The sequence below is a fragment of the Babylonia areolata genome, chromosome 30, assembly GCF_041734735.1.
Source record: "Babylonia areolata isolate BAREFJ2019XMU chromosome 30, ASM4173473v1, whole genome shotgun sequence".
NCBI classification, from domain to species: Eukaryota; Metazoa; Mollusca; class Gastropoda; order Neogastropoda; family Buccinidae; genus Babylonia; species Babylonia areolata.
In genome coordinates, this window is record NC_134905.1 from 24,780,294 (window position 1) to 24,852,382 (window position 72,089).

General features: G+C 42.6%; 3 protein-coding genes across 3 annotated transcripts in view; 2 read left to right on the plus strand and 1 right to left on the minus strand.

Moving 5' to 3' along the window:
* Positions 1 to 33,031: 33,031 nt before the first annotated feature.
* LOC143275312 (putative H/ACA ribonucleoprotein complex subunit 4) lies at positions 33,032 to 55,054 on the plus strand. The gene is given in 15 exon segments (XM_076579312.1): positions 33,032 to 33,115; positions 34,695 to 34,738; positions 36,395 to 36,484; positions 38,659 to 38,750; positions 39,755 to 39,785; positions 39,787 to 40,005; positions 41,592 to 41,718; positions 42,687 to 42,817; positions 44,050 to 44,193; positions 47,966 to 48,086; positions 48,775 to 48,893; positions 49,878 to 49,981; positions 51,118 to 51,199; positions 53,222 to 53,377; positions 54,765 to 55,054. Coding segments are annotated over 15 exon segments (1,611 nt in total). The 5' UTR covers positions 33,032 to 33,039; the 3' UTR covers positions 54,840 to 55,054.
* Positions 55,055 to 58,978: 3,924 nt separating this feature from the next.
* LOC143275495 (cilia- and flagella-associated protein 107-like) lies at positions 58,979 to 61,564 on the minus strand. Its single transcript, XM_076579646.1, has 3 exons — positions 61,421 to 61,564; positions 59,892 to 60,177; positions 58,979 to 59,253 (listed from the first exon to the last, which is right to left on the minus strand). The coding sequence occupies exons 1-3, from the start codon at positions 61,562 to 61,564 to the stop codon at positions 58,979 to 58,981; spliced, it is 705 nt and encodes a 234-aa protein (XP_076435761.1).
* An 8,969-nt stretch (positions 61,565 to 70,533) lies between these two features.
* LOC143275496 (sulfotransferase 1C4-like) overlaps positions 70,534 to 72,089 on the plus strand; it is a 12,387-nt gene continuing 10,831 nt past the window's right edge. Inside the window, exon 1 of the mRNA XM_076579647.1 lies at positions 70,534 to 70,647. The gene's annotated coding sequence lies outside the window, so the exon portion shown is untranslated. The remainder of the gene's footprint in view (positions 70,648 to 72,089) is intronic.

Here is a 72,089-nt window from a genome sequence, read left to right on the forward strand (position 1 = left end):
TTTTTTCTTCTAACTATTAAAATGTTTTTATTATTCAGAATTTTCCATTCCACCATTACAAAACATACACACATCCAAATATCTACTTACTCACGTCCATACATCTACACACACACACACACACACACACACACATTTCACACAAAAAGGAGACCGGAGGAAAAAAATAACACTGGATATATCAAGAATATCATTAAAAGGAAATGATAATAGAGTACAGGAAATGAATTACGATTTTAATACATTCATGATGGTGATGATGATGGTAATGATGATGACGATGATGACGGGAGCAACAGCCGAGTGGTGCAATCTGAGGATACCGGGTTCGAATCTCGGTAACGGTGCCTGGTGGGTAAAGGGTGGAGATTTTTCCGATCTTACAGGTCAACATAATGTGCAAACCTGCTAGTGTCTGAACCCCCTTAGTGCTTATACGCGCGCAGGGGATCAGATACGCACGTTAAATATCATGCAATCCATGTCAGCATTCGATGCGTTATGGAAACAAGAACATTCCCAGCATGCATATCCCCGAAAACGGAGTATGGCTGCCTACATGTGGGGCTAAACAAACAAAACGGTCATACACGTAAAATTCTACATGTCTATCAGAGTGTGTTTGTGTGCGTGCCTGAAATCTGATTGAAAGATTTAGGAAACGAATGATGAGCGCCTCATGGCAGCTTTCAGTCGGCTCTACCCAGGTAAGCAGCCTGTTGTGCAAATGACCCCGTATTTGTATTCAGAGCTTGGTCTCCGACCGAGGATAGGTGCTATATATCATTCATCATCATTCAAAAAAACAAAAAACAACAAACAACAACAACAACAACAAAAAAGAAGAAGAAGAGAAAAAGAGTAGACTCCTGACCTCTGTATAAACCCAACACACTTGTCAGGCCTTACCTTTATTTTATTATATTGTAGTGTAGTATGTTGTGTTGTATTACTGACTTTTGTCACAACAGATTTCTCTGTGTGAAATTCGGGCTGCTCTCACCAGGGAGAGCACGTCGCCACACTGAAAGCGCCACCCATTTTTTTTTTGTATTTTTTCCTGCACGCAGTTTTTGTTTTGTTTTGTTTTGTTTTTGTTTTTTTAATTTGTTTTCCTGGACATTTTCTATTGCAAAAGCTGCTTGTCTTCTATGCTACATAGGATATACTCCATTCTGCGTTTTCTAATAAAGCCTGCAAATCGCTAACAATATTCTGATATATATATAGATAGATAGATAGATAGATAGATATTTGTGTATTTATATATATGTATGTATATTTTTTTTAACCAACGTTCTTTTATTAATTGTTTATGTTAAACAGATGTGTCAACGAAACGACATGCCGACGACTGTGGTTTGAACAAACATCGGATATCCAGGCCTGTGTGAACTTCGACCCCAACATTAACCTCTCGCGAGATCTGGACTGCCACCTGTGTTGCTATGGTGATAAGTGTAACATAAATGATGTCCCTCCTTCGAATTCCTGGTACCATCCCTAAACTGCTGTGAACTGAGACATCGTTGCACTGCTTGTTGTGTTGTTATTACGAATCAGTCGAATCAGTCTGATCTCAAAGTTCAGGTTCTTTGACTATTTTCTGTATGTTTGTCGGTCTCTGTCTGTCTGTCTGTCTGTCTGTCTGTCTCTCTCTCTCTCTCTCTCTCTCTCTCTCTCTCAGAGCGCATTTCAAAATTGTGACATTGACATAGTTTTATCTTTATTTAACTCTCTCCATACGAACGGCGAAAGAGACGACGTTAACAGCGTTTCATCCCAGTTACCATCATCAAAATATTGCAAGCGGAAGGGTCTTATACTGAAGAGGTGAATGTTGTGAAAGAATACCACAATTCTGACGACGGAAGCTAAAGGTTGGGTCATTCAGACACCCACTGGATATCCGAGGGGTCTGTGTAGAGGAGAACAGAGGACTGGCCGTAACTGAGTGAGTTAACCTTATTTTATTTTATTTCAGTTCTTCTTCTTCTTCTGCCTCGTTCGCCTCCCGTTAGATGAGCACCTCGGTGTCCTCGATAAAGGCTACCGTCCGTCGCAGCTCCTCCAAGGTGCCGTACAGTTTGGCTTCCGCTGCTGTCGGTGTTGGCCAGTACTTCCTCCTGGATGCTGCATGCGTCGTACAGTCTTGAAGGATGTGGTCGGTTGTCATTGGTCCCTCACCACAAGGGCACTCTCCACTGCTAAATTTTGTGTGCATGTGGTGGAGCAGCGGATGTGTCCAGTCCTCAGGCGGAAGGTCTTGACCTGTTCCCGTCTTTCCAGCGAATGTATCTGTCTTCTGGGTTATATTTGGGGTGCTGGAAGGCGCCACTTTATTCCTTGCTGTGCCTTGATGATTGTCTTGATTTCATCGTATTGTATTTCACTGTACTGTTTTCTTTTCAGTTTCAGTTTCTCAAGGAGGCGTCCCTGCGTTCGGACAAACCCATATACGCTACACCACATCTGCTAGACAGATGCCTGATCAGCAGCATAGCCCAACGCACTCGGTCTGGCCTTGAGTGCATGGATATACATTTGTACATATATGTGTATACCTATCAGAGTGGATTTCTCCTTGAGAATTTGTGCCAGAGGACAGCACTCTTATTGACATGGGTTCTTTTTCAGTGCGCGAAGTGCGTGCTGCACACGGGACCTCGGTTTAACTCACTCAGTACGACCAGTCCTCTCTTCTCCTCTACACAGACCCCTCGGATGTCCAGTGGGTGTCTCAATGACCCAACCTTTAGCTTCCGTCGTCAGAATTGTGGTATTCTTTGTCAACATTCACCTCTTCAGTATAAGAGCCTTCCGCTTGCAATGTTTTGATGATGGTAATTGGGGTGAAACGCTGTTAACGTCGTCTCTTTCGCCGTTCGTATGGAAAGGGTTAACGTCTCAACCGAATGACAAGATGCTGCTTGATTTTCTAGTCAAACGTGGGAAGAAGGGTGAGAGCGGGATTCGAACCCAGACCATCACGGATTTTGTATTGGGAGGGGAGCGTCTCAACCATTCTGCCAGCTTCCTTCTGTTTCAGTATCATTAGCTCAAGGAGGCGTCACTGCGTTCGGACAAATCCATATACGCTACACCACATCTGCCAAGCAGATGCCTGACCAGCAGCGTAACCCAACGCGCTTAGTCAGGCCTTGAGGCCTTCTGTATTGTACTGTATGGTACTGTATTGTATTGTACTGTATTGTATTGTACTGTACTGTATTTACTGTATTGTATTGTACTGTACTGTATGGTACTGTATTGCATTGTATTGTATTGTATGGTACTGTGCTGTACTGTACTGTATGGTACTGTATTGTATTGTACTGTACTGTATTGTTTTGTATTGCATTGTATTGTATTGTATGATATTGTATTGTATTGTACTGTATTGTATTGTACTGTATTGTATTGTATGGTACTGTATGGTACTGTATTGTATTGTACTGTACTGTATGGTACTGTATTGTATTGTACTGTACTGTATTGTTTTGTATTGCATTGTATTGTATTGTATGATATTGTACTGTATTGTATTGTATGGTACTGTATTGTATTGTACTGTATTGTATTGTATTGTATTGTACTGTACTGTATGGTATTGTATTGTACTGTATTGTATTGTATTGTATTGTATTGTATTGTATTGTATTGTATTGCATTGTATTGTATGGTACTGTATTGTATTGTATTGTATGGTACTGTATTGTATTGTATTGTATTGTATTGCATTGTATGGTACTGTATTGTATTGTATTGTATTGTATTGTATTGTATTGTACTGTATTGTATTGTATTGTATTGCATTGTATGGTATTGTATTGTATTGTATGGTACTGTATTGTATTGCATTGTATTGTATTGTATGGTACTGTATTGTATTGCATTGTATTGTATGGTATTGTATTGCATTGTATTGTATGGTACTGTATTGTATTGTATTGCATTGTATTGTATGGTATTGTATTGCATTGTATGGTACTGTATTGTATTGTATTGCATTGTATGGTATGGTGTATTGTATTGTATTGCATTGTATGGTACTGTATTGTATTGTATTGCATTGTATTGTACTGTATGGTACTGCATTGTATTGCATTGTATTGTATTGTATGGTACTGTATTGTATTGCATTGTATGGTATGGTGTATTGTATTGCATTGTATTGTATGGTATGGTGTATTGTATTGCATTGTATTGTATGGTACTGTATTGTATTGTATTGCATTGTATGGTACTGTATTGTATGGTACTGTATTGTATTGTATTGCATTGTATGGTACTGTATTGTATTGTATTGCATTGTATGGTACTGTATTGTATGGTACTGTATTGTATTGTATTGCATTGTATTGTATTGTATTGTATGGTACTGTATTGTATTGTATTGCATTGTATGGTACTGTATGGTACTGTATGGTATTGTATTGTATTGCATTGTATTGTATGGTACTGTATTGTATTGCATTGTATTGTATGGTACTGTACTGTATTGCATTGCATTGTATTGTATGGTACTGTATTGTATTGTATTGCATTGTATTGTCACAATCAATGTGAAATTCGGGCTGCTTTCTGCGGGAAGAGTGAGTCGCTACAATACAGCGCCACTTCTTCTCTCTTTTTTTTCTTCTTTCTTTATTTATAAAAAAAATTTCATAACTATCTGCATTTTTTTTTCTTTTTGCTTCTATGCTTCTATCGTTTTAACTCACTCAGTACGGCCAGTCCTCTCTTCTCCTCTACACGGACCCCTCAGCTGTCCAGTGGGTGTCTCAATGACCCAACCTTTAGCTTCCGTCGTCAGAATTGTGGTATTCTTTGTCAACATTCACCTCTTCAGTACAAGAGCCTTCCGCTTGCAATATTTTGATGGTGGTAATTGGGGTGAAACGCTGTTAACGTCGTCTATTTCGCCGTTCGTATGGAGAGAGTTAATCCCTCTTCAGATCGGAGGCCGGTTGTGAAAACACATATCGGGTATACCCGTTTATTGGTTAACCTCGTTTAATTTGAATAAACAATATGTCTGGGTCTTGTGTCTTCCAGCCCAACCCCCACACCCCCCTCTCTCTCTCTGTCTCTGTCTCCCTCTTTCTCTCTCTCTCTCTTACTCCCGACCTCCCTCTCTCTCTCTCTCTCTCTCTCTCTCTCTCTCCCCACACTCACACGCACTCACGGTACACGCGTCCAGACACAAACGCTCGCTCTCTCTCCGCCTCACACACACAGAGACACACACTCACTCTCTCTCTCTCTCTCTCTCTCTCTCTCTCTCTCTCTCTCACACACACACACACACACACACACATTTTACGTTTTCTTTTTCGACTGATATCACGACTTAACAGCGAAACAAAAACGTTAAACCGAAGAAGGGACACACCCACATGTCAAAAAAGATCACATCACACATGACATATACCAGGCCAGAGCAGCAAATACCAGTAAGCATAGTAAGCAACTCAACGAGGACCATCTTAGTGTTTATCTACAATTAATCAGTTACACCCCAGATCGCCAGTTCTGTTCATCCTGAAAGAACACGCTATTCATCGCTTCAAATATCTTTGTCGGTGCAGTTTATCAATCCATATGGAAATTAACATGCACAAGCACAGGCTCGTTATAAACACAAATATATGATATGATCATGCACACCGTAAAAATAGATTAAAAACTTGCCAAATCAAAATGCGTAATAACTGTCGACAGACTAAAACAAGCTACACACACACACACACACACACACACACACACATATATTATATATATATATATATATATACCAACAACAGCAGGCTCTTCATGTCTTTAAAACTTGTATTCTTAAAAAGCAGCAAATTTTAATTTTCGCTGTAAAAACAGCTTTCGTCAATATGCAGAAATAAAAACATAGAAATCACACACACACACACACACACATGGATAAAATGAAGTAGGAAAACAATACAATACAATACAGTACCATCGTCGACTGTAGCCTTCAGGTCAAAAGAAAGACAACTGTAAAGATCGAGAAATAGCAAGACATCAATCCATTGTACTTTTGTTCCATTTCGTACAATGTGATACAACACACACACACACACACACTGTTTCCCACTGACCTTGGCCGACCCATGTAAGGGAACACGCAGAGGTCAAAAACGATGGTTGAACGCACGTAACTTTTCCCAGTAATCTTCACCTTCGTGAGTAAGGTTACATGCAGGTTTAAACACACACACACACACACACAAACACACACACATTCAACCACCCCACACACACACGCACACACACACACACTCACCCCCCCCCCCCCCCCCACACACACACACACACACGCACGCACACACACACACACACACACACACACACTCCCCCCCTACCCTCTCCCTCCCCCACACACACTCACACACACAAGGAATACACATTACAGGTACTTCTTCGTTCGTGGGCTGCAACTCCCACGTTCACTCGAATGTACACGAATGGGCTTTTACGTGTGTGACCGCTTTTACCCCACCATGTAGGCAGCTGTACTCCGTTTTCGGGAATTTTACAGGTACAGTACAGGACTTTCAATCTGAGGGTCGTGGGTTCGACTGTGCGCCTGGAGGATTTCTTTTTCTTTTCTTTTTTCTTTCTTTCTTTTTTTTTTCACCTGGTCAACATGATTATGTGCCGACCTCCTGGTTTATTAATCCTCTTTGTATAAGCTACATACCAAAGATACACGACACCAGGTACGCACTTTAAACATTCAGTAATCAAAACCAGCGTTCGATAGGTCACGGAAACTTGAAAATACCCAGCATGCGCACCCCATGTAAATGGAGTACGGCTGCCTTAACGGTCATACGCAAAAACAACAAAAACAAACAAAAAAAGAAAAGAACAAAAAAGACCTCTCGTACATACCAGATTTTAATTTTGATCGATTAAGGATGATGATGATGATGACATGGATACTTTTATAGCGCCTATCCTCGGTAAGAAACCAAGCTCTAAGTGTTTTACAAATACGGAGTCATTCGCACCACAGGCTGCCTTCCTGGGTAGAGCCGACTGACGGCTGCCATTGGGCGTTCATCATTCGTTTCCTGTGTCATTGAATCAGGTTTCAGTCACGCACACACTCACACAGACATGTAATCTTCTACGTGTAAGACCGGTTTTTTTTTTCTTCTTTAATTACTCCGCCATGTAGGCAGCCATACTCCGTTCTCGGGGGTGTGCATGCTGGGTATGTTCTTGTTTCCATAAACCACGAAACGCTGACATGGATTACATCATCTTTAACGGGTGTATTTGATTTTCTGCGTACGAAAACACACACTGGGGGTTCAGGCACAAGCTGGTCTGCTCATACGAGTAATGTAGACCTGGGAGATCGGTAAAAAAAAAAAATCTCCAATCTTAAACCACAGGTACGACGAGGGATCTTCTTCTTCTTCTTCTTCTGCGTTCACTCGTATGCACACGAGTGGGCTTTTACGTATATGACCGTTTTTACCCTGCCACAATGGCAGCCATACTCCGTTTTCGGGGGTGTGCATGCTGGTTATGTTCTTGTTTCCATAACCCACCGAACGCTGACATGGATTACAGGATCTTTAACGTGCGTATTTGATCTTCTGCTTGCATATACACACGAAGGGGGTTCAGGCACTAGCAGGTCTGCACATATGTTGACCTGGGAGATCGTAAAAATCTCCACCCTTTACCCACCAGGCGCCGTCACCGTGATTCGAACCCGTGACCCTCAGATTGACAGTCCAACGCTTTAACCACTCGGCTATTGCGCCCGTCGACGAGGGATCGACCTCAGGGAACTCAGGGTGAAGATCCAGCACTCTACCCATTTGGCCACCGCGCTACTGAAACAACACAGCCATACATCGTGATTCACCACAGACAGACAGAAAAAAGGGAAGGGGTGGGGGGGGGGGGGAGTGCACGTGGGTGTACAATACAGAACAGTCTACCCACCACTGATCAGTATCTAGAACTGACCACGACGGGCGCAACAGCCGAGTGGTTAAAAAGCGTTGGACTTTCAATCTGAGGGTCCCGGGTTCGAAAATCTCGGTAATGGCGCCTGGTGGGTAAAAAGGGTGGAGATTTTTCCCATCTCCCAGGTCAACAACCTAATGTGCAGACCTGCTTAGCGCCTGAAACCCCGTTCGTGTGTACAAACAAGCAGAAAATCAAATACGCTCGTTAAAGGTCCTGTAATCCTTGTCAGCGTTCAGTGGGTTATGGAAACAAGAACGTACCCACCATGCACACCCCGTTTAACTCACTCAGTACGGTCAGTTCTCTCTTCTCCTCTACACAGACCCCTCGGATGTCCAGTGGGTGTCTCAATGACCCAACCTTTAGCTTCCGTCGTCAGAATTGTGGTATTCTTTGTCAACATTCACCTCTTCAGTATGAGAGCCTTCCGCTTGCAATATTTTGATGATGGTAATTGGGGTGAAACGCTGTTAACGTCGTCTCTTTCGCCGTTCGTATAGAGAGAGTTAAACAGAGTATAGCTGCCTTCATGACGGTCATACACGTAAAAGCCCACTCGTGTACATACGAGAGAACGTGGGAGTTGCAGCCCACGAACGAAGAAGAAGAACTGACCACGGGACAGGCTAGCACGACGCCCACGCAGTCAAAAGTATATATGCTTATCATCAAACAGTTATACAACTTTAGGTAGGCCAGAGTTTATCTGAGCAAGTACTTGGAGTGCATGGCCATTGTCAGAAGAAGCCTAGAGGCCAGCTGGAGGGGGGGGGGAGCTATCAAAAAAAAAAAAATCTCTTTTTTTAATATAAAACTGACCTTGAGACTTACATTGGACAGCCAGGTCGATCAACTCTAATGACCTGTTCCCTCTCTGCTGCCCACAGCCACTTTCTCCTTGTGCCGAGCAGAGGGCTGATCAGAGGAGTGTCGGTGAAGGTGGGCAGCCAGGTCAATCGACTCTCTCCACCTGTTCCCTCTCTGCCCACAGCTGCTTACTTACTTAACTGGAGGGGTGTCCAGGCGTCGAGGGTTTGATCAGTGGAGTCAGGTGTGTGTGGGGTTGATGAGAACGAGGATGATGGGGTGGATTCTTGCCACCTGGCTGCTCATCTGTGCGCTCGGCTTGGAACACGGTAAAAAAACAACCAAAACAACCATTGGTGGTCTGTGTGTATGTCTGTCCGTCTGTCTCTTCTCTGTCTGTCTGTTGTCTGTCTGTCTGTCTGTCTGCCTATCCCTCTTTCTGTTTGATTTTTTTTTCTATTCGTTTATTCATTTATACACATATATGATAATTTTATATACAGTACCCTATCCTCCTCTCTATTTGATTTTTTATTCATTCATACACATATGTATAATAATCTTATATACAATACCCTATCCCTTTCTCTCTCTCGCTATTTACTTTTTTTTTTATTCATTTATTCATTTATACGCATATATAATAAATTTACATACAATTGTAAAAACCTGTCCGTCTGTCTCTTCCCTCTTTGTTGTCTGTCTGCCTGCCTCCCCCCTCCATCTTTTTTGGTGGGGGTGGTGGTGGGGTGGGGGTGTGGGAGTCGGGGGGGGGGGAGGGGGTATTCATTTATTCATCTATACATATACATAATATGTATGTATATATATATTTTTGGTTTTAAAAAATCTATTTAAAATGTGTGTGTGTGTGTGTGTGTGTGTGTGTGTGTGTGAGGGAGGGAGGAAAGAAGGAAGTAAGAAAAGAAATAAACGAACAAAAACCTGCAAAAAGTATATGTGAACTTTGAACACACACACACACACACGCACACACGCACACAAATATATATCTCAGGGAATATGTGTGTGTGTGTGTGTGTGTGTGTGTGCGTGCGTGCTTTTTTCAAACACACACACGATCACATAACAGAAAAACTACAACAGTCCAAACCACAACCCAGTCCACTGCAATGACTGCTCCCCGCTATCTGTCGAGTGTCTGGGTGATTTCCGGTCACTGTAATTATCGTCTGCTTCTTCTTATCTTTCCCACCCACTGTCTCCCTTCGTCACGCAGTCTTTGTGCACGACTAAGTGAGTTGATTAAATTCACATGAATATTTCAGCTGTTTTAGGAATGGGGAAATTCTTAGGCTTCAGTCTTCGTCTCCTTTATTTCATTAATATATATATATAGCATATATATATATATATATATATATATATATATATATATATATATTTACTATTTACGTATTTTTAGTAGCCTATCCTAAATTCAGGGACTTGTGTTAATTAACTGCAGTTTTCGTGCCTGGTTTAAAGCGATGTTACCAGTGGTAGATGCTGTGATCCATTTTCTTCGCATTTCAACTGATTACTGATTATAGTATTTATATTTTGATGTAAATTCAGTCGCTACACTATGGTGCAGTCATCTTGTCAGCTCCACTAAGTCGTCTTCGATGATGCGTCCAGCTAACCCAACCATGAGACATGTAACATGACCGTTTTTTGTTGTTGTTGTTTTTGTTTTGTTTTTGTTGTTGTTTTGGTTTTTACCTGCCCCATCATCTGCACCGTTTCAGTGGCATTACTCCCACGCCGCACATTTAGATTCCCCCATACACATCCACACCCGGGTTCGTCCGTCACAGTTACAGCGTCGGCAGTCCGCAGGGAACCATCGATGTTAGATCGCCAGGAAGCCACACACCAGAGGACACCCCTGCACCTAGGGTGTCTATGCTGGGTATGTTCGTGTTTCCACAACCCACCAAACGTTGATACGAATTACAGCATCTTTAACGTGCGTGTTACGTTTTGATCGTATACTGTTGATGTGGGAGATGGGGAAAAAATCTCCATCGTTAACTCTCTCCATACGAACGGCGAAAGAGACGACGTTAACAGCGTTTCACCCCAATTACCATCATCAAAATATTGCAAGCGGAAGGCTCTTATACTGAAGAGGTGAATGTTGACAAAGAATACCACAATTCTGACGACGGAAGCTAAAGGTTGGGTCATTCAGACACCCACTGGACATCCAAGGGTCTGTGTAGAGGAGAAGAGAGGACTGGCCGTACTGAGTGAGTTAACCCGCCAGATGCGAGGATCGAACTCGATAAACTCGGGCGAGAATCAAGCGCTATAACCATTCGACCATTGCACCCGTTGGTGATTAGATTTAGATCAGAAGGGTGAGTTACATGCTCCATGCTCCATGCCACTTCTCACAAACTTGCATTGCAAAACAGGAAATGTTTCGTTTAAATAATTCCTTTCATTTAGGATACTGAAATAAGAAATCACTGTTGCTGCTGCTGGTTCATCAACATCAGCTATCTGTAGTTGAAATAAGAAGTCGTCAATGTAAGCACACAAAAGGGCACTTTATAATGCATGTCACCCTCACCGTTAGTTCATTTTTGATTATCTGCTTGTGTGCCTATTCCTGCATAATTTGTTCATTCATTTCATTCATACATGCACTTACTTATTCTTTGGGGTTTTTTTTCTTTCCTTCCTTCCTTCGCTCATTCATTGTCTCGTTCTCTCTTTTCTTTCTTTTTCTTCTTCTTTTTGACTCACTTGTGTAAACAAAGTGAGTCTATGTTTTAACCCGGTGTTCGGTTGTCTGTGTGTGTGTGTCTGTGTGTGTGTGTGTGTCTGTGTGTCCGTGGTAAACTTTAACATTGACATTTTCTCTGCAAATACTTTGTCAGTTGACACCAAATTTGGCATAAAAATAGGAAAAATTCAGTTCTTTCCAGTCATCTTGTTTAAAACAATATTGCACCTCTGGGATGGGCACAAAAAAAAATAAAAAATGAAGCCTAATAATATGCAAACTGCATTTACTGTTATATTTATATTTTTTGTATTCTCTAAACTTGGCACTTTGATCTGATATTCTGACACAACAACAAGAGCAGTCATTATTATCATTTTTTGTCCAAACAGGAACTTCTTTTCCTAAGCATGGAAGTTTTATTTATTTTGCAAACGTTTTGGTGCAGATAGTAAAAAAGGGAAATTACTCTGCTAGGGGACTTAATTTGCCACAAGTGAGTCTTGAAGGCCTTGCCTCTCTTGTTTTTTTTTTTCTTTTCATGTCGTCCTTTCCTTCCATCATTCATTGTCTTTTTCTCGTGCTGTCTTTAGCTTATTCTTTCTTTCTTCTCAGTTTTTGCCTGCTTTCCCTCCTTGATCTTACCATTGTCTCTTTCTGTCTTTTTTCTTTCTTTCTTTCTTTCTCTTTGTTGTCATTTCCTTCCTTCTTTCTTTCATTGTCTCTTTCTGTCTTTTTTCTTTCTTTCTTTCTTACTCCTTGCTGTCATTTCTTTCCTTCTTTCTTTCATTGTCTCTTTCTGTCTTTTTTTCTTTCTTTCTTTCTCCTTGTTGTCATTTCTTTCCTTCTTTCTTTCATTGTCTCTTTCTGTCTTTTTTCTTTCTTTCTTTCTCCTTGCTGTCATTTCTTTCCTTCTTTCTTTCATTATCTCTTTCTCGTGCTCTCTTTAGTTTCATTCTTTCTTTCTTTCTTCTTTTTTTTCTCATTCCCTCCCTCGTTGATCTTATCATTGTCTTCTTGTCTTTTTTTTCTGTTGCCCTTTCCTTCCTTCCTTCCCCCCCTTCTTTCATTGTCTTTCTCGTGCTCTCTTTAGTTTCATTCGTATTGATATGATGTGCTTCGATGTTAACAGGCTTGAATAATTATTAGATGATTTATTTGTACTTTGTCATGAGTGTGTATTGATATGATGTATGTCGATGTCACATGCTTAAATAGTTATCATGTGGATTATATGCACTTTGTTTCCTGTGTACTGTCCAAACCATGGAGACGAACGAAAGGGGAGGGGGGGGGGGGGGGGGAAGGAACAGTACCCCTCTGCCACATGGACTTCTAAGCTGATGACAAAGTACCTAAGTGTCGCTTATCTCTTATTAGTTTATTGTTTCAATTCTTTCTTTCTTTTTTTTCATTTCTGTTCCATTTGATCTGTTTTGCGCCATTTTGTTCTGATTAGTACCAGCTGTGTCACTATAGCTTTACAGCTGATAACAAAAAAACATTTCAGTGTTCAGTGGGGTTTTTTTTTGTTTTGTTTTGTTTTGTTTGTTTTATTCGTTCTTCCTTCCTTCGTTTTTTCCTTATTTCATCCCTTCATTCCTTTTCTTTCCTTTTGCAAGTGTCCGGTCTGACCTACACAGTAAACGACTGTCCATCGCACGTTCCTCGCGATCAGCACGTGCGTGTCTATGGCAACAACTGTTACTACTTCATGATGTCAGCGCAGCATAACTACGTCACCGCTAAACAGTCCTGCAAGTATGTGGATGCGTACGTACGCACGCGCGCGTGTGTGTGTGTGTCTGTGTGATGTTCTTCTTTCTTGTGCGCTCAGAAGAAATTATTTGTCAAATAATTATACTTTTCTCAGTGTTCAGTCTGTGTAATATATTTTTTGTCATGCAAAAAAGTTGAGGAAATGTATAAAGATATACAATGTTTCATGAAGAATCCAAAGGTCATATACAGGATAGTGTTGTGTTTTGTTTGTCATCATTCTAGTAAGATTTCCTCAATTTAGATGTTGATTAAAATTGAATAAAATATATGTGAAGGGTTTTTTTTTTCTTTCTTTATCATTTAAAAAAAAATCTCCATGGGCATTTCTTGAGAGGGGTGACATGATATGCAATCTTGTGTTTGTGTGCGTGTGCGGGTTTGAACGCGCTCGTTTGGGTATGCCTCTGTGTGTGTGTGTGTGTGTGTGTGTGTGTGTGTGTGTGTTCCAGACATCTGGGTGGTTTCCTGACAACAGTCATGGACAGCAACACGCAAAGTTTCCTTTATCACGTGATCCGTAACGAGTACCAATCAGGATTCACTTTCTGGATCGGACTGAGGAACAGCGGACAGGGCGGCGAGTTTGTATGGGAAAACGGTAAAAAGACATCTCCTTTTTCGCGGGCATGACAGAAACGGATGTAAACAAATTGACGGGGAGATGGCTGTGTGCGTGTTGCAGGGATGTGTTTTCGTCATGGGTGGATGGCTGTGTGCGTGTTGCAGGGATGTGTTTTCGTCATGGGTGGATGGCTGTGTGCGTGTTGCAGAGATGTGTTTTCGTCATGGGTGGATGGCTGTGTGCGTGTTGCAGGGATGTGATTTCGTCACGGGTGGATGGGTGTGTGGGTGTTATTCAACGTTCAATAGAGGCACTCAGCGCAAGTGCATTTCTGGCATGTGTTTCTGTGAGTGTGGGTGGTGGGGGGGGGGGGGGGGGGGCGGGGTATGGAGGTTGGAGAGGGGCGTAGGGAGAGTGGGGTTATGTGGGAACCCGAAGAAATGTAAAGCGCTTTGAGCAGTATTTCTAGAAAATAAAACACATTATGTAGGTCTCCGTTAGTATTACTATTATCATTATTATCATCATTATTATTGTTGTTATTATCGTTATTATTATTATTATTATTATCATTATACCCCCGAAAACGGAGTATGGCTGCCTACGTGACGAGGTAAAAATGGTCATACACGTAAAAGCCCACTCGTGTACATGCAAATGAATGTGGGAGTTGCAGCCTACAAACAAAGAAGAAGAATTATTATCATTCTTCTTACTATTACTATTATTATCATCGTAATCATTATTATTATTATTATTTTGTCGTTTCCTGTCCTTCAGGGCTGAACGCCAGTTACGTCAACTGGGCTCCCAACATGGCTACCCAGGTGATTCAGGACAACGGCTGCGTTGCCATGGACGCGGATCATGGCGGCAAATGGAGGATCTTTCCCTGTCACTATGAGATGTTCTATGACGCCGTTCTTCCCTTCGTCTGTCAGATCCGTTAGTGTCTGTATGTCTCTTTGTTTTGTCTGCCAGTATGTGTAGAGTCTGTCGACTGGGTTCAGCTGGTCTGTCGGTTTGTCAGTCTGTCTGTTAGTCTGTCTGTTGGTCGGTTGGTTGGTCTGTCTGTTTGTCGGTCGGTCAGTCTGTCTGTCTGTGGCTCAGTCCGTGTTGTTTCCTACACTGCGCTGTTTGCTTAGTTTTGTGGACCAACGCTTTGTCTGTTCTTGCTTCTGTCTCCATGTTGCTCTGGTTCGGACTCTCTGTCTGTCTGTCTGTCTGTCTGTATTTGAAATGATAATGAACACGGGTGCTTTACGACATGTATGGTGATGTAGAAACACAAGCACACAGCACGCACAAACACACGCACGCAGGGAGTACGTATGTATGTATATGCATGCGTGTTTATGTGTGTCTGTATGTATGCATGCATGTATGTATGTATGTGAATTTACTGGCTTATCTATTACCAATTTTATATATATATATATATATATATATATATATATATATATATAATCATCTCAACGAATTCATTTAAAATCATTTGTGTACATGCCTGTTTAAAACAATTCGCCCAGAACCAAATTATGCACATGTGAATTGCAACTTGATGTTGGTTTAAACAGTATTTTATTTGGAACATGTCACAATACAACACAGATATCGATGAACAGGACCACAAGATTATCTTATACTTGATGTTCATTCATTCATTCATTCATTTTTTCATTCATTTGTTTATCTGTTCGTTTGCTTATTCATTTACTTTTCTTGTTTAACAAGTTGGTCTCTTTTTGGTTTCTGACTTCAGCGATCACGTCAGAATGTCAAACGTGTGGTGACGTGGACAATGACATAGCCTGCAGTCATCTTGACGTCATTTTCGGCGATTTCATGCAATGTGACTCACTTTCGCCGTATTGCATGAACGACCTGTATGAAATCAACGGCGAGCAACGCGTGTTCAAAAGGTAGGTATGTGGGATACATTTTTAACTCACTCAGTACGGCCAGTCCTCTCTTCTCCTCTACACAGACCCCTCGGATGTCCAGTGGGTGTCTCAATGACCCAACCTTTAGCTTCCGTCGTCAGAATTGTGGTATTCTTTGTCAACATTCACGTCTTCAGTATAAGAGCCTTCCGCTTGCAATATTTTGATGATGGTAATTGGGGTGAAACGCTGTTAACGTCGTCTCTTTCGCCGCTCGTATGGAGAGAGTTAAAAAAGATAGGAACAATTGGAAAGGGTGTAAATATCGGTATTTTGTGGAGGGACCACGGCGGAGTTGGCAAGGAGTTGGACTGAAGATTTACTAAAAGAATCATTGGCTCTGCTGATATGGACTATGGAAATAGGTTGCAAGCACTTAAGTTACCTAGTTTAGAATATAGAAGACTGCGTGGTGATTTAATAGAGATGTATAAAATGACTCATGGATTATATGACAGCAGAACTATTAACTCTTTGTTTGCATTGAATGAGAACAGTGCTACAAGAGGTCATTCCTACAAACTATTAAAAGTTCCAGTAAAAACTTCCAGATTTGCACATTTCTTTACTAACAGAGTAACAAATGTTTGGAATAATTTGTCACAAGACGTTGTTTCCGCAGGAACAGAGAATATATTTTAAAATTATCTTGATATTCATTTACAACATTTTAAATACAAAACTCATTTACATATTTATTGATTTTTCAAGCATGGTGCACTCAGTATTGAAACATGCACCAGACATATGTGGGGACTCTCTTTTTCTTCCCCACTTCAAGCGGGCAAAAAGCCTTGTCAGGCCTGCACGCCTTGATATTGATGTGATAATGTTCTCCAGGCCTTGTTTCCGCATAGTGTCGTGTCCTTGAGAAAGGAGTTGACCTCCGATTTCTTTCACACACACACACACACACACACACACACAGCCCCCTCCCCAGATGTGAATATGTACCTGACTTTGGTTGGGGGGGGGGGAGGTTACAACTGCCGGAAGGAGAGGACTGGGCCCCGTCTCCCAGTGCCATGCCCTAGACTCTGTGAATGAGATTTCACCGCACCAACGGCTGTGAAAAAGCTAGGGGGGGACCTTTACGTAGTATAATGACTCATCTTCTGCGTTCACTCGTATGCACACGAGTGGGCTTTTACGTGTATGACCGTTTTTACCCCGCCATGTAGGCAGCCATACTCCGTTTTCGGGGGTGTGCATGCTGGGTATGTTCTTGTTTCCATAACCCTCCGAACGCTGACATGGATTACAGGATCTTTAACGTGCGTATTTGATCTTCTGCTTGCATATACACACGAAGGGGGTTCAGGCACTAGCAGGTCTGCACATATGTTGACCTGGGAGATCGTATAAATCTTCACCCTTTACCCACCAGGCGCCGTCACCGTGATTCGAACCCTGGACCCTCAGATTGAAAGTCCAACGCTTTAACCACTCGGCTATTGCGCCCGTCGTATAATGACTCAAAAAGTTAAAGAGGTGAACTTACTGTGTGGGGGGTTCTCATATGTTTGTCACACATGGAGGTTTTCAGTCAGTAGTAGAAAGAATTTTATACTTCTTTCCTTGCTGCTTATTCCCCCCCCCCCAACCCCCTCCCAGACAGGGGCATAGGTGGGATTGCCATGGGGTCTCCTGGTTTCGTTTGTGTTTAGAAGAAGCTTCAGAAAGCAATCAGAATTTTTTTTGGTTTTCAAAAGCAGACAGTGACGCGCGTGCGCGCACACACACACTCACACACACACAAATATACAAAAGCAGTCAGTGACGCGCGCGTACACACACACATGCACGCACGCACGCACGCACACACACACACACACACACACACACACACAAACAAGGAGAGAGAAAGAGAGCGATACATGCACACACAAAATGCGCAAACGCTCGTGCGTGCACGTGCACATTTATGCATAAGTATGATGTGTACATCACAACACAAAGTGGCCAGAATTTCCAGAGATCGAAACGCTCGCAAAACTCCCCCTGGCTGACCCTGACATACCCCCATTTCTTTTTCTCTCCAGGTGCGTCAACGAGAGCGTGTGCAAGCAGCTGTGGTGGCAGACCACCTCCCAGAACCCCAACTGCATGTCTAACCCCGGTAACACCGGCGTGGACAGGGAGTGCCACTACTGTTGCCATGGCGACGGCTGTAACCGTGACCTCGTGCCGGACCCGAGCAGTTTTTTCCAGCCCAACGCCCCGCACGTCACAACTCCAAACAGCAAGTAGGCCTAGCTGCTGGAAGTTTGAGGACTGGGGGGGGCGGAAGAGGAGGGGCTGGGGGGGTGGGGGGGGCGGGCTCGGGGGTGGAGGAGGGGGTGATTGTACTGAGGGTGTCGTGTCATTACCGGCAGATTGTGTCCCCTTACCGGCAGACAACCAGAGAAGAGTTGCAATGGTCTTAAAAAAAAATAAAAAATAAAAAAAAAAAAATTTAAAAAAACGCACACAAAAAACTATATGTTTATATTTTAAATAAAGTATAAAAAAGGAGAAATGAAATGTAGAAAAGAAAATGCTGACAGTTACTAACTGGCAAATTTGAGGCAGTATTGTGATACAGGGGTTACTGAGGGTGTCGTGTCATTACCAGCAGACTATTCTTATCTGCAGGCTAACATAGAATTGCAAATGTATGTTTAAAAAAGAAAAGAAAGAAAGAAAGAAATCGCTGACAGTTAAAAGATATTTGGACATGTGGTTTTTTTGTGTTTTTTTTTGGTGAAATTGTCTGTTTAAAACAAAGAACTGTCCCGGATATTTACGAGAGTCTTTGGACATACAATGTCTTAAAGGATGTGAATATGAACAGGCCCGAAATATAGCTTACAAACTGGTGTTTAATAATCTACTGTAGACCACTGTTTTCTGCAGACAAAACAAAAGAATTTAAATCCTACCCCCCCAAACACACACACACACACGCGCGCGCGCGCGCACACACACACACACACACACACACACAGAGTAAACAAACAGAAATCAAACTGAACTGACATTTACAAAAATCCTTGGAGATGAATTTTGTAGACGTGAACTTAAAATTAAATTCAACTGTGTGTTGCCATTTAGTGCAGACAGATTTATCATTGTTACCTGCAAACAAAAGGATTGCAATTTGCATTATCTCAGGGAAAATGAGCAATAACGTTGACATTCTGGAAGAGATGTGTTTTTAAGAGTTCACGAGAATAGAAAAACAACAGAGCAGCCTACGATTTTTTCAACCAATGAACCAGCCACATGAACGCGCATATTCGGACCTATCGTCTTATCTTGCACACGTTATGTTTCCACTCGACAAGGAGAGGCTTTGAGCTTTTCATTTTCTTCTTTCGAGTAATTTTCCAGCAGCAACGGATAAGACGAATCTGTGGCCATGATCAATCTGCTCTGACCCAATTTTAAGTTCACCATGCTTACCATGCTTTACTGAAAGATAGTACATCATTCAGGGACATTATCTGAACTGTAACAGCCTGTAGAAAGTACTAAGTGTTCGTTGATATCACTTTGCTTGTCTGTTTTTTTTATATTTTATTCATTTTATTTTATTTTATTTTAACAATGTCTGCCGTGGGACTGCGCACACGTTTTTCCCATTTTCTTATGTATATATAATAACATGAGGACATTAAATTGTTTGACAGACTGGCTGATTGATTGGTTTATTTATTTATTGAGTGACTGGATCCGAATGGATGACTGAATGTGCCCAGTGACCCGTCTTTCGCTTCTTCCTTCCTTTTACCTCTTCTCTCTCTCTTGTCTGTCTCTGTCTGTGACTTTCTCTCATTTTTCCTCTCTCCCTCGCTTTCTCTCTCTCTCTCTCTCTCGCCTGCTCCATCACACGAACACACACAAACACACACACACGCCCGCGCGCGCACGCACACACTCACGCGCACACACATACACACATAATGATTTCGTGCATGTCGATTAGTAGTCTGTGTGTGTGTGTGTGTGACCGCGCGCGCGCGAGTGTGTGTGTGTGTGTGAACGTGCGCGTGATACTGTGTATGTGTGTGTGTTCTTAAGAAACAGAAACGGTACAAAACATGCGTGCATGCGTATAATGTGATTTGGAAACTAGGTCATAAAAAAGTGTTTCTAATCCAAGCTCCCAAAATCAACCATCTGTTTTTATTACTCTAAATGCGGTAAGCAAAGACTGACAGCATTACAAGGAGATCCGTAGATTGTTCGGACCTTTATATTTCGGTTAACAACAATCTGCAGGTAACGACACGACCCGGAAACAGAGAGGGGAGATAAGAAAGGAAGAGATGGGGGGAGGGGTGGGGGATAGCGAAAGAAAGACAGGGCGAGAGCAGGGAGACAGAGAGAGAGAGAAAGAGAGAGAGAAAGAGAGAGCACTAAACAGTATACATTGGTTTTTTAGAATTGTATACGTAACATCACGACTGTTCAGAGATAGGCAGATGTGCTGTTTCCACTACTACACTACTTCCGATATTCAATGGCACTGTTCTCACTGCTATTCTCAATGCGTGCATGTTTTGTTTATTGCTCCTGCTACATTTTATCTAAAATCACACACGCACACATAGACACAGGTACATACACCCAACATACACCCATACACCACCTAGACAAACATACACGACCTACACACACACACACACACACACACACACACACAACGCACTCGAACACATATGCACACATACACCACGCACTCACTTACTCGCACACACACACACACACACACACACACACGCACGCACGCACGCACTGGCACACACGCACACACACACACTATCAAATTAAAAAAAGAAAGAAAGAAAAAAACACCCAAAACTGACAACTAAAACCTAACAAGAAACAGACTGTTAAATCGTGATCGTGGTTGGTAAGATTTATTTCCAGAGACACAAAGCCGAGACAAATCAGATTAGGCCTCTCTGCTTTGAAACCCCTCGCTTTGAGAGCGAGAATTACTGTTGAATATCTCGTTCATCCTGCTGTAAATGTTGCCAAAAGCTTTTGGATATATGTCTTATGACTGTTCCCAGCCTGATTGCAATGTCGTATCCAGCTTTGAATATTGCCACGTATGAAGCCACCCTTACAGTCGGATTGTTGTTCCCTATGCTTACAGCACATACACTACTCGAATAACTACGCCATTAACTACACCAATGGTGACAACACCGTCAACTCCTGCCATAACGACCCCAATAACGACGCCACAAACTCCTGACATAACGACGCCAGCGACTTCTGCTGCAACCACTACCACGACAGCTCCTACAACACAATCCCCGCCAACTATGCAGCCAACAACAACAGCCATGCCAAACACGCGAACGACTGTTAAGACAACCCAAGCTCCGCAAACTCTTCCGCCAACAACAACAGCCATGCCAAACACGCGAACGACTGTTAAGACAACCCAAGCTCCGCAAACTCTTCCGCCAACAACAACAGCCATGCCAAACACGCGAACGACTGTTAAGACAACCCAAGCTCCGCAAACTCTTCCGCCAACAACAACAGCCATGCCAAACACGCGAACGACTGTTAAGACAACCCAAGCTCCGCAAACTCTTCCGCCAACAACAACAGCCATGCCAAACACGCGAACGACTGTTAAGACAACCCAAGCTCCGCAAACTCTTCCGCCAACAACAACAGCCATGCCAAACACGCGAACGACTGTTAAGACAACCCAAGCTCCGCAAACTCTTCCCCCAACAACAACAGTAATGCCAAACACGCGAACGACTGTTAAGACAACCCAAGCTCCGCAAACTCTTCCGCCAACAACAACAGCCATGCCAAACACACGAACGACTGTTAAGACAACCCAAGCTCCGCAAACTCTTCCCCCAACAACAACAGTAATGCCAAACACGCGAACGACGGTAAAGACAACACTAGCCCCACCCACAGTGATGCCTACAACGACAGCACTTCCTAACACGCGAACTACAACAGCAACGACACAAGCTCCGCCAACTGTACAGCCCACAACAACAGCACTTCCGAACACGCGAACGACGACAACGACAACACTTGCTCCGCCAACAGTGATGCCAACAACAACAGCACTTCCAAACACGCGAACGACGACAACCACAACACTAGCACCACCAACAGCGCAGCCGACGACAACAACAGTTCCGAGAACGCGAGTCTTAACGACAACGACGACAACGATGCTTCCGACTACGACATTCGGTACGTACTTTGTAATATCACCAGCAGCTTATTTTGTTTAGGTATGGACAGTATAGTGAAGGTAACGATCGAAAAACAGTTCTGTGTCACATCATATTGCTCTTTGCGTTGAGAAAGATTACAAGGAAAAAGTAGATCCACTGTAATAATCCACAAAGATAAGACGAATTTTTATTATCTCATTAAGAGAAATTACATCAGGTGCGGCAAAACAAATGTAGACGACAAAACATTAAACATGACTTGATTAAAAATAATCAATAACATATAAGACATTCATATAAAAAGTATTGTATATACTCACTTCATCAAAATGTTGCAGTTAATCATTATTGTAAACATACTGAATTACACCAAGGTTAACACTGCACATACAAACGCGCGTGCGCTCACACACACACACACACACACACACACACACACACACACACACACACACAAAATAATAAAAATGCCTCAATTGAGCAGGACATCATAATTGTTCCTCGTTCCCCCGGAGGGGGGATGGGGATGGGGGGTGATCTTTCAGTTTAAATGTGGCAGCCACATTTATCCGACATGGATCATATTCATGGAGACTGAACCTAACTGACATGCAACAAAGTATCGGATAGAATGTCATGAACAAAAGTATTGGACAGACTGACGTTTGGACAGATTGACATGCAACAAACGTATCGGACAGATTGACAAAAGTATTGGACAGTTTGCTATGCAACAAAAGTATTGGGCAGATTGCCATGTGACATACGTATTGGACAGATTGCCATGCAACAAAAGTATTGGACAGATTGATATGCAACAAAAGTATTGGACAGATTGACGTGCAACAAAAGTATTGCAACAAAAGTATTGGACAGATTGCTATGCAACAAAAGTATTGGACAGATTGACGTGCAACAAAAGTATTGCAACAAACGCATTGGATAGATTGACATACAACAAAAGTATTGGACAGATTGCCATGCCACAAAAGTATTGCCACAAAAGTATTAGACAGATTGCCATGCAAAAAAAAGTATTGGACAGAATGACATGCAACAAACGTATTGGACATAATGACATGCAACAAAAGTATTGGACATAATGACATGCAACAAAAGTATTGGACAGAATGATATGCAACAAAAGTATTGGACAGATTGATATGCAACAAAAGTATTGGACATAATGACATGCAACAAAAGTATTGGACAGAATGATATGCAACAAAAGTATTGGACAGATTGCCATGCAACAAAAGTATTGGACAGATTGCCATGCAACAAAAGTATTGGACAGATTGCCATGCAACAAAAGTATTGGACAGAATGAACAAAAGCATCGGACAGAATGACATGCAACAAAAATATTGGACAGAAAAAGTATTGGACAGATTGTCATGCAACAAAAGTATCAGACATATTGACGTGCAACAAACGTATCATTAAGATTGACGTGCAACAAACGTATCGGACAGGTTGACGTGCAACAAACGTATTGGACAGGTTGGCGTGCAACAAAAACATCGTACAGAATGTCATGCAACGAAAGCATCGGACAGATCACTTCCGTGGCGAAGTAGTTAGCTTCACAGACTGACGACTAGGACGAGAGTCCCCTCAGAGGTAATGGTATTAGTACCCATGGCCGGCTCTTACCCAGAGCTGAGTGTGCTAGGACCCAAGAAGGGAAGTCTGGGACCACACAGTCGAGGGTCATTCACTTCACAGATGCTTATTTGGGAGTGTCACTCAAGTTTAATGACCAACACTTCAGATGTCTGTATCTCTCAAGTCTGGGTGAATGAAATGAAATGAAATGAAAGAAAGCATAAGATACAGCCTTGTCACGTAGTCTGGAGCAAAAATGGATCTCCATAGCAGCATCATCGTCATCATCCTCATCATTGATTGTATTAGAACGAAAAAAAAAGTATTGGACATGTCATGTACTCGATTAGTTTGGGGAAAAAAAAGAAAAAGAGAAAAATTACTCTGGTGATAATAAATTTAATCTCATGTTAATATTGATATTAGCATTATTTTACTGTATTATGTACTGTTTGTTTATTTGTTTTATTTCATTATTTCATTACTTACTGTTTATGAATGTTATTTGATACAAGTCATAATATGGTTCATCAGCCGTCATGATAAAATTGAAGTGCAACGTTGTGAGCACAGTATAAGCTTTAATCTTGATGATGTTCTTTTGTCATTCATTGCATTGTGATCATGTGTATTGTTGAATAATTAAAGATTATTTAAACCAAAAAGAGAAGAAAAAAAAGACGTGCATCGGGTCCACAGCAGGAAGACAAAGTGGCAGACATGTGTATCAAAAGCGCTATAAACTCCATCTATAGATGTATATAGATGGGCTGAACAGCACATTGAGAGCTGTTGGTGTTAGGGAGATAGTGCACACGCTTTCGTCGGGAACGTTTCGTCGCTTGCAGAGCGACAAAAAAGAAAAGAAAAAAAAAAGGTCATATGACGTCGTGGGTAGCCCACCACCGCAACCAGCTTTTCTGGGTGTTCACTCACTGATCTAAAAATAGTAGTGTACACTGCCTTTCTTGGACAACTTTTCGGGCAGAGTTTGTTCACATCATTTTATTTGCACAGACTGAACAAAAAAACAAACAAAACAAACCACAACAAACAAACAAAAAAACTCTGTCGTCATAAAGGACAATGGAACTCAAGACAGATACAAGATTTTAAAAGAAAGGAACGCCGTACGTTTATTGCTTTAATCTTTTATATATATATATATATATATATATATCTCCAATCGAGATCTAGCGTAAACAAATAACAGAAAGCAGATCACGTAATCGGCTTGGAACTTTTGCCTTGAAACGGAATATATACAGTTGATCCCGTCGACAGTCGACCAAAACAACAATCTACCGTTCCCTCAATTTCACAAATACATGAAAAAGTATGTGTGCTGTGGATAACATGATGCTTCAAACTGATATTCGGTGTGTCAAGTCTCTCCAAAGTCGAAGCCAGATGAGGCTCTGTGTTGAATTTTAAACAGATCAGTTCGAATACTTGAATGGCAGAGATTTGACAGGAAACACGATCAAAATAAACATTCAAGATTTAAGCAAATAAATGGTGTAATTATAACGCGAAAAATAACTTGTAAACTTGCAAAAGTACTCATCGAAATAGTTCAAAATCCTTTTGTCGGAACAGGCGATTTCCACTACGATATTTTAGCATTTCAGTGACCAAGAAAAGCCGGCAATGGAGACGCGCATACGCACGCGGTTCTCGCTAAAAAAAAATAATAATAATAACCGGGGAGTCCCAACGAAAGTTAGACGAAAGTGGGCCAGCTCAATCTCCCTATTATGATCAATGGTTTCTCCACTGCACTTGGAATTCATTTTAGCTTAGTCATTTGGGAAGGTCTATGACACCCAGACTAGGAGGTAAAATTGCGCTGGCTCTTAGTGCTGCAACCTTTAGGGCTAGTTGGCCTTTAGGGACCATCCCAACGCCGACTGTCCCAAAGTAACGCTCATGGCCGAGAGAGTGGGGAATGTAACTTGGGCAAGACAACTCTCCACTGAATCAAATTCTTAGCCCAGATAGTCGGGACAGCAATTGCCTCCTGTGCTGTTCCGACTCCACAAAATCAAATTCTTAGCCCAGATAGTCTGGACAGCAGTTGCCTCCTGTGCTGTTCCGACTCCACAAAATCAAATTCTTAGCCCAGATAGTCGGGACAGCAATTGCCTCCTGTGCTGTTCCGACTCCACAAAATCAAATTCTTAGCCCAGATAGTCGGGACAGCAATTGCCTCCTGTGCTGTTCCGACTCCACAAAATCAAATTCTTAGCCCAGATAGTCGGGACAGCAATTGCCTCCTGTGCTGTTCCGACTCCACAAAATCAAATTCTTAGCCCAGATAGTCTGGACAGCAGTTGCCTCCCCTGCTGTTCCAATGGTCATAGTCGGAGAGGAGTATCCTACGTAAAAGGTCAGAAGTATGACTTGTCAGCGTGATAGCAAAGTCGGACAACTCGTGACTCGCCTTTGACGCTTCCCACGAACAATGCTCCACATTTGCTGCATGGGTAGATTATGTCCCTTCTCTTCACTCCGTGTTTGTTGGTTTATTGTGCTATTTGATATTTTTGTTGATCTGGTGTGTGTGTGTGTGTGTGTGTGTGTGTGGTTTGAACAAAGGCCAAAGCTTGATAATCCACCGGTGTGTGTGTGTGTGTGTGTGTGTGTGTGTCTGCGTCTGTTTGTGTGTCTGTGTGTCTGTATGTATATATGTGCGTTTGTGTGTATGTGTGTGTGTGCGCGCGTATATGTGTGTGTGTGTGTGTGTGTGTACAAAAAAAACAGTTCCAACGACGACGACGATGACAACAACAACAACAACAACAACGACAACGACGACGACACCCAGGCCTCCGTCTTCCACGACACACGTTCCTACAGCGAAACCAAGTACGGTGATCATGGCTCTTGTTGTTTTTGATGTTTACACACACACCACCACCAGCAGCGTGACAGCTGTGTCATCAGTGCTTTCTCTATTGCAATGGGAAATCTTTTACAGATTAGTCTTTCGTGAAGGACTATGACTCTCAAACATTTGTATTTGTATTTGTATTTGTATTTCTTTTTATCACAACAGATTTCTCTGTGTGAAATTCGGGCTGCTTTCCCCAGGGAGAGCGCGTCGCCATACTACAGCGCCACCCATTTTTTTGTATTTTTTCCTGTGTGCAGTTTTATTTGTTTTTCCTATTGAAGTGGATTTTTCTACAGAATTTTGCCAGGAACAACCCTTTTGTTGCCGTGGGTTCTTTTACGTGCGCTAAGTGCATGCTGCACACGGAACCTCGGTTTATCGTCTCATCCGAATGACTAGCGTCCAGACCACCACTCAAGGTCTAGTGGAGGGGGAGAAAATTTCGCGGGCTGTGCCGTGATTCGAACCAGCGCGCGCAGATTCTCTCGCTTCCTAGGCGGACGCGTTACCTCTAGGCCATCACTCCACATAGGATGCAAGATTACACTGTCTCTTGGTGCTGCAGCCTTGGGGGGCTGGTTGGCCTTTGGGAACCATCCCAAACTGTCCTAAAACCCCTCTTGGCCGAGAGAGTGGGGATGTAACTAAGGCAAGACACTCTCCACTATAATCAAATTCTAGCCCCAAATAGTCGGAACAGCAGTTGCCTCCTCTGCTGTTCTGATAGTCATAGTCAGACACGACTGACTATCGTATACACACGCCACCATGTCATTCTGTTCAAACAATGGGAACATCCACTGACACCATTCACAAGACAAAGCATTTTGTGAACAGTTACAGTATTTCTCTGTTCAGTGTGTGTCTTCTCGTTGTCTCACACGTCTTTTTATTTTTTCCTGTTGTTGTTTTTTTATATTCTGATTATATATATATATATATATATATATATATATATATATATATATATATATATATATATACATACATATATGTATGTATGTATGTATGTATAGCTTTTGGGGGGGAGAGGGAGGGGAGGCTTGTTGAGTCGTGGAGAAATTTGGAGAGAAGAAAACAAACTCCACAATAACTCATAAAAAAAATCTACAAAGGTTTGTTAAAAAGAATGTGTGTATGTGTGAGAGAGAGAGAGGGGGGGGGAGAGAGAGAGGGAGGGAGAGAGTGTGTGTGTGCGTGTATGTGCGCTTGTGTGTGTGCGTGTGTGCGCGCGTGTGATTCAAGTGTCAAATTCAAACTTAGTCCTTTAACATCCATCCCATTAGGACCCTAAAAAAAAAATTAAAAAAAATCTACGGTCACCACGTGCTAAACAGAGTGCAGGAAGAGAAAGAAAGGGAATGCACGTGACAAGAAGAAGAAAAAAGTATAGCGTTTGAATGAATTTTTGGTCGTTTTCTGTTCATGCACACGAGATATATCTCTGTTGGCTTTCATTTCTCAGTATTCATAATGTGTGTGTGTGTGCGTGTGTGTGTGCACGCGCGTGTCTGTGTGGTTGTATGCGCGAGCGCGCGCATGTATCTATGTGTCTGTGTATCTGCCTGCCTGCCTGCCAACCCGCTCGTGGATTTGTCACACATACACATGTGATCAGCGCCAGCACCCACGCTGGCACCACGCCTGGGATCGACGTGTATGACGTGCGGAGACCTGTCAGCGGGCCAACCCTGCACCAACACGGAGCTGTTTGTAGCCACGGTGACACAGTGCCCAGTCACCAGACCTTACTGCATGAACGACATTGAGAGGACCACCGTCAATGGCCGCACTGTGGTCAAAGAGTACAAAAGGTCTGGAGGTGGTTGGTGGTGGTGGTGTGTGTGTGTATGTGTGTGTGAGGGGGGGGGGGGTCACAGATTGACATAAGTTTACGTTTAGGCCAACAGCAAAGTGAGAGCTGTATTATCAATGGTTTCTCCAGTCAATGGGAAACTATTTACAGCTTAGTCTTTTGTGAAGGATTATGACTCTCATACTAGGAGGCAAAATTGCACTGGCTCTTAGTGCTGCAGCCTTGTGGGCTAGTTGGCTTTTGGGAACCATCCCAACGCAGACTGTCCTAAAAACCCTCTTGGCCGAGAGAGTGGGGATGTACTTGGGCAAGACAGTCTCCACTATAATCAAATTCTAGCCCAAATAGTCGGAACAGCAGTTGCCTCCTCTGCTGTTCTGATGGTCATAGTCGGACACGACTGACTATCATATATATGGGGGGAGGGTGGGGGGGGAGGTGAGTTGGGGGGGGGTGGAGTATTTGTGTGTTGTTGTTGTAAGTGGTGGTGGTTTTGCTAAAAACAATCCTTCAAGGATCTTATTGAGGGAGGGATTCTGATAGAAATAATACAGAAAGGACAACATTAGAAAACGGACGGAATAACCATCTGCACACTACCGACTACCGACAAATCTTGAGGATTCTGGTGAACAGTCCTTCTATCAGCACTCACATAGTTCATGGAGAAGAAGAAGATGATGATGATGGTGAAGGCTGAATAATATTTATAAACATGGCACCTGATGTGTTTCTTAACACTGACAAGGCTTCGAAATATGTATACATATATACGTGACTTTCTATATTTGTTACCTATAACATGGCATACAAAGACATGTATACGCCGTATCAGTTAACCGTAAGACTTGTGCATTCAGCACTCTGTATGTGTTAATCACAGAAAGGCTACAGACATAACACTCTGTGTTAACCATAGCAGCGCTACAAACATAGCTCGCTATTTTTGTTTACCACAGCTACGCTGATTATTAACGTCATTGCAACGCTGCAGACATGGTACGCAATATTTCTTAACCATAGCGACACTACAGGTGTAGCACGCTATAATTGTTAACCATAGCAACGCTACAGACACAGCTCGCTATAACTGTTAACCATAGCAACGCTTCTGACACAACACGCTATAACTGTTAACCATAGCAACGCTTCTGACACAACACGCTATAATTGATAACCATAGCAACGCTTCAGACACACGCTATAATTGATAACCATAGCAACGCTTCAGACACAGCACGCTATAATTGTTAACCATAGCAACGCTACAGACACAGCTCGCTATAACTGTTAACCATAGCAACGCTTCTGACACAACACGCTATAATTGATAACCATAGCAACGCTTCAGACACAGCACGTTATAGTTGTTAACCATAGCAACGCTACAGACACAGCTCGCTATAACTGTTAACCATAGCAACGCTTCAGACACAGCACGCTATAATTGTTAACCATAGCAACGCTACAGACATAGTGCGCTATATTTCTTAACCACAGCAACGCTACAGACACAGCACGCTATAATTGTTGGCCTTAGCAACGCTACAGACACAACACGCTATAATTGTTAATCACAGCAACGCGACAGACACAACACACTAATTGTTGACCATAGCAACGCTACATAATACGCTATATTTGTTAACCATAGCAACGCTGCGGACATAGTACGCTATATTTGTTAACCATAGCAACGCTGCAGACATTGTACGCTATATTTGTTAACCATAGCGAAACTGCAGGTGTAGCACGCTAATTGTTAACCATAGCAACGCTACAGACACAGCACTCTATAATTGTTAACCATAGCAACGCTACAGACACAGCACGCTATATTTCTTAACCATAGCAACGCTACAGACATAGCACGCTATAATTGTTAACCGGCATAGCAACACTGCAGACACAGCACGCTATAATTGTTAACCATAGCAACGCTTCTGACACAACACGCATTAATTATTAACCACAGCAACGCTACAGACACAGCACGCTATAATTGTTAATCACAGCAATGAGACAGACACAACACACTAATTGTTGACCATAGCAACGCAACATAATACGCTATAATTGTTAACCGTAGCAACGCTACAGACACAGCACTCTATAATTGTTAACCATAGCAACGCTACAGACACAGCACGCTATATTTCTTAACCACAGCAACGCTACAGACACAGCACGCTATAATTGTTAACCATAGCAACGCTACAGACACAGCACGCTATAATTGTTAACCGTAGCAATGCTACAGACACAGCACTCTATAATTGTTAACCATTGCAACGGTAGAGACACAGCACGCTATATTTCTTAACCACAGCAACGCTACAGACATAGCACGCTAATTGTTTACCGCAGCAACGCTAGCACGCTTATTTTTTTAACCGCCTAGCAACGTTACAGACACAGCACGCGATACATTTGTCAACCAGAGCACCGGCGACTACAGAGAGAAATGACACTAATTAACTCTCACACCTGTGTATAAATGTCACTAATTAACTCTCACACCTGTGTGTAAAATGTCACTAATCAACTCTCACACCTGTGTGTCATTCCTGTCTGCCAGGTGTGTTGACGAGACGACATGCAGGACGCTGTTTTACGAGGGGTCGGTGGATAACAGCCTATGTAACCATTACGATCCCACCTCCACAGAGGATGTAACTTGTCACCTGTGCTGCTACGGCCTCATGTGTAACATTGAGAACCTGCCACCCGTAAAGACATGGTACACGCCTGACTATTGATTAACCTGTGTTCCTATGGCCTTATATGTAACATGTTATAACATGGAGGAGGATGTACCTGCCGGTCGAAAGGACATGGTACCAGTCTGCTCTTACAGGCATGTAATGATCAGATGGGGGAAAAACGGGAAAAAAACCCCAAACAAACAAAAAAACGGTTTTAAGTGTGGTTGTTGTTGGTGTGTGGGGTCAGGTGTGTGTGTGTGTGTGTGTGTGTGTGTGTGTATACTGATCGGGATTCTTTCTCTGACGTCTGTTTCGGCCGTCTGTCTGCCTGTCTGCCTGCCCCTCCCTCTCCCTTCCCCACCTCTCTCTCTCTTACTCTCTCATACGTACACTGTTTGCACGCACGCAGGCAATTTTGCACGCACCCGCCTCCCCTCCACACACACGCGTGCGTTCACTCCGGCGGTCAGTCAGTCAGTATAATTGTTGATCGGAGGCTTCTTTCCATTCACAGCAGATGGCAATCAACTTGAAAACGGAATCTCTCTCTCTCTCTCTCTCTCTCTCTCTCTCTCTCTCTCTCTCTCTCTCTGTCTGTCTGTCTGTCTGTCGCTCATAGCCTATGATCCCCCAGAGACTTATCACATACATCTATATATTTGAGCTCATGGCAAAGTTATTGTCGACGTACCGTAATATCTTGAGTATCAGACTGACCTCTATGAGCGATGGTGCTCATCTTCTGCCAAACAGACCACAACAGCAAGTTATTCAAGTGACCATTGGTCATCACTTTGACTGTCACCATCGCACAGAGCAAGCTGGGTACAGCCCGAACAGCCGGACTTTCAATTTTATATGGTCCTTGGTTCGATACCAGTTTCGGCACCTGCGCGGGTTATACTGATGAAGAAATCGGTTTTTCAATTCTCGCAAAGCAACGCTAAGTGCACGCCTGCTACAGATATAATACTGCTGCCACTACCAGTATGTCACTAAACTCAACTCCCACACAAACATTCTAGGACTCTTCCTCTCGAACAACATAACCTTCATAAACTACTAAGGCCCAAAGCCCAGAACAGGTCGTTGAAACAAGGCCCCACACATTATGAACACTAATGAGTGTACCACGCTGTAGCACCAATATGACGGCGGTGTGTGGCTGCCTTAACGGTAGATTTACGTCTTACATATAAAACCGCATCCCACACGAGCGAATGTGAATAAGTTGCACCGATCCCACGAACGCAGAGGAACAAAAATTCAACCAGTTTCAATTTTATGGACCTATAATTGCATTTCACCTTTGTCTCCGAGACTGTTGTCACTTCAGAAGTTCGCGACCCCCCCCCCCCCAATAATTATCTGAAACAGACTTTTCAGCAGACGTTTTGTTTTTGTTTTTGTTGTTGTTTTGTTTGTTTGTTTTTTTCGTTGTTTTTTGTTCGTTTTTTTAACCAACTTCGTTCGAACAGAAACAGTACTTGCTACATTCTCTGGTTCAATTTTTACTTAATTATAGGCTTAACTGCCAGGAATAATTATTCAATTATTTTAACTAGCCGACTTTAATATATTTACAATAGAAGTGCACAGTAAAGAGATATCAGTGTCTATGCTTGAGCAATTTGGGAATTCTAGTATCTGTGGCTTGAGTGTGTATTGGTGCTGATTGTGCTGAATTTTAATTGGTGGCCTCACTCAGTGACTAAAGAAAGGCAAACGACAAAAACGCATGGATCCCTGTTTGTTGTCATTATATGGTGTCTGCCACGGACTCAAAGATAGAATAATTCAAAATAAATAAAATAAGAATTAAAAAACAAAACAACTAAAACTATATTCATTCATCCGTGAGGGTCCACTCACAGGTGTCAACCCTTTGTCGTGTTTAGTCCGTTACACCACCGCCACAAAGAACCGGAAACAGGAAACACAACAAGAAACCGGGGTTGATGTGGACATGCGCAAGTTCCTCAAACTCAACACGTGTAGTTGAAATGGCGGAAGGCGGTATTATGGATTCTGGAAGTAAGACATTAGTTTACTACTTTAAAATATAGGCCTGCACGTCCATTTAGCATATATGCGATGCATAAGATACTTATCTTTCAGACTTCAATAGGTTTGTTAGTGTACGGGGCTTGTATCTTTTCATGGAACTATTCCAACTTCGTCAATCTGCGCAGTGTGGTCAACACAAGGAGAGTGAACTTGGAGAACTTCTATGAAGTGAAAAACAACACAAAAGTCGTATTAAGAATAGTTACCTTCATTATAGCAACGAAAATTATTTCTGTTAGGATATTCGTTATTGGTACTTTTACTTTCAAAGGTAGAATTCTCAGTTGAAAACCAGAATTACTTGAAATACATTTCAACAATAATTTTTGCTCTCGTCCGTCACGACAATAATTGTGTCAGTGCAGTCATCGATTCAACGTATGCCTTTGAAAATTAAAGAGCAGTAATTGAGTTATTGTACTCCATTGTGTATTTGAGTGTTGTTTTATATTTATCTTTCTTATCCTCAGTGTTATTTGCTCACATGTGTGTTTTAAATTAACACGAGTCAAATTGTGCCCCGCTTGTATGTTTACTCACAACATGCGTTTGCGAAGTATCCACCTTTCAGTTGTCCATTTGTATACATATGTGTGTGTGTTCATTGTAACCTTTAAAAAAATTTTAATTCTTTGTGAACAAATTTGGTTATGAAAATAGTAAAGTAGTTGGGTTTTTTTTGTTTTTTTAATCAGTTCATTCCACACATTCGAATTGTGATGGCACTTGGAAAGGGCACAACAATAGTAAAGGACTTTAGAAGTAAAACAAAAATATTTCCATAGTAATGCTACTGTTATATTTTTATTTTTGTTTCACAAAACTTGGCACTTTTTGTTTTAGAATATTGACTGATTCAATTGAAAAATTATTTTTTATACTTATTTATTATTATACGTTTATCAATTTTGTTTAGAATAATATTTATTATTATTAAGAAAGATAAATATAAAACAACACTCAAATACACAATGAAGTACAATAACTCAATTACTGCTATTATTATCATACGTTTTACCAATTTTGTTTAGAATAATAGTGACTTCTGCTTAGTATGGAATTGGATGTTGCACAGAAATATTCATTTTTCAAGAGCAGCCAAAGTCTGCCAACTAATGGGTCCTCAGTCTGAATATTTATATATATACAATTGTTTGATTTTTTTTAATGGATCTAATTTACTGAAAGTGAAACAGATTTGACAGTCTGACTCAAGGCATACAAAAGCATGTGGCGATAACCAAGGGGACAAAGGGGACGTTACCTACTTCCGGGAGGTTATCGGCCGTAGTTCTCTCATTTTCTCCGCATAGGCGGATAGTAGTTTGCACAGGACAGGAATGTCAGACCCCTGCCGGAGTCTGCACTAGTTGGGTCACGGTAAGTATGTTATTTAAACGTAATTTTAGATAGAAAATTTCCTTTTCATATGGCAAGCAGGAAATAATCTGGATTGACAAATCTACAGTATTTTGAAATTTTGTTATTTGTATTATCATTGATATAGTATTGCATGTTACAATGATGATTCTCATGTTGATTGCAGAGAAGAAGAAGAAGAGCAAAGAACAGTCCGAGATGAGTCTTGGGGTAAGTAAATCTGTTATGTTAATTTTTGTTTTTACCTTTTTGGAGAAGGTGGCAGAATGGTTAACCCTTTGAACCCTGAGTTCCTGAGCAATTTTAACCCTTCTGCCTGAGCTCCTGAGCCAAAATTTGCAAATAATTGGTATTAAACCCTTTGAGCCCTGACCACCGCTTTACTGGTGGCAGAGAAAAATGGCATAATGCCCGGCCACCGGTTGAGCGGTGCGTAAACACTTGAAGCTTGCAGAGTCTCAACCTGGCCTATCAGGGCAGAAATCAGGGACAAAATGTGCGAGAAAACAACTGTACACAACGCAGCAGGAATTGATATGCTTGATGATTTATCAGAAGTAGAGTATGACAATGATTACTGTGATAGTGAGGTGGAATTCGAATCGGATGATTTTGCTACAGATAGTGATGTTGAAAATGAATCTGAGCATGCAGAATTAGTTGATCGTGTCAGGTTGAGACTCTGCACACTTCATGGTAGAAAATGATCGTTTTTTATCCAAAGCACATGCACAAAACACAGTGAGGGGGTGCGGCAATGTTGGTACTGCGTTCGCTGGCGTCGGAATATTACATTTTTTTCTGATTGGCTCTTCAATATAAGTCAACCAATAGCAAAACACGACAGGCTCAACCGGTGGCCAGGCATTATGCCACCCCTCCCCACCACCGGTAAAGCGGTGGTCAGGGCTCAAAGGGTTAGGACACTCAGCTTCCAATATAGAGAGTCTGTGAGGGTGTTGGTTTAATTTCGGCTGCCCTCACCCTTTCTCCCAAGTTTAAGTTTAACTGGAAAATCAAACTGAGCATCTTATCTTTCGGATGAGACAATAAACCAAGGTCCCATGTGCAGCACTCACTTGGTGCACTGAAAAAGAACCCATGGCAACAAAAGTGTTGTCCTCTGGCAAAATTATGTAAACAGAAACCCACTCTGATAGGTACACAAATATAAAAGCATGCACTCCGGGCCTGACAAGCGCGTTGGGTTATGCTGCTGTCAGGCATCTGCCTAGCAGGTGTGGTGTAGCGTATATGGACTTGTTTGAATGCAGTGGTGCCTCCTTGAGAAACTGAAGCTTTTACCTTTTCAAGGAAGGTCCCTTTCTTTTGAATTCATACAGTTCAAGGTAAAATAGATCATTCATTGAAAACATTAAGACAGGTAGAATATCTGTAACTTGATAATAAACATGAAAAACATTTGAAATACTGTGCATGGCGTTATGAATAGTAGAACAAAAATTGTCTCACCAGTTTTGCATTGAGAAAGATATATGACAGAATGCACATGTTATGTCAGATGTCATGTGCTCATGCATACAGCTAGGAAATGCACAAGCATCTGATGCATACGCACACATAGAGTGCACACATGAAACAAATGCACACACAGCCATTGTTTAGTGGAATTTTTTCTTTTGGTCAGTATGTTTCAGTATATAGTAAAACGAATGCAAACTTTTATGAATGCATAATAGACTGTCAAATGAAACTTTTCCAATAAGTTTGGAGAAAACCTGATTTGTATTAGTATATTATGCACTACAATTTTCTTTAGTTAGTCAGGTTGCATTTGTGCATCATATACATGAATTAATAGATTATGGAAGAGATGTTTACTTCTTTTTTTGTGTTTTCTTTCAGGAGATTCAAGCATCACAGACTTTTGTCCTGAAACCATCAGATGTCAGGAACAAAACCATCGCTGCTGAGCACTGGCCACTTTTGCTGAAAGTAGGTTTTTGTTGTGTGTCTCATGTTAACCCTTTCACTGTCACAGCCTCCTTTAGTAGACATTGAGGGGTCATGTTAAAAGGATTGTTTTTCACATTGTAATATAGTTTGACTTTCAATCTGAGGGTCCCGGGTTCGAATCACGGTGACGGCGCCTGGTGGGTAAAGGGTGGAGTTTTTTACGATCTCCCAGGTCAACATATGTGCAGACCTGCTAGTGCCTGAACCCCCTTCGTGTGCATACGCAAGCAGAAGATCAAATATGCACGTTAAAGATCCTGTAATCCATGTCAGTGTTCGGTGGGTTATGGAAACAAGAACATACCCAGCATGCACACCCCCGAAAACGGAGTATGGCTGCCTACATGGCGGGGTAAAAACAGTCATACACGTAAAAGCCCACTCATGTGCATACGAGTGAACGCAGAAGAAGAAGAAGAAGAATATAGGTTGACAGTTGCAGCCACAGTTTCCCCGTGCAATAGAACAGTGACTAACCTTTGCTCTCCAACTCAGTTTGAAGTAAACAAGTCCACTGTATTGCTTTGACGCAAACCAAAGCTTGTGACTGAAAGCATTGGGTCTAAAATATTTGGCGCTGGGGAGTATTTTTCACAAAGAAACTTGGCGCTGGAAGAGTTAACCCGCTTTGTGCCCTGTGGCACAAAACGCTGCAGCCAGTGTCTCTTATGCTGTCTGTTTTATGTTGTCTTAGCTAGCTTCCCCCAGGTATAGCCGTTCTCCTGTCTTGTGCTGTCTTAGCTAGCTTCCCCCAGGTATACCCGTTCTCCTGTCTTGTGCTGTCTTAGCTAGCATCCCCCAGGTATACCCATTCTCCTGTCTTGTGCTGTCATAGCTAGCTTCCTCCAGGGTTATGCCGTTCTCCTGTCTTGTGCTGTCTTAGCTAGCTTCCCCCAGGTATACCCGTTCTCCTGTCTTGTGCTGTCTTAGCTAGCATCCCCCAGGTATACCTGTTCTCCTGTCTTGTGCTGTCATAGCTAGCTTCCTCCAGGTATACCCGTTAAGTCTTGTGCTGTCTTAGCTAGCTTCCTCCAGGTATACCCGTTAAGTCTTGTGCTGTCTTAGCTAGCTTCCCCCAGGTATATCCATAGCTAGCTTCCCCCAGGTGTACCTGTTAAGTCTTGTGCTGTCTTAGCTAGCTTCCCTTCTAGCTTCCCCCATGTATAACCATCTCCTGTCTTGTGCTGTCTTAGCTAGCTTCCCCCAGGTGTACCCATTAGTCTTGTGCTGTCTTAGCTAGTTTCCCACAGGTATAGCTGTTCTCCTGTCTTGTGCTGTCTTAGCTAGCTTCCCCCAGGTATACCCGTTAAGTCTTGTGCTGTCTTAGCTAGCTTCCCCCAGGTATAGCTGTTCTCCTGTCTTGTGCTGTCTTAGCTAGCTTCCCCCAGGTATAGCTGTTCTCCTGTCTTGTGCTGTCTTAGCTAGCTTCCCCCAGTTATAGCCGTTCTCCTGTCTTGTGCTGTCTTAGCTAGCTTCCCCCAGTTATAGCCGTTCTCCTGTCTTGTGCTGTCTTAGCTAGCTTCCCCCAGGTATACCTGTTCTCCTGTCTTGTGTTGTCATAGCTAGCATCCCCCAGGTATACCTGTTCTCCTGTCTTGTGTTGTCATACTTCCTCCAGGTATACCCGTTAAGTCTTGTGCTGTCTTAGCTAGCTTCCCCTTGGTATATCCATAGCTAGCTTCCCCCAGGTGTACCCGTTAGTCTTGTGCTGTCTTAGCTAGCTTCCCCCAGGTATAGCCCTTCTCCTGTCTTGTGCTGTCTTAGCTAGCTTCCCCCAGTTATAGCAATTCTTCTAATGTGTGTCATTGTGAATGTGAGAACATATCGTGTGTGCTCCTGTATGTGTGTGCCATTAAGTAAACTTGGTCAGCGGGACACCGATCTGTGTTGGTCAGGATCCAGGTTTTTTCTATCAAACTTACTATCAGTGGTGATCTTATATGCAGTTACGTGGTTACGTGGCTTTGAATGATGTGCTATTTTATTATGTACATGTATGTTTCTGCAAGCTATTTATGTTAATTGATACTGCAAGCTATTGATGTTATTTCATGTGCTCGGGGGTATGAGTGTTGATCTTGGACAGGAGGAGCGGTTGTTGCAAAGCGTGACTTGCATGACATGTTATACACATTTATTTTGAATCTATGCAGGAATTTGACAAGCTGAACATCAAGACCAGCCACTACACTCCCGTCCCTAATGGGTTTTCTCCCCTGACACGACCCATCCTTGAGTACATGAAGTAGGTATTTAAACATAGCTGCCAACCATTCTGAATTTTTAGGGGGGGAAAAAATCAAATTTTAGCACTGGTTCAGAAATTACGATTTTCTGCATATTTTTGTGAATTTTTTTAATTTAAATAAAAAGAAACAAACAAAAACTGCAAATCAGGAAAACAACAACACAACACTGTCTTCATACAGAGAAAAAACAGAAAAGTCACATGCACTGCATAAAACAAATAAGTGAAAGGAAAAAGAAAATAAATAAAAGAACAAACGTTACATTCGTGGTTGTCTTTCCTCCTCCTCGTTGCCTTCAGTGATTTTTATGTATGGGCACCATTTTCTAGAAAATGCTATGGACATCATTTCTTGTGGTCAACGTTTCTTGTGGTCAAGTAATTTTACTCCCTGTCCCACATTTCGTTGTGGAATAAGTGTTGAGCTTGTGTTGATATTGTAAGCTCTTGCATTAATGTTCAAAGCTCTTTTCAGGTATGAGGTGCATAGATTTGATTTCATTTAATAAAGCAAAATTCTGTTTACAGTTCTCCAGTTTGTTGAGTGATACCAACCTATTGATAATGCATCTGTGTATAGAATATGCACTGAAACTGGACAAGATTTTGTTAAGGATTGGTGGACAAATCGAATCTTTTAACTCACTCAGTATGGCCAGTCCTCTCTTCTCCTCTACATAGACCCCTCAGATGTCCAGTGGGTGTCTCAATGACCCAACCTTTAGCTTCCGTCGTCAGAATTGTATTCTTTGTCAACATTCACCTCTTCAGTATAAGAGCCTTCTGCTTGCAATATTTTGATGGTGGTAATTGGGGTGAAACGCTGTTAACGTCGTCTCTTTCGCCATTTGTATGGAGAGAGTTAACAGTTCTCAAGTGACTACAGTTTCTGTAACCACAAATATGTTTTAAAGATGGTCATAGTCGAACACATCTGTCTCTGATGGCCGTTGTCGAAAACGACTGACTTAACATACACAATCCCCTTGTCCACATTACAGCACCGGGTTCATCAACCTGGACAAGCCAGCGAAACCCCTCGTCGCACGAGGTGGTGGCCTGGATCAAGCGAATCCTGCGTGTGGATAAAACTGGGCACAGCGGTACCCTGGACCCCAAGGTGACGGGGTGTCTGATCGTGTGCATCGAGCGAGCCACCCGGCTGGTCAAGTCGCAGCAAGGGGCCGGCAAGGAGTACGTCTGCACTTTCCGCCTGCACTCCCCGGTGGAGGATGAGAGCAAAGTGGCACAGGTGAGGAGTAGGGATTGTTTCACCTGTTGGGAAGTGTGTTTAGTGTGTATGGAAAACGTTGAGATACATGTGTGTGTGTGTGTGTGTCCAGAGCAAAGTGGCTTAGGTGAGGAGTGGGGATTGTTTCACCTGTTGGGAAGTGTGTTTAGTGTGTATGGAAAACGTGTTGTGATATGTGTGTGTGTCCAGAGCAAAGTGGCTAAGGTGAGGAGGGAGGGATTTGTTTTGAGTGTTACACCTGTTGGGAAGTGTGTTTAGTGTGTATGGAAAACGTGTTGTGATAGATGTGTGTGTGTTTGGTGTGGAAAGAAAATTTGGTGTCGAGTTATTTTCTTATTTTGTGAATGGGGGAAGATATCCTTTGTTGAAAGCATTTGTCCTCCTCTCCGTTTCTGTCTCTGCTCTTCATGGCTGTTGCGCCTGGAGTCTGCCTCCTTTGCTCGTGGGCTGCGAATCCAACGTTCACTCGTATACACAGGTGGGCTTTTACATGCATGACTGTTTTTTTACCCCCTGCCATGTAGGAAGTTGTCCGCATCTTCAACTCCAGTGTGAAGTCAATTCTGCTCTATGGATGCGAGACATGGCTGACAACACAGACGATGCAGCAGAAGATTCAGACATTCTTCAACACCTGTCTGAGGCGCATCTACAAGATTCGATGGCAGGAGAAGATCCGAAACGAAGATCTGTGGGAGCGAGCGGGACAGGAACCAGTGGCCAAGCAGATACTGCGGAGGAAGTGGGGCTGGATTGGACACACCCTCAGGAAGCCAGCGTCCAGCATCCCACGCCAAGCCCTGACCTGGAACCCGAAGGGAAAGAGGAAGAGAGGCCGGCCTCGCAACAGCTGGAGGCGAGATACCGAGGCAGAGCTGAAGCAGCAAGGGACCAACTTGACTGGAATGGCCAGAACAGCCCCGAACAGAGTGCGATGGCGAGGGGTCGTCGATGGCCTATGCTCCACCAGGAGCGATGGGCAAAATGAAATGATGTAGGAAGTCACGCTCGGCTGTTGCACCTTGTCTGTCTTCTCCTTCGTTGGTGGGCTGCCACTCCAGCGTTTACTTGCACACTCACTCATTCCCTCGACCGCTGGGGTCGTTGGGGGGACATGAGGAAGATGTCATAGCTCGCCACACCGTTCTGTTGGCAGCTGTCGTGAGATCATCTGGCATCGTCATTTTGGTCCATTCCTTGACCTTGTCGGACCAGCTCTTTCTCTGCCGCCCCCGTCTGCGCCCTCCCTCTACAGCCCATTGCAGGATGGTTTTGGAGAGGGTGTTATGTCATATGACGTGACCAAACCATGCCATCTTCTGTCGTTTGACAGTCGCCAGCAGTGGTTCTTCGGGCCCAACAAGGTTGCTGACCAGGTTCCGCACATAGTCATTGGTCTTGTGCTCCTTGTAGGAGATGTGTAGTAGTCTCCTCAAGCACTTGGTTTCGAATTACTTGCAGACACAGGTGGGCATTTATGTGTATGACTATTTTTACTCCCTGCCGTATAGGCAGTGATACTCGGCTGTTGTGCCTGGAGTCTTTCTATAGTTTAATTCTTTTGTTTTTTTCCTCCATTTTTTCAGAATCTTCAGCGTCTGACAGGTGCCCTGTTCCAGCGCCCCCCTCTGATTTCAGCGGTGAAGCGACAGCTCCGTGTGCGCACAGTGTACGCCGTCAACATGTTGGAGTACGACAAGGAGAAGGGCATGGGTAAGCTTGAAAGAACGGGCTTCTTCGTATTGTCATGGACGTCTGCAAATGTTTTGGTGTGGGGGAGGGGGTGTGTGGGGGGGGGTGGGGGGGAGATGAGATGAAAGTTTCTGGAAAATGTCCTTGGGGGGGGGGGGGGGGGGAGATTTAAAGAAACCATTTCCTGTTCTGGAAAAGTCTTTGGGGGAAATTAGAGAACTGTTTCCTGGTCTGGACATTTCGTGGGGTTTGTTCTGTGACAGCCTGGTCAGGCTTGAATTTAAAAGTCTGTTTTTATGAAGACGTTTGTCTGTTTGACGAAACAGCTCATGAATTGAAAGGATGAGGGATTTGTTTAATGAAAAGATTCATCTGTTTTGACGAAACAGTACATGAACTGGGTGGATGAGGGATTTGTTTAACCCCTTCATTGCCAGGGATAAAACAGTAGGAAGTGGCGTTTCAAGTCACAAAACAATATCCTAAACAGTAAGCCTAAAACTGACAAAATGGTCTGGAGATCCACTCCAGATAAACTGTGCGAATTTTCAGCCTTCCAGAGTTATTTCCCTTTTCCTGTTGATGTCATAAGTGATGTCACTATGCACATACGTGATACGTCCTATGGCAGTCAGTGGGGTTACCGAAAAGGTTGATGTGCTTGGTGAAACAGCGCATGAACTGAAAGGATGAGGGATTTGTTTAACTCTTTCCATACGAATGGCGAAAGAGACGAAGTTAACAGTGTTTCACCCCAATTACCATCATCAAAATATTGCAAGCGGAAGGCTCTTATACTGAAGATGTGAATGTTGACAAAGAATACCACAATTCTGACGACGGAAGCTAAAGGTTGGGTCATTCAGACACCCACTGGACATCCGAGGGGTCTGTGTAGAGGAGAAGAGAGGAATGGCCGTAAAAACATCGGATCTGTTTTGATGAAACAGTACATGAAATGAAAGGGTGCCCCTCACTGTGTCGCGCAGGGATCTTCCACGTGAAGTGTGAGGCGGGCACCTACATCCGTACCATGTGTGTTCACCTGGGACTCTTCCTGGGGGTCGGGGGTCAGATGCAGGAACTGAGACGCACACGCTCCGGAATCCAGTCGGAGGAGGTTTGTGACGGCGGTGGTGGTGTGTTGTCGTTGGTGGATTTGTGTGTGTGTTGCTTGGTTTTTTTTTTAAGGGCAGCATTGGCATGTTATGACAGAACATTACAGCAACAACTAAAGCTGCTAATACTCAGCGATAAATTGTGCGTAAAATCTGGTGGTTTTTTTTGGTTTTTGGGAGGTTTTTTAGGACAGTTTTAGTGTAAGGGTAATGTAGCATGGTGTTTATTTTGTGTGTGTGTGGGGGGGTGGGGGGGGGGGTGTATTTTTTTTAGTGCCATTGAGGTGAAGGAAGAATTAGTGAAATGATGGGGGGAGCAGCCCAAATTTCACGGAGAGGTGGCTGTGACTGAAACTTATTGTAGTATAATACAACATGGGATAAGATGATACATCTTGGGTCGACAACAACTGACGTGCATGATAATGATTTCAGGACTGCTTGGTGTGACAAGGACAACTAACACGATGATGATTACAGGAAGGTCTGGTGCAACAATGACGGCGTTTGTGTGATGATAATTTCATGGTGGCTTGGTGCGACGACAGCAGCTAACATGTGATGATGATGATAAAGTGTGGTGATGATAACGAACATGTGATGATAGCTAATGTTTGATGATGATTTCAGGACAACCTGGTGCAACATCATCTACTAACATGTGACAATAATAACTAACGTGGTGATGACAGCTAATGTGTGATGATAATTTCAGGACAGCTTGGTGCGATGACAATAACAGATGACAACAACTAACAGTTAACATGACGATGATTTCAGGACGGTCTGGTATCAACGATAACAGTTAACATGACGATGATTTCAGGACAGTCTGGTGACGATGATAACAGTTAACATGACGATGATTTCAGGACGGTCTGGTGACAATAACAGTTAACATGACGATGATTTCAGGACGGTCTGGCGACAATGATAACAGTTAACATGACGATGATTTCAGGACGGTCTGGCGACGATGATAACAGTTAACATGACGATGATTTCAGGACGGTCTGGTGACGATGATAACAGTTAACATGACGATGATTTCAGGACGGTCTGGCGACGATGATAACAGTTAACATGACAATGATTTCAGGACGGTCTGGTGACGATGATAACAGTTAACTTGACGATGATTTCAGGACAGTCTGGCGACGATAACAGTTAACATGACGATGATTTCAGGACGGTCTGGTGACAGTGTTAACAGTTAACTTGACGATGATTTCAGGACGGTCTGGTGACGATGCACGACGTGAAGGACGCCATGTATGAGTATGACCACAACAAGAACGAGGACTATCTGCGCCGCGTCATCAAACCTCTGGAGGCACTGCTCACCAGCCACAAGAGGATCTTCATGAAGGACTCCGCGGTAAGCCACCGACATGGCGCTGGTGTTGTAATGTATCTGAATGTGTAGTGTGTGTGTATTGTGCTGGTGTGCAACACTGCTGTTGTAATGTGTCTGTATGTGTAATGTGTGTGTATTGTGCTGGTGTGCAACACTGGTGTTGTAATGTGTCTGTATGTGTAGTGTGTGTGTATTGTGCTGGTGTGCAACACTGGTGTTGTAATGTGTCTGTATGTGTAATGTGTGTGTATTGTGTTGATGTGCAACACTGGTGTTGTAATGTGTCTGTATGTGTAATGTGTGTGTATTGTGCTGGTGTGCAACACTGGTGTTGTAATGTGTCTGTATGTGTAATGTGTGTATTGTGCTGGTGTACAACACTGGTGTTGTAATGTGTCTGTATGTGTAATGTGTGTATTGTGCTGGTGTGCAGCACTAGTGTTGTAATGTGTCTGTATGTGTAATGTGTGTGTGTATTGTGCTGATGTGCAACACTGGTGTTGTAATGTGTCTGTATGTGTAATGTGTGTGTATTGTGCTGGTGTGCAACACTGGTGTTGTAATGTGTCTGTATGTGTAATGTGTGTATTGTGTTGATGTGCAACACTGGTGTTGTAATGTGTCTGTATGTGTAATGTGTGTATTGTGTTGATGTGCAACACTGGTGTTGTAATGTGTCTGTATGTGTAATGTGTGTGTATTGTGCTGGTGTGCAACACTGGTGTTGTAATGGGTCTGTATGTGAAATGTGTGTGTATTGTGCTGGTGTGCAACACTGGTGTTGTAATGTGTCTGTATGTGTAATGTGTGTATTGTGCTGGTGTGCAGCACTGGTGTTGTAATGTGTCTGTATGTGTAATGTGTGTGTATTGTGCTGGTGTGCAACACTGGTGTTGTAATGTGTCTGTATGTGTAGTGTGTGTGTATTGTGTTGATGTGCAACACTGGTGTTGTAATGTGTCTGTATGTGTAATGTGTGTGTATTGTGCTGATGTGCAGCACTGGTGTTGTAATTTGTAGTGTGTGTAATGTGTGTGTATTGTGTTGATGTGTAACACTGGTGTTGTAATGTGTCTGTATGTGTAATGTGTGTGTATTGTGCTGGTGTGCAACACTGGTGTTGTAATGTGTCTGTATGTGTAGTGTGTGTGTATTGTGCTGGTGTGCAGCACTGGTGTTGTAATGTGTGTGTGTATGTGTGAACATGTTTGTGTGTATGTGTTGCTTCTCATCAGTCACAAGAGGATCTTCAAGAAGAACTCTGCGGTAAGTCACATGTCGCTCGTGTGCTGTGCTGGTGTTGTAGTGTGTGTGTGTGTGTGAACATGTGTATGTGTAATGTGTTTGTGTGTGTGTGAACACGTGTGTGTGTCGCTCCTTACCAGTCACAAGAGGATCTTCAAGGACTCTGCAGTAAGTCACATGTCGCTGGTGTGCTGTGCTGGTGTTGTAGTGTGTGTGTGTGTGTGTGTGAACATGTGTAATGTGTTTGTGTGTGTGTATGTGAAGTGTGTGTGTCACTCCTTACCAGTCACAAGAGGATCTTCAAGGACTCTGCAGTAAGTCACATGGCGCTCGTGTGCTGTGCTGGTGTTGTAGTGTGTGTGTGTGTGAACATGTGTAAATGTAATGTGTGTGTATAGTGCTGATGCACAGTGCTGGTGTTGTAATGTTTGTGTGTGAACGTGTGTGTGTGTGTGTGTGTGAACATCGTGTGTGTGTGTGTGTGTGTGAACATGTGTGTGCCGCTCCTCACCAACCACAAGAGGATCTTCATGAAGGACTCTGCAGTAAGTCACTTGGTGCTGTTGTACAGTGCTGGTGTGTGTGTTCATGGGTGAACATGTGTATGTGTAATGTGTGTGTATAGTCCTGATGCGCAGTGCTGGTGTTGTAAAGTGTGTGTGTGTGAACATGTGTATTTGTATGTGGAATGTGTGTATGGACTTTTTCGTTTGTGGGCTGTAACTCCCACATTCACTCCTATGTACACGAGTGGGCTTTCACATGTACGAACTTTTTTACCACGCCATGTAGGCAGCCATGCTGAGTATGTTCTTGTTTCCACAGCCCACCGAATGCTGACATGGATTACAGGATCTTTAATTGGTTCCAATCTCGGTAACGGCGCCTGGTGGGTAAAGGGTGGAGGATTTCTGATCTGCTAGGTCATCGTATGTGTAGACCTGCTTGTGCCTGAACCCCATTCATGTGTATACTATACACAAGCAGAAGATCAAATCAACACATTAAAGATCCTGTCCTTGTCAGTGTTCAGTGGGTTATGGAAACCAGAGCATACTTGGCATGCACACCCCCGAAACGGGAGTATGGCTGCCTACATAGCAGGGTAAAAATGGTCATACACATTAAAGCCCACTCAAGTACATGTAAGTGAACGTGGGAGTTGCAGCCCACCAACGAAGAAGTTTCTCTTTGTATTTAGGTGTTACTAGTAATGAACGTCCATCGTATTGTTGTGTTGCGTGTATTTGTTTCCTCTTTGTATTTAGGTGTTCCTAGTAACGAATGTCCATCGTATTGTCATGTGTATTTCTGTTTCCTTTTTGTACGTAGGTGTTGACAGTAATGATGGCCCGCTGTATTGACATGTTGTCATGTGTGTTTCTTTCCGTTTCCTCTTCGTATTTAGGTGTTGACAATAATGAACATCCATCATATTGTTGTGTTGTCATGTGTGTTTCTTTCTGTTTCCTCTTTGTATTTAGGTGTTGACAGTAATGAACGTCCGCCGTATTGTCATGTTGTTATGTGTATTAACTATTTCTTTCCATTTCCTCATCATATTTAGGTGTTAATAGTAATGAATGTGCACTGTGTTGTGTTGTCATGTGTATTTCTGTTTCCTCTTTGTATTTAGGTGTTCCTAGTAACGAATGTCCATCGTATTGTCATGTGTATTTCTGTTTCCTCTTTGTATTTAGGTGTTCCTAGTAACGAACGTCCATCGTGTTGTCAGGTGTATTTCTGTTTCCTCTTTGTATGTAGGTGTTCCTAGTAACGAACGTCCATCGTGTTGTCAGGTGTATTTCTGTTTCCTCTTTGTATGTAGGTGTTGACAGTAATGATCGTCCGCCGTATTGTCATGTTGTTATGTGTGTTTCTCTCCGTTTCCTCTTCGTATTTAGGTGTTCCAAGTAATGAACATCCATCGTATTGTTGTGTTGTCATGTGTATTTCTGTTTCCTCTTTGTATTTAGGTGTTGACAGTAATGAACGTCCGCCGTATTGTCATGTTGTTGTCATGTGTATTAACTTTTTTTTTTTCCATTTCCTCATCATATTTAGGTGTTAATAGTAATGAATGTGCACCATGTTGTGTTGTCATGTGTATTTCTGTTTCCTCTCCGTATTAGGTGTTATATCACAGATTGACATAAGTTTACAGTTTGCCCAACAGCAAAGTGAGAACTGTAGTATTAATGGTTTCTCTATTGCAGTGGGAAATCATCTACAGCTTAGTCTTTTGTGAAGGACTATGACTCTCAAACTGGGAGGCAAAATTGCAGTCTCTTAGGGCTGCAGCCTTGGGGGCTAGTTGGCCTTTGGGAACCATCCCAATGCTGACTGTCCTAAAGCCCTCTTGGCTGAGAGTGGGGATGTAACTTGGGCAAGACGCTCTCCACTATAATCAAATTGTAGCCCCGATAGTCGAGACAGCAGTTACCTCCTCTGCTGCTCTGATGGTCATAGTTGAACACGACTATCATACAGGTGTGGACAGTAATGAACATCCACCATATTGTCGTGTTGTCACGTTGTGCCTGTGCAGGTGAACGCAGTGTGCTACGGGGCCAAGATCATGTTGCCCGGTGTGCTTCGCTACGAGGATGGCATCGAAGTGAACCAGGAGATCGTCATTGTTACCACCAAAGGAGAGGCCATTGCTTTGGGTACGTGTTCCGTCTTGTTTTGTACGGCCTCTTTTGTTCAGGTTCTGTGTGGTCAGTTTCACGGAAAGGAGAGGCCATTGCATTGGGTACATGCCGTCTTGTTTGTCTGTTTCATATGTTGTTGTTTTTTTGTTATTCTGTGTGATCAGTTTGTTTTAAAATGTTAAAAATTTGCAGCCCTAGTGCTTTGTTTACAGATTGTGCTTCGTTTACAAATGTTACACATCGTGCAGTCATAGCACTTTGTTTACAAATGTTACACATCATGCAGCCATAGCACTTTGTTTACAAATGTTACACATCGTGCAGCCATAGCACTTTGTTTACAAATGTTACACATCGTGCAGTCATGGCACTTTGTTTACAAATGTTACAAATCGTGCAGTCATGGCACTTTGTTTACAAATGTTACACATCGTGCAGTCATAGCACTTTGTTTACAAATGTTACACATCGTGCAGCCTTAGCACTTTGTTTACAAATGTTACACATTGTGAAGCCATAGCACTTTGTTTACAAATGTTACAAATCGTGCAGCCATAGCACTTTGTTTAAAATGTTACACATCGTGCAGTCATAACACTTTGTTTACAAATGTTACACATTGTGAAGTCATAGCACTTTGTTTACAAATGTTACACATCATGCAGCCATAGCACTTTGTTTACAAATGTTACACATCGTGCAGCCATTGCTCTGATGACGACGTCAACGATGGCAGCGTGTGACCACGGTACAGTGGCCAAGATCAAGCGAGTCATCATGCAGAGGGACCTGTACCCCAAGAAATGGGGGCTGGGACCTATGGTGAGTTGTTCATTCAGCGTGAGTGTGTGAGAGAGAGAGAGAGAGTGAGTTTGTGAGAGAGAGAGATCGTGTGTGAGAGAGAGTTTGTGAGAGAGAGAGAGTGTGTGAGAGAGAGAGTTTGTGTGTGTGAGAGAGAGTTTGAGAGAGAGAGAGAGAGATTGTGTGTGTGAGAGTTTGTGAGAGAGAGAGAGAGATTGTGTGTGAGAGAGAGAGAGAGATTGTGTGTGTGAGAGAGTTTGTGAGAGAGAGAGAGTTTGTGTGTGAGAGAGTCTGTTTGAGAAAGTGTGTGTGAGAGAGAGAGAGAGTGTGTGTTTGTGAGATAGTGTGTGTGTTTGTCAGAGAGGAAATGTGTATGTGTGAGAGAGAGAGAGAGAGAATGTGTGGTTTGTGCTTGCGATTACATGCATGTTTGTGTTTGAGGCGGAGCGGGTGGCATGGTGGTGAGGGTGATGCTGGTGTCAGTATTTCTAGAATTGTGCTCACGATTATTTGTAATGCCCCCTTGTCCAGAGGGCTCCATTGCTGAATGGACAGTAAAACATTGTCAACATCTCAGTGTGTTTGTGACGGTGGTGATGTTGTGTTGTTGTTGGTGGGTTTTTTTTGTGTGTGTTTTTTAAAGGGCAGCAATAGCTTGCCCTGAATGGACAGTAAAACATTGTCAACATCTCAGTGTGTTTGTGACGGTGGTGTTGTGTTGTCGTTGGTGGGGTTTTTTTGTGTGTGTGTTTTTAAAGGGCTGCAATAGCTTGCCCTGAATGGACAGTAAAACATTGTCAACATCTCAGTGTGTTTGTGATGGTGGTGGTGTTGTGTTGTTGTTGGTGGGGTTTTTTTTGTGTGTGTGTTTTAAAGGGCAGCAATAGCTTGCCCTGAATGGACAGTAAAACATTGTCATCATCTCAGTGTGTTAGTGGCACATGCACAGAAGACAGACACACAGATGCAGGTAGAAATGACACACTGTCTGACTGCTGATTGCAGGCTTCCCAGAAGAAGGCCATGATCATGAAAGGCGAGCTGGACAAGTACGGCAAACCCAACGAGAAAACTCCCAAGGACTACCTGCAGAAAATGCAGGCCGCAAAGTAACTCTATTTTTGTTTCTGTCTCTCTGTTGTAGTTTTTTTGTTGTTGTTTTTAATTCCACCCTTGCCATTAAAGGTTCTGTTTTCCTAAAATAGGATAATTCACAAGATCATTACGAGTAGAATAATGTTGGAATGGGGGAGGCAGGTTTAGACAGTACAATGGTGTACAAAATTTGCTGATAACTGAAACCATGATTCAGTGAAATGATCCATACGTACGGAAATAAGAATTACCTTTAACTCATTCACCTGTACGCCTTAAATATGGCTCTGGCGTCAACATTTGTGTCACTAAAACGGTTTTCGGATCCTACATGTGCATAAACCGTATACAGTATTTTGGATGTGTGTACATGTAATTTGGAGGAGAAACAGTATTTTTTCTGAATTTGTTCCATATCAGTGTATCAGGGAAGCCTGCTAAGGCTGTAAACTCCGTAGGGTCGAAGGGGTTAAATGTGCAAAAATGCCCGGACTATGAATGTGTTTGAAGATGTCATGACTGAATCAGGCATTGGGACTCCTGATCCTGTGTTTGGAGTTCCAGACCTCATTTCAGCCTGCTGTTCTGTTCTGAGTACCTGTTTATTTGATAACAAGAGCGTGATTTTGCTTTGTAATGTTGATTTGATAACCAGTGAATGGCTTTGTTTTGTTACACTTTTCTCCTCTTCTTTTTTTTTTTTTTTTTTTTAACTTTTTTTTCTTGGCAGAAATGACCTGTTACAGAATATCTTTTAGCTGGATTTTAGAAGAGTGATAAAGGTCAGCTTTGTATGAGTGATACTATTCATGAAGACAACACTCGACTGTTGGCCGCCATTCTTTCTGTTTCTGGACCTTGCGATTGGAATGAACTTCCTTTTTCGCTTATCAAGTCTCCACACTCAGCTCTTTCAAGTCTGGCCTTAAAACCCACCTCTTCCCAAAATAGCCTCCCTTGCCTGCCCTTCCTTGTCTTTAGTTTCTACAGTTTTAGAGTTATGCATGCGTGTGAATGACTGGTGCGAAAGCGCTTTGATTTGTCTCTGCACAAGATCCAGCGCTATATAAATACCATTATTATTATTATTATTATGAAGACAAAACTTCATTAGGTGTTCATCTCATAAATTATGGTAATGATGTCACAGAGAGCAGCAGCAGCAGAAAACACAAGCGGCACCAGTCGCAGCCTCTGTCGTTTCCTCGTCGTCGTCATCATCTTCGTCAAAGGTACACACACAGTTGCTGGTTGAAAATGTCTCTGGTCTGTCAGGCACTGCATGCTTCTTACGTGGTTTGAGTTTACAGTTGTGTTCAGGTGAACTATCTCTGTCATTTTTTTTTTGTCATCTTTGTTGTTAATTTATTAAAAAATGTTTATTGGGTTGTTATAGATTTTTAAAAAAATGTTTCCTCGTCGTCGTCATCTTCGTCAAAGGTACACAGTTGCTGGTTGAAAATGTCTCTGGTCTGTCAAGCACTGCATGCTTCTTACGTTGTTTGAGTTTACAGTTGTGTTCAGTTGAACTATGTCATTTTTTTTGGTCATCTTTGCTGTTAATTTATTTAAAATGTTTCTTATCGGGTTGTTATAGATATTTTAAAAGTTTTTAAAGCATATATTTGAAGTGGCTCCCTTTTTAAAAAAAATTTTTTCATAAGTTTTAAGTCTTAAAAAAAAAAATAATAATAATCCCGGTTTGAAAAGGGTTTTTAATTTGGCTCTCTTTTCTGTGATTTAAAAAAAAAAAAAAAAAAAAAAATCGTTTCTGGCAATGATTAGTAAAGCACAGCAGCAAATTGTTCCATTTAGATTTAAAAGTAAGATGATGATTTCATTTAAAAGAACCGATCTGTAAAGGACAGAAATTGCATTTTGATTTTTTTTTTTTGAGAAGCACAGGTAATACTTGAAACAAAAGCAGTAATGCTCATTATTTAATAGCTAAATGATTGCTGAAAATATTGATTCTCGTCTTATTTTAAGAAATGGTGTTATTGCTAAAAAAAAACACAAAAAAACACAGGGAAATGAATCATTTCTACCCAACACAAATAAGATATGTACTCCATGGTGTTTGCAGCGACAGTGATACCCAAACAGATTAGACATGTACTCCCATGGTGTTTGCAGTGAAAGTGATACCCAAACAGATTACACATGTACTCCATGGTGTTTGCAGCGAAAGTGATACCCAGATTAGACATGTACTCCATGGTGTTTGCAGCGAAAGTGATACCCAAACAGATTAGACATGTGCTCCATGGTGTTTGCAGCGAAAGTGATACCCAAACAGATTAGACATGTACTCCCATGGTGTTTGCAGCGAAAGTGATACCCAGATTAGACATGTGCTCCATGGTGTTTGCAGTGAAAGTGATACCCAGACAGATTAGACATGTACTCCCATGGTGTTTGCAGTGAAAGCGATACCCAGATTAGACATGTACTCCATGGTGTTTGCAGTGAAAGCAATACCCAGATTAGACATGTACTCCATGGTGTTTGCAGCGAAAGTGATACCCAGACAGATTAGACATGTACTCCCATGGTGTTTGCAGCGAAAGCGATACCCAGATTAGACATGTACTTCCATGATGTTTGCAGTGAAAGCGATACCCAGATTAGACATGTACTCCCATGGTGTTTGCAGTGAAAGCGATACCCAGATTAGACATGTACTCCCATGGTGTTTGCAGTGAAAGCGATACCCAGATTAGACATGTACTTCCATGATGTTTGCAGCGAAAGCGATACCCAGATTAGACATGTACTCCCATGGTGTTTGCAGTGAAAGCGATACCCAGATTAGACATGTACTCCCATGGTGTTTGCAGTGAAAGCGATACCCAGATTAGACATGTACTCCCATGGTGTTTGCAGTGAAAGCGATACCCAGATTAGACATGTACCCCTATGGTGTTTGCAGCGAAAACGATACCCAGATTAGACATGTGCTTCCATGATGTTTGCAGTGAAAGCTATACCCAGATTAGACATGTACTCCCCTGGTGTTTGCAGTGGAAGCGATACCCAGATTAGACATGTACTTCCATGATGTTTGCAGTGAAAGCGATACCCAGATCAGACATGTGCTCCCATGGTGTTTGCAGTGAAAGCGATACCCAGATTAGACATGTACTTCCATGATGTTTGCAGCGAAAGCTATACCCAGATTAGACATGTACTTCAATGATGTTTGCAGCGAAAGCGATACCCAGATTAGACATGTACTTCCATGATGTTTGCAGCGAAAGCGACAGAGCAGTGGAGAATCCAGCGACAGTGCGGCCGACACCAGCGCCATGGATACCAGTGCCGTGGCTAGCCCCTCTGCTTCTGGCGACGCAGACACAGAGAAGAAGAAAAAGAAGAAGAAGAAGAAAGAAAAACACAGTGAACCAGAAGTGAGTGGAACTACATTCATTCATAAGAATTTCCATGTAATGGAGGAGGAGAAGCTGAGAACAATAATAATAATGATAAATTGTTGTTTTTTTTAAAGAATTTCCATCTAACAAGCAAAAAGATAAGAACAATAATATAATGATCAATTGTTTTTATAAGGCACATGATTATGTATTGTGGAACATGGTGCACTTTGCACTATCTGTTCACACGGTGCTCACCACACCACACGCACACACACACGCACGCATACGGAATATATATATGTGTGTGTGTGTGTGTGTGTGTGAAATCTTAAATGGTGTATTCTTGTGAGGAAACTCTGTGGCAAAATTGGGTAGGGGTTGGACTTCATCCAGTGTTCAGGGTTCAAGGCTCTATTTCAGCATGGTCAATTCCTATTGAACAGGAGTAGTTTGCTGCAGCTGTCCAGCTTTGTTACACTGTGAAAAACTATCTGTTTAACATGATCCCTGGATGTCAGCTAAAGTCGCCCATGGCAGTGAAATGTTTAGTCCACTAGATTCGCCAATGGTGGTGAAAGAGTATAAAAAAAACAGAAAATCCCAAAATAAGCTTACATTTATTTGACACAGTTTTATTTTTTGTAATTTTCTGTGCTCTTACATTTACTTGACACAGTTTTATTTTTTGGTAATTTTCTGTGCTCTTACGTTTACTTGACACAGCTTTATTTTTTGGTAATTTTCTGTGCTCTTACGTTTACTTGACACAGCTTTATTTTTTGGTAATTTTCTGTACTAGTACATTTACTTGACACAGTTTTATTTTTTGGTAATTTTCTGTACTCTTACATTTACTTGACACAGTTTTATTTTTTGGTAATTTTCTGTGCTCTTACATTTACTTGACAGCTTTATTTTTTGGTAATTTTCTGTGCTCTTACATTTACTTGACACAGCTTTATTTTTTGGTAATTTTCTGTGCTCTTACATTTACTTGACACAGTTTTATTTTTTGGTAATTTTCTGTACTCGTACATTTACTTGACACAGCTTTATTTTTTGGTAATTTTCTGTGCTCTTACATTTACTTGACACAGCTTTATTTTTTGGTAATTTTCTGTACTCTTACATTTACTTGACACAGCTTTATTTTTTGGTAATTTTCTGTACTCTTACATTTACTTGACACAGCTTTATTTTTTGGTAATTTTCTGTGCTCTTACATTTACTTGACACAGCTTTATTTTTTTTGATAATTTTCTGTGCTCTTACATTTACTTGACACAGTTTTATTTTTTGGTAATTTTCTGTGCTCTTACATTTACTTGACACAGTTTTATTTTTTGGTAATTTTCTGTACTCTTACATTTATTTGACACAGTTTTATTTTTTGTAATTTTCTGTGCTTTGTTGGTTTCAGGAGTCAGCGGAGGGACCGGAGAAGAAGAAAAAGAAGAAGAAGAAGAAAGCCAAGACGGATGACGACAGTGACTGAGTGTTCAAAAACATTTTACCACCAGTGAATGTGATCATGGACACTGTTTTTCATAGACACTGTTGTTTTTTTTATTTTTTGTGTTTGTCACCCCTTGTCTCTCTGTCACCATGCAGACAATTCACATTGGCCGCAGTGCTCTGCTGGTGACCACGCCTTGAGGTGTCTTGTCTGTAGTCAGTGTGCAGAAAATAAACATCATCATGTAATCCAAATACCTGGACTCTGTGTGTGTGTGTGATACATGGTATGCTTTGTTGGCTGTGTGTCCATGTGGGGGGGGGGGGGGAGTAAATTGTATGCTTTATGTGTATGTATGAGATATATTGTATGCTTTGTGTGTGTGGTATATATGATTCAAATGTGTGTGGGTGAGGTATATTGTATGTTTTGTTGATTGTGTGTGTGAGTGAGATGTATGCTTCATTTATTGTATTTTATTAACTCTTCTGTCAACAACAGATTTCTCTGTGTGAAATTCAGGCTGCCCTCCCCAGGGAGAGCTTGCGCTTCACTGAGAGTGCCACCCTTTTTTTGAAAGTGAGTCTATGTTATAACCTGGTGTTAGGTTGTCTGTGTGTCCATGGTAAACTTTAACATTGCCATTTTCTGTCAATACCAAATTTGGCTTCAAAATCGTAGGGAAAAAAATCTTCACAGTCGTATCAATAAGAGTTTGTAAGTTTACCTTATCATTAATGGTTTATTTAGTTGAGGCCATTTCCGGGATAACGAAAATGCTATATTACCGCATCCCACTTGCAGTAGCGTTGGTGATGCTTAGTGAGTAGACTGTGTGACCTCAATTTTCTTGTTCGCAATTAAATGGAAAGAAATAAAAATTCTGAACAGAACACATACAGTGACACAGACTACATCATTGACGCGTTTACCGCATATGAATCTTTTTAAGTGGATACTCAATTAACTAGAATGAACATAAAAGAGAAATTGAATCGACCATGTCGCACTTTCCTGGCGGGTTTAACTAAATTTGTACATCTACCTAGATCTTGCAGCGTGATTGTGGTGATAGCCACGTCTCCTTTACCACAGACTTTAAAGAATTCTTTATTGCCCTTAAAGTTAATGATTACATTAAAAAAAAAAAAATTTTTAAGTGTATCACAAGTGAGTCTTGAAGGCCTTGCCTCTCTTGTTTTCTTTTTTTCTGCCTGCAGTTTTGTTTTCCAGTCGTGGATTTTTCTACAGAATTTTGCCAGGGACAATCCTTTTGTTGCCATGGGTCCATTTACGTGAGCCAAGTTGCACACGGGACATCGGTTTATTGTCTCATCTTAATGACTAGCGTCCAGACAACCACTTGAGGTCTAGTGGAGGGGCCCGGGGAGAAAATAACAGTTACTGTGGGATTCAAACTCAGATTCACTTGCTTCCTAGGCAGACGCATTACCACTAAGCCAACACTCCATTATTTCGTGTGTGTGTGGTTTTTTTTAAATTTTATATCAGTTCACTTGAAGTTATATCAGACGAGGAAAAAGGGGAAAGGAAAGAGAGTGTGTGAGTTCTGATTAATACGAGGAAAAAAATGAAACGTTCCATGTGAACATTGCCACAAGGACAAAGAATGAGGTGGTATGATGCCACGAAAGGCTACTAAAGAAAAAAAGCATCTTCATCACTACAACAGCAGCAGCATCCTCATCACAATCATCTGGCAACTGACGTTCACGCATTCGATGGTCAGAAGGAAAGGATTCAGTTGATCATAATCTTTACCAAAAAAAAAAAAAAAAAAAGACCAGACATTCTTCTAAATAGTAAATCTTTATTCACATATATCCCTGACATGACCTGTCTATAATCATCAATCCAAATCAGAATCTATACTCGCTATGTGTAAGAGAAATGCCATGTGTACTTTACAATACATGCATCGAAAAAGTCTCAAAACAAGTTTACATTGTCCCAAATGCAAAAGTTGGTGATTGTATCAAAACTGCTATATTAATCTGATACCACCACCATTTCATTGTATATGATGTGTTAATCATATGTACAAAAATATAGAGGATAGGTTAAATAACATTGCCTGTATGTAATGTAAAGCTTTACAGAGGTTGACATATATTTGGAAGGAAAGATTTCAACAACAAAAAAAAGAAATGCTGTGCACATTCACAGCTGGTTATATAGCAAGCAGACAAAAAAAGGGAGGAGAAAGAGTGTCTATGAGAGGTAGGGAGAAAGAGAGAGGGGGGGAAGAAGTCAATTTAAGTAGACTAATTACAAAAACGGTTTTCAAAATTATAGAAATTATGTAAAAATAAGTTTGAAGAAAAAAGAAGTCAATACAAATTTGATCCAAGCGCAGAATATTCAATGCTCGGTCAATATTTCACATATGTTATGCAATATTTTGTTTTAAATGTTTTGTTGCAGTTGTTAAATTTTTTTTTTTTTTTTTTTTTTTCTTAATCAAATCCTATTGTTTCAAATGTCAGTGTAACAAATGACTTTATGATTATTATGATTGTTACTATTTTTTTTATATATTAATTTATCTCTTATTATTCTCTTTTGCTGGCAGCCATCTTTCTCTGAGCTCTTAAAATCTTTACATGTCATGGGATCTTATCACAACAAGAAACAAAACAAAAATAAACAAAAGAAAAGAAGAAACGACATCTCTTGTAAAAAAAAAACAACCTCTCACTCACTCCATCTCTCCCCCAAGCCACCTCCTTCACACACACACCCCTCCCCCCTTCTCTCTCCCTCCCTCTTCTTGGCTAATCTACGATCCCCCGTCTCCACTCCCTCCACCCTTCCTCTCCCTCTCTCTTTGGCTTATTGACGACACCCCCCCTCCCACCCACCCTCTTTCCCTCTCTCCTTGTCCTATCGAAGACACCCCCCTTCCCACCCCTCTCTTTCCCTCTCTCCTTGTCCTATCGAAGACACCCCCCTTCCCACCCTCTCTCTTTCCCTCTCTCCTTGTCCTATCGAAGACACCCCCCTTCCCACCCCTCTCTCTTTCCCTCTCTCCTTGTCCTATCGAAGACACCCCCCTTCCCACCCTCTCTCTTTCCCTCTCTCCTTGTCCTATCGAAGACACCCCCCTTCCCACCCTCTCTCTTTCCCTCTCTCCTTGTCCTATCGAAGACACCCCCCTTCCCACCCTCTCTCTTTCCCTCTCTCCTTGTCCTATCGAAGACACCCCCCTTCCCACCCTCTCTCTCTTTCCCTCTCTCCTTGTCCTATCGAAGACACCCCCCTTCCCACCCTCTCTCTTTCCCTCTTTCCTTGTCCTATCGAAGACACCCCCCTTCCCACCCTCTCTCTTTCCCTCTCTCCTTGTCCTATCAAAGACCCCACCCCTCTCTCTTTCCCTCTTTCCTTGTCCTATCGAAGACACCCCCCTTCCCACCCTCTCTCTTTCCCTCTCTCCTTGTCCTATCGAAGACACCCCCCCTTCCCACCCTCTCTCTTTCCCTCTCTCCTTGTCCTATCGAAGACACCCCCCCTTCCCACCCTCTCTCTTTCCCTCTCTCCTTGTCCTATCAAAGACCCCTCCCCACCCCTCTCTCTTTCCCTCTCTCCTTGTCCTATCGAAGACACCTCCCCTCTCTCTTTCCCTCTCTCCTTGTCCTATCAAAGACCCCTCCCCACCCCTCTCTCTTTCCCTCTCTCCTTGTCCCATCGACGACACCCCCCTTCCACCCTCTCTTCTTGTCGAATCAGCAACTGCTGCTCGCTCTCTCTCTCTCATTGGCCTATCGACAATCCCCCCTCTCACACCCTCCCTCCCTTGAACTGCTGATGATCCCTACCCAGGCTCTCCCTCCCTCTCTCTCCTTGGTCTCTCAACAATCCCCATCCTTGCCTCTCTCCCTTTCTCCATCCTCCCCTCTCTCTCACCTTGGCCTATCGACAATCCCCACACCAACTTTCCCTCCCTCTCTCTCCTTGGTCTCCCAACAATCCCCACCTCCGCCTCTCTCCTGCCCTCTCTCCCTGGCCTACCGAAGATGCTCAACCTCCACGCCTCTCCCTCCCCCTCTCTCTCCTTGGTCTCTCAACGATCCCCATCCCCGCCACTCTCTCTCTCTCTCTCCTTTCCCCGTCACACGCACTCACCCGTCTCTCTCTGTCTCTCTCTCCTCCCAAACAGATCAGCAAGAAACATACGACATCTCGGCAGGGAGCTGCTCAGGACTCTTAAGGAGAGGCGTGTTGCGCAGGTGAAGATCCTTCAGCGTCTTGTTGACTGGGTGCAGGGTGGTGGACTCGAACACGGGCTGGGCGTTGCGAGTGTGGCGGGGGAGGGGGATGTAGGGGCCGTAACTCACAGTGTAGGTGCTCATGTAGTCTCCCCTCTCCAGGTCAGCAGCCTGCGCGGCCCAGTACTTCTGCAGCAAGGGGAGGAGCCCGAAGTTGGTGGGCGGCTCTGGGGACACGGTGGATTCATATTGTTATCATTTTACTTTTTGATCGTATTTTGTTGTGGTTCGTTCATTGTTCCCTTCATATTATCCCTCTTGCAGCGTATAATTATCTGATGACAAACCCTGATCCCAAATCCATAGTAGTACATGCAGCATATATCTGGATGTTATTTATCTGATGACAAACCCTGGTCCCAAATCCATTGTACACGTTAGTAACTAACATCCCCTGGAGGGTGGATGAACTCGGATCTAGATTCAAGATCTAATCTAAACATAGATACACGGAAAATATTACACCCCTTAACCCCACAAAACATACACACACATATAACATATACATACATATGTACTTATAGATATATAGAGATAGACAGATAGATAGATAAATAGATAAGTATTCCTGACATTTGGAAATTATTTGTACCTTTCTCAGTATCGCTCTCTTGTTTGGCGACAGTATTTCTATGTGTTTGTTTGTTATTGTCTATCTCTCATCTCTGGTCCACTCATGGTTTCCTGAAACCTCTCACAGAATTCACGATGCACTTTTTAGCTTTTAAAACCTCATAAAAGGTCCCACCCATCGTCAACTCCAGAAAGACGTCTTGAAAGTCACTGAAAAGACACTGAGACTGACCTTGCACGCAGTGGTCCGACTTCTCAGGAAGCCACTTCATGGAATGTCGGTCGTAGTGACGCGGGGGCAGCCCCTTCTCGCGCCAGCGGCCATTGTAGTCTTCGTCATACCAGGTGACCATGTTGTGCATGTACTTGTTGCCATGGTGATTGAGGAACAGCTCAGGAGGCATGCCGGTGTTGTGCTGCTCGGCACGCCGGCGCACGATGACGTCAGGCTTCACCAGGCCGTAGTTGCGGTACATGGTGCGGTACATGGAGTCATGCTTGTGGTTTTCCTTGATGAACTGTAAAGGGGGGAGGGGGTTAGGCATCAGATGGAATTAAAATACTGCACAGTAGTGGTCAGTAGTGAAAACCTGCCAAGTGGTCATAATACTAAATAAGGCACACTGAAGTCAAAATTTAGAACAAAAGCAGGAACATATGTGCGCGTGGAGTGGTGGGGGGTGGGGTGGAGGGGGTTGGGGGAATGCTTTGGGGCAGATTTTCACATAATGACAGTGGGGGATCGAAACAGCAAAGCAGTGTGGGGGAGGGGGTGGGGGGGACGTTTCAGAATTCCCCCGGGGGGACAGTTTAGAATTCCCCCCCCCCCCCTCCTTGGGACGGTTTAGTAGTAGTAGTAGTAGGGACGGTGCCTGGTTACACCTAGACCGCGAGGTCTAATATTTGTCCCCTCTTGGTTTTGGTATTGTTTTAGTGTAGGTCGGTCGTGCCTAACGGGGTTTCTACTCATCATAGCCATAAAATAGTTCTTCTAGCTGGGGCAGTTTGTCAATCAGGTTCTTGAACTCATTCACAGATTTTGCAAATTTAACTGATTGAGGTAGTACATTCCAAGGGGTAACGACTCTGAAAGAAAATGAGAATTTGCGCTTATTAGTTCTGGCATGCATTACAAACAATTTTCCTGCAGAGTTTAGGACACCGATGCATCCAGGGGGACGATTTATGACACTTGATACGTTCCCGAGCAACCTACGAAAGGAGGGACGGGTTGGGACGCTCTGGTATGCCATAGCTGACTGACATCACGAAGTGACCCATGTAAAACGAAATGGAACAGTTCCGGAAATATAGACCACGTAGTTTTGGTTTGACGCATGTCACGTGGACCTCCCTCGATACATGATCGGCTGTGTTCGTGTATGTATTTTATTACCTTTTTAAGTATACAACCTTTTATTATTTTATGTTATAATTCCCGTTCGATGGAAGACTTTTTTTTTTTCTTTTTCTTTAATAATAATTTACGAATCAAGTTAGGTGGCAGCCATCTTGGATTTTACGCATTCCAAAATCGTGATAAAAAAAACAACAACAAAAAACCCTAGGCCTAATAATCATATGACGCAAATCAAAACAACATATACTGATAATCGCTCGGACAAACACTAGGCGTACAGAAAAACAAATCTATTTTGTAAGAATTGCACCCGGCGAACCTACGCAGATCTAGATCTAAATCTAGAACAGCTGGGGGGGGGGGGGGGGGGGGGGAAGCAAACGACAAACACAAAACCTTACGTTTCTGTTCTCCTCGTTCCAATTCCCAATCAACACGCCTGGATTGAATTCTTGTTCAATTCGCCATCCCGGAATGGTCGAATGCCCGGGTTGGATTTTCGATCTGCCCACTGAATATTCATTCTCGAATTTCGATTTTTCCATTGTGCATTCAATCTATGTAATGGGTAAGTATGTGATGATCAGTTTTGTTGAGCGCTCTCCCGTCACATTGCTTTCACTGAGGTCCGCCGAGCCTTAGCTTTGTTAAAGGTCGTTTCTCGGAGCCTGAGGAGCGACATATCTTTCCGCCAGCGCTGGAATATTAATGTCGGGGACTTTTTTTTTCTTAAATATTATTTTTCATTTTATTTAAATGTCGTGTTTTTTTGTTTGTTGTTGGGGGCTATACGGACTGCCTCAAAATTCACCCACAGATCAGTGATGTGTGTTGGTTTATCAATACTTTATTTTAACAGAACTGACAAACGAATGTGTAATTCAAGAAGATATAGATGTGGGATTATCAGTTTGCCAGGAAATGTCAAACCATGTGCAGATGGGTTGTGAAGTGGGATTAGTGTGGGGAATGTGGTATCCGTGTGTGTGTATGTGTGTGTGTGTGCGCTTGCGCGCGCGCATGTATGTGTGTGTGTGTGTGAAGAGGGAGAGGGAGGGGGTGAGAGAGGGATGTGCGCCCGCTTTGAACGAGATTAATATTCTTAAATCTTTACTATAATCTCATTGTGAAGCCGGCGTAGCACTCTCAGAGTAAGAACCACCACGTAAATCAATTTATCCTTAAAAAAAAAAAAAAAAAAAGGTTGAAGACATTGCTGCTGCTGCCGCACTGCAATGATAAGATATATGATGACGATATTTCTACTACTACTACTACGACAACGACGACGACGACGACCGTACCACCACTAGTACTGCTTCTGCTGCTGTTGCTACAACAACAACAACAACAACAACAACAACAACAAAAATGATAATAACAACAACAACAATAATGATAATAATAATAATGCCCACAATGTGTTCAGATATGCCCTGCACTGATGACTGACATAATCATTGAGTCAGTCACCGATCTAACACCTGCTTACAAGTAAGCTTTATACGGGATGACCTCCACAATGTTCAACTGGCAAAGTCCACAAGGAAATGACGCTGAAAAGTATTGTGTGAGATTTAGTATGGTGACACATTCCTTCCTCCGCTTGGAGCACCCATGGTTCATGCGTCAGGGGAAGGTACTGGGTTAGGAGGTTATGGACTGCTAGTTCGACAAAGGTAACTCCCCCTAGCTGTGCAAATATTTTTCTTATATTTGGCCTTTTATTTTATTTCATTTTATTTTTCCCCCATTTGTATTATCTCCACTTTTGTTTCTTCCGTTTAAAATATCTTCACTCCTCCTATGTGGCCGTCATCCTGTTTTTGTCAGGTTTCCTTGTTTCTCTATGATTCAAAAGAGTTCATAGTTTCAGTTTCAGTAGCTCAAGGAGGCGTCACTGCGTTCGGGCAAATCCATATACGCTACACCACATCTGCCAAGCAGGTGCCTGACCGACCCAACGCGCTTAGTAAGGCCTTGACAAAAAAATAAATAAATAAAATGAATAAAATAAAATAATAATAGATAAATACATAAAAAAAGAACTACTACTACTAATAATAATAATATGTATAAGACGCAAAAACGTGATGAAGTCAACTATAGGCGTACAAAAAAATAAAATAAAATAAAATAAAATAAATAAATAAGTTAATGGGAATAAATAAACTCGACTCTCTTAAAAAGAAAAGAAAAAAAAAGAGAAAGAAAGAAAGAAAACGAAAAAAAAACCAACAAAAAAACAAAAACAAAAAAACGAAAATGAGTTAGAGGTGTAGAAAGAATGAAAAAAAGAAAAGAGAAAGAAAAGAAAAGAAGAAGAAAAATTAGGGTTCAAAGAAAGAAAAGAAAAAAAAGGAGCCATGGTTTATCCTGCAAAGTGAAAACGAATGGGTTTGAAATAACAGTCTACACGCGAAGCATTTCACCGACCGAAAACTATTTTTAGATCGGTGGATGCATGCACGCGAGGGTAGGAAGAGCCCGGATGCTTGACACGTGATTGGTGCAGTTCGATCAATGCTTTGAAGAGATCGATAAAGCTTTCTGTACAGGTATCGTCTTTACGTTTGCACGAAGCTTTTTTTGTTTGATGAATCGGAATTGGATCTGAAAGCAGTCTTTGTCTTGTTTGTCTCTGTCTGTCTGTTTCTTTGTTTGGTTATACCCTCTCTGTCTGTCTGTCTGTCTGTCTGTCTGCCTTTCACCCTCTGCTCCCTCTCTGTCTCTTTCTGTCTCTCTCCTTCACCCTCCACCCTCTCTTTCTTTCTCACTTCCCCCCCCCCCTCTCTCTGTGTCTCTTTCTATCTCTGTCTCTCTTTCACCCGGCTCCACCCTCTCTTTCTCTATCGCTTTCCCCCCCCCCTCTCTCTCTCTCTCTGTGTCTCTTTCTGTCTCTGTCTCTCTTTTCGAGTCACCCTCCACCCTCTCTTTCTCACTTTCCCCCCCCCCCTCTCTCTCTGTCTCTTTCTATCTCTGTCTCTCCTTCACCCGGCTCCACCCTCTCTTTCTCTATCACTTTCCCCACCCCTCTCTCTCTCTCTCTCTGTCTTTTTCTATCTCTGTCTCTCCGTCTTTCACCCGGCTCCACCCTCTCTTTCTCTATCGCTTTCCCCACCCCCCTCTCTCTCTCTGTCTCTTTCTATCTCTGTCTCTCTTTCACCCGGCTCCACCCTCTCTCTCTTTCTCGCTTTCCCTCCACCCTCTCTTTCTCTTTCTATATCTGTCTCTCTTTCACCCTCTACCCTCTCTCTCTTTCCCTCCCTCTGTCTCTATGTCGGGCGTCAGTGGTTGAATGCGCGTGCGCGCGTGTGTGTGTGGACCCGTCTGTCCACAATTCTTTCCACTGTGTCTTTCACAGATGCGTAGACACACTCGTACTCAGCCGGTGCAAGTCACACACACACACACACACACACACACACACACACACACACACACACACTGATGCACACGCGAGCACATACGCACTGACGCACACACACACACACACACATCAGTACACAGGAGAGAGAGAGATCGACCGACCGATCGACCGACAGACGGACAGATCGACAGACAGACAGGGACAGAGACAGACAAAGACAAACAAAGTGTCAGGGCAGACAGACAGACAGACAGACAGACAAATCAACCAAATAACGCACAGGACAGAATCAGACCGCCAGATCAGTGCCAAACAGCCGGGCATCTAGACAGTCAGCGAGATAGACAGCCAGCCAGCCAGCTAGACAGACAGCCATTAGACAGCCCGGCAGACAGCTAGATAGACAGACAGTGAGACAGACAGCCAATGGACAGCCAGACAGCTTTACTGACAGCCAATAGACAACGAGCTTTACAGTCAGTAGACAGCCAGTCAGCCAATAGACAGCTGAACAGCTTTACAGCCAATAGACAGCCAGTCAATTCGCCAGCCGGTACACAGACAGCCGCCAATAGACAGCCAGGCAGCTCGACCGTCGGACAGCTAGACAGCCAGCCAGCAGCCAGCCCATGACGGAGACAAGACACTGAGACAGCCAGCCGGCCAAACAAATGATGAATTAATTCTTGATCCAAGCTCCAGGCCTCCAGCCATGTGCAAACACGCCCCTTAGTACACTCTGCCCTCCACACCACCTATTCCCCAACCTCCCCTCCCAACCCCCCAACCCCTCCCCTCCCGTCTCTGTCTCTGTCTCTCTTTCGAGGGCAGCAGCCATTCAAATCACTTTCAGCATCCGGGCTTTTAGCGACCCACGTGCAGGCATCTATCTCGGGGACGGTGTACAGTTCCGTCCCCACCCACTTGCCAATTGACCCCGGATTTTTTTTTCTTCTGTTTTTCTTTCTTCTTTGTTGACATCACTTGGTGGTGGTGATGTTGGTGGTGGTGGTGGTGGTGGTGGTGGTGGTGTGTGTGTGTGTGTGTGTGTGTGTCTGTCTGTCTGTCTGTCCGTGTGTCTGTCTGTCTGTCCGTGTGTCTGTCTGTCTGTCTCTTTTGCCCGACCAAATCTTTTCAGAGACAAGGATGGACCATGCATGAAAAGTCTTTTTCAAGATCTGGGTAAGGTTTGGCTGAAGGTGATCAACTGAGAAGGTTGTCGTATTGGAACTGTGTGTGCGCGCGCACACGCACACGTACACACACACACACACACATACATACCCGTGACATACACACACTGGCACACACACACACACACACACACACACACACACACACACACACACACACGCAATCCAGATAATGGATCAGTGTTCAAGATGTGCACATATACCACTATCAGTTTCTACCAACACTTAATTCTGAACCAGTCTTGGGACTCCGTGAAACATGAACAGCATCCATAGTAATGACTTCCGAGCGAAATCGTATGCAGTTCAGTTGAAGATTGAAAAAAATAAGTTTGCTGTTTCATGAATACTGATACAAATCCCAGATCGTCAACATCGAGACCTGGCTTGAAATGAAGAAAGATTAGTTTTGAAAAATGGTTGTTGTTTTATTTGGTTTTTTAACGCATGCACAAACGTGCGTGCATGCACAGACACACAGCAAGATTCAAAGATTCAAAAACTTTATTACTCAAGGATAAAGATTTTAGGCATTGCCTAGTCTTCCAATCTGTCCTTATGAGAACAAAAACAGTAACGATAAGACACAACAATAATAACAATAGTAAATACTACTACTACTACTACTACTACTAATGATGACAGTGTACAAGGGTGATAACTAGGAATAGGCAAATCGAGATCACCAAAATAATCGATGGTAGGCGAATCGGGATGAAATAAGTCAACAGAGCAAAACCAATGTCGCTATGACCTGCAAGAAACGGTGGAAACTTTATTTTATTATTTCTTAATTTTCTTTTTTCTTTTTTTTTTCCTTCGGTGGGGAACCGAAAAACGAAACAAACAACATTGCCTTGTCAAGCACTGACAGCGACACGCACACCCTGACACGCACGTGCACCTCGTGATTGCGTGACAATAGCCACTGAACTCCTATGAACACACACCGAGTAGACTCCTGACAGATTGTGCGACAGTGGTTGACAAACGTGTGCGTTGAAAATGTTTGTGATTCAGTGTTGGATTTTTGCACTGAGTGGAGTGATGTTTATACGTTATTGAGGAGTATGTCGTGTTTTAGCACCCTAAATTATTGCACATATTGGTTATATTTCCATGGTTTGTGGGATGAAAAACGGAAAAAGCAAGATGGTGGTACGTTAGTGACTGAATCCGCATCAAAGAGTCAAAATCCACTGAAAATGGGTTACAACATCTACTGACGGTAACTCTTCCTTTGCGTCAGCTGTGCTTGACTATGTATGTATACGTATGTATGCGTACATAACTACATGCATGTACATGAATGTGTATAGTGTGTGCGTGTGTTTATGTAAGTTTGTGCCTGCCTATGTGTGCATATGTATTAGGGTAGCTGTTAGATAGACACACATATATGTTAAAATGTATTATGCAGTGTGTGTGTATGTGTGTGTGTAACATTGATGATTGATGTAATGTTTTATGTTATCAAAAGCGTTTTTGTAAAGCACCAAGAGCAGATTTCTGGATAGTGTGCTATATAAGTATCCATTATTATTATTATTATCATTTATTATTATTATTAATATCGTTTCATACACAAACAAAAATTGCCGGTAAAATAGGTGCAACAAGCTAGGATGCTAAAAATAGAACTTTACCTCAACGAATCATCACACCAGCAATGTGTAACGATAACAGCAACAACGACAACTTTGTTAAAGAACGTGGGATTGTTCCCCTTCCGTGATAATGGCTGTTTCCGCATCGTTTTGTCAGCCTTTCGTTTGATCGGAAGAGTGGATTGCATGCAGTGTACAATTTCTCCTGAACCAGCATCGCGAAACGCACGTGGAAATTGTCCCTCGAATTGTTATCAGTGCAAAGAAGCAGCAAACATTTTGAGAAAGAAATTGGTAGTTTACGTTCGAAAATCGTTCGATTGCATTCTGTTCTTGTAATGGTACGTGTACAAACGTGTATGGACTCGCATAATAATGATAATAATAATACTAATGATGATTGCACATGATTTTCTGTATAAAATTATCTTTCATTTAAAATAGACTACTACTGCTGCTACTGATGATAGTGATGTTGATGATGTTGATGACAATGATAATGATGATAATTATTATCAATTTCACACAATGTTCTTGGATGTAAATGTCTCATTCAACAAAATTAGAAGAACGTTTTCTACAGTGTTATATATATTTTTTTTTGGGGGGGAATGGGGGATATCAATATATATATATATATATATATATATATATATATATATATATATATATATATATATATTGATATCCCCATTTCCCCCAAAATTTGATTAGTTCAGTCCATGGGGCACAAACTCGAAGAGGGGCCTGTAGTCAATGCTCACACTGACCTTACCCACGGTCATTAATTTTGTCATGATGACCCCGAGAACCCTTTCCCATCATAGCGAACGACAGATCGATTTAGGGACCCCCCCCCCCTCCGGTCCCCCCACACACCCCACGATCTGTTGATTGATTTTCGCCATGGAGAAGCGGCCACACTCAATGGTCATTGATTACACGTTGATGTGGACGCTGTATCTGAATCAATGAATCTGCGTTAGGGAAGACAGTAGGCGTATGCGCTTGTGATCTCGCTCTGGGGTTGTGCGTCACAAACATAGCTGAACCATTAGTAATGAACTGAACGAAAGAGGCAAAGCTATCAAGACTCACGTGTGATGCCCACTTAATCAGAAACAGGAATCATGAAAACAGAAAAAAAGAGAGAATTACGAAAGATCATAATTATTGTAGCTGAGCATTTTAGATCACACGCTCTTGTGACCTTGAACGTTTGGCCTCAAACTTTGACCAAGGGAAGGGTTTACATTCAAGCCATCACCTGTCTCTTTTACCGAGTTTGACAAGTGAGTGGAAAGCCCGAGTTCTGTCATACTTATACATCACCCCCCCACACACACACACACACACACACACACCCAGTATGCTACATTGTGACCTTGAACTGTGACCCCTGACCGTGACTCTTGTAGGCTTTATTTTCCCACCGTGACCAGTCAGTGAAAAGGTTGAAGAGTGGATGTAACACTTTGTATTTCTTGTACCTATAAGCTCCTTTCCAGTTAACACAAAAAGATTTTTTTTCCCGTAGTTTGTATAGTTAGGCTGTAGCAAGGGGAAGACAAGTCACGGGGGAAAGTCTCAGGGCATGGAAGAAGAAGAAGAAATGGAAAGGGTGGTGGGAGAGATGTAATGACAACGGTGTCCACCAGTCATGTAGCTTTTCTTGGTTGTATGTACTGGGTGAAGGTGAATTACTAGAATGATATAGAACTGAAGAATGTAATGAACATATTAACTTTAACCATGCCACTTCCTCTGCCAGACGGCTGCCTTACAAATTATTGACCACAAATGATTAGTAACCTGTTCATGATTAACGAAAATTAACCACCCATGTATATTTTGTAGATATGTAGATCTTAAGAAATGAATGAGAATACTCCATGATAATAACCAGCGAAACAAATCAGGACCCCTTGGTACCAACTGTTAGCATCTGATGGCAGATTCTTCGGCTTGTCGATGTTTGCTGCCCACGCCCAAGAGAGAGAGAGAGAGACAGAGACAGAGAGACCGAGACAGACAAAGATATCCAGATTCAGATGGTTTATTCATTGAAGCCACAGCTCCACGTGAACTAGGGACGATTGCAGTATTAATTTATGTGCCACCAGAATTATAGCAGTTAATTATGACATAACTACATCTCTTAAGTGAAAAGCTTTGTAGGAATATAATGCCAGATCACATATAACTCCTTCATCCATGAATGCCATCAGCAAATTCAATCGAAATAAACATTGATATAATGTGAGAGAACACACACACCACACACACACACACACACACACACACACACACACACACACACACACACCCACACACACACACAGAGAGAGAGAGAGAGAGAGAGAGAGAACACCAGATATACACTTTGATTCTTTTTTTCTTTCTTTTTTTTAAAGATATAAGTTACCTTTCAAGTTGTTTTTCTGTCTGTAGTACATACGACGAACGAAGGGTTGGGCGATATATCAGTATCTCAGTATCGGTATCAGTAGCTCAAGGAGGCGTTACTGTGTTCGGACAAATCCATATACGCTACACCACATCTGCTAAGCAGATGCCTGACCATCAGCGTAACCCAACGCGCTTAGTCAGGCCTTGAGAAAAAAAGAAAAAACAAACAACAACAACAAAAAACACCAACAACCGATTTTTGATAAAGATGAAATAAAATTATATAAAAATAAATGAATAAATAGATAAGAGAAAAAAAGAACGGACTTGGAGGTTTCCACGTATGAGGAATTTTCTTGGTTCAGTGAACGTATTCATGACCACGGTAATGGGCAGGGCAACAGCCTGAAGCTGTTGACTGACCCTTGTCTCCCTAAGAGTACCAAACCTGATTTACTGGTTAGTTAATACACATTTCACTTAGTGTCGGAGGCCAGCGAATAGATTTGAGCAAACGCGCGCGCCCCTCATCCAGTTTCACTTCCCGTGGCGGAAGCGCGAGCTCGGCCGTTTCCGCTTTCCATCGATCTCGTATTTTATTGGCTATCCCGACTGGCCACTCGCCGTGCCAGCCATTTAAAATCAATACCCTCACCCGTAACCCCTCTCCTTCCCCTTCCTACCTCCAGCACCCCCACTACCCTCTCCATTGAAAGCGTCATTAATCTTCCCTTTAAATCAGTTCGCGTCCTCCTTTGACTCTTTTTCCAGACTGGTCCACCTTTTAATTTTCTGAAGGCACGCGCCCGCCCCACGCGCTGTCACGCTTGCCAGGGGGGAGGAAAAAAAAGGTGGATGGGCTGGCGGAAGAGGTTCTGAAAAGGGGGCTTCTTGAGGAATGCAGTGAAAGAGGGGTGTGTGTTAGGGTGTGGTGTGGAATTTTGCATTTAAAGTTCGTCTTCTTCTCTGTGGCTGGAGCAGTCATCCTGTGTTTGGCTGTGGACCAGACTCAGAACGAAGGATCAGCAATATTATCACTGCTTCTGAAGGTAAGAAATTAAGAATTTTTGGGGGTGGGTGGGGTGGGAGTTTAATGAGTGTGATTGTTTTAATTAAAAATTGTCGTGTTTCGCTGTCTTCGATTGTCACAGTATCATATTCTTGGAAGTTGTCTGTGAGAAATAATTAAATTGATTGGTGTGGTTAAAATGTCATACTACATTTTCTGATTGGAGGCTGTCTTTCTAAGAGTGTTTTGCATTAGCTGATGAGCAGCTCACACGCTTAGACGAACCATGGTATATGTAGTTTCCCTGGAAAGGAATAGGAAAAAACAAAACAAAAAAAACACCAACCCACCACCACACTTTCTTGAGTTAAAACTTAACATCCAAACAACACTGAAGCTGCTTCATTTACTTCTTTCGTTGCTTTTTTAAAATTTTATTATTATTATTTTTTTAACCCTGAAGGAAAAATGCATGGTATGCATAATATCATTTTCATAATGGCTTATGGAGGAGGGAGGGAAAGAGGAGGAAGGAGGGAAAGAGAGGAGGAGGGAAAGAGAAGGAAGGAGGGAAAGAGAGGAGGAGGGAAAGAGAAGGAAGGAGGGAAAGAGAGGAGGAGGGAAAGAGAAGGAAGGAGGGAAAGAGAGGAGGGAGGGAGGGAAAGAGAGGAAGGAGGGAAAGAGAGGAGGAGGGAGGGAAAGAGAGGAGGGAAAGAGAGGAGGAGGGAGGGAAAGAGAGGAGGAGGGAGGGAAAGAGAGGAGGGAAAGAGAGGAGGGAGGGAGGGAAAGAGAGGAGGAGGGAGGGAAAGAGGGGAGGAGGGAGGGAAAGAAGAGAAGGAGGGAGGAGGAGGGAGGGAAAGAGGAGGAGGGGGGGGGGAGATGGGGGTACTGGTGGCTAGAGAGGTTAGAAGGGGGAAGGGGTGGGGGTGAGGGGGGCAATGGGGGAGGGGTTATCCTTTAAAGTTTGACATGAAACAAAGCTTATCTGCATACGTAGTCAGCGCATACAAACATATACTACAAGAACATACAATATTACATACAAGAATTGTATTGCATTGTATTTATCTTTTTTGTCACAACAGATTGCTCTGTGTGAAATTCGGGCTACTCTCCCCAGGGAGAGCGCGTCGCTACATTACAGCACCACCCCCTTTTTTTTCTTAAAAAAAAAAAAAATTCCTGCGTGCAGTTTTATTTGTTTTTCCTATCGAGGTGGATTTCTCTACAGAATTTTGCCAGGAACAACCCTTCTGTTGCCGTGGGTTCTTTTACGTGCGCTAAGTGCATGCTGCACACAGGACCTCGGCCGGTTTATCGTCTCATCCGAATGACTAAGCGTCCAGACCACCACTCAAGGTCTAGTGGAGGGGGAGAAAATATTCATGGTGACCGAGCTGTGATTCGAACCAGCGCGCTCAGATTCTCTTGCTTCCTTGGGCGGACGCGTTACCTCTAGGCCATCACTGCACTTCTGCTAGC

Bases quoted from the DNA above. Each gene is read 5' to 3' on its own strand.
- LOC143275495 (XM_076579646.1), bottom strand. From the start codon at position 61,564: ATGGAAAAATCGAAATTCGAGAATGAATATTCAGTGGGCAGATCGAAA. The intron at 60,178-61,420 runs GTAAGGTTTTGT...CCCCCTTTACAG, and splicing joins GGAACGAGGAGAACAGAAAC to TTCATCAAGGAAAACCACAA. The intron at 59,254-59,891 runs GTCAGTCTCAGT...CCGTGTCCCCAG, and splicing joins GTCGGACCACTGCGTGCAAG to AGCCGCCCACCAACTTCGGG.